Source organism: Aphelocoma coerulescens, chromosome 1A (genome assembly GCF_041296385.1).
Source record: "Aphelocoma coerulescens isolate FSJ_1873_10779 chromosome 1A, UR_Acoe_1.0, whole genome shotgun sequence".
Taxonomy (NCBI): Eukaryota; Metazoa; Chordata; class Aves; order Passeriformes; family Corvidae; genus Aphelocoma; species Aphelocoma coerulescens.
In genome coordinates, this window is record NC_091014.1 from 26247935 (window position 1) to 26320023 (window position 72089).

Sequence of the window (72089 nt, forward strand, 5' to 3'; positions counted from 1 at the left end):
ATCCACAGTTTTTTATCCCAAATAATATAATAAAACTGCTTCTAGTTAGCTCATCTTATCTGTGTCATTCTAAAAGTTTGACATGTGGGCTGAGACAGTCATTGTGGAGAAGCAAGATCCAAAACAAAGCAATTCACCTGCCTCTTTTAGACTTAATCAGGACACAACTCTGTAATTTATTTTTAGATCCAAAGCTTGCATTCTGGAACTGACGTGAATTTGTATGAAAGAAACACAACAAAAAAACCAAAAGGAAATTTAAAAAATGGTAACAGTGTCATATTTGAAACCACTCTTTTCATGTTGACCTGCTACATGTTCCCCAAGTTCAGGAGCACCCAAATGTGGGAGATGACAAATGTGACCAGGAGCTGTGAGGAATAACACCTAGCTACTAGAAACACACTCCATATTCTCTCCAGGGTAGCTGGTCATGTTGGAGGAAAGCAGGTGTGAGGGTATACATAGCTGCCAATGTAATGCGTTTAAGAAAACAAAGGTGCAAATTAGAAGTTTCTAACCCAGGTTGGTAAAAGGCAAAGTTTGCCTTGAGCTGTGTGTTGTCCTGGTGTGTTGTGTTTTAATCCACCACTCTAAGCTGCTTCTGATAGAGTTGCATTGCCAGGGAACAAGACTGTGAGCTTTCCCAAACAGTTGTTTTCCCTGCACCAGAAGCTACAGGAATGCTGTGAGGATCCTTCAGCAAAAAGGCATAGGAGGGTTGTGCTGTGAGGATACCTTGAAGCAAAGAGGAGTAAGTGAGCAGAGGACCAGGATTTGTTTCACAGTCCCTGCAACCAGTATGTTGCCCATCTAGATGATCGGCAAGAAGGGCTGGTCAATACTGTGGTTACATCTGCCTGAAACTGGCCTTCTTCCAATGGGACAGACTCTGCTGAGCTGTGAAAGCACAGGGCTGCAGGCTGTTGTCAGCACAAGGCTGGGAACTGAACAAACTCTTTTCTGCAAGCGATAATTATACCACGGTTCAGTAAAGGAGCACTTGCAAACCCCAGCAGAGTGAAGCACAAAATAACCTTGCTGATCAAGCAGCCATACCCATTGGGATCTATTAACTTTTCATCTTGGCAGAGACTATATAGGTATGTTCGAAACCTGTTGGTTTGATGTTTATTTCAGGAAAAATTAAGTTAGGATAGGGGAAGCTGCTTCTCAAGTCTCAGGCGAGCCATCTTGTAGGAAGTACTTATAGTTTTCCTCAGTTTCACATGATGTTTCAAAGCCTCCCTTCTTCAGAGGCTGCTCAATCTGGCTGCCTGCCTTTGCATAAGTGGGATCCCCCTCTTCAACTCCCTGCAATAGCTAGATGTGCTACAAAAGCTTTAGGGGATGAAGTGATATATAGCAGTGCAAAATAATTTCCCCCTTTTTTGAGTGTTTAATGAATTGTGACTTTGAAATGAAGAGTAATTCTGATCAATTAAAGTAAGTGCAACTAAGCTCAGATAAAACTTTACTTCGAGATTTATTAAGTCTAAATGGCTACCAAGCTGTGTTAGAGGCACTACATCTGCCAGAAGGATCCAGTCCCTCAGTCATTGCAAGGGAATACACCCTTGCTGTCCTGCCATAAAATTCTTCACCATACATCTTGGATCAATTTTAATCGAGTGTGTGGTATTGATTTTGTCATACTCCTCTGAACTTCCTTGTTAAGTCAGAGTCTTAAGCAACAGCTGAAAGTTTGGGGTGGGGAAGGGGAAAACAAAGCATGAGGGGAGACTTGTCAGACTTTTCAGCATATTCTGGAAAAGGAAGTGCTGGAGGTTTTGCAAGATAATCAGGCCCTCAAAAAATAAAAAGTTCAGTGTGTTTCACAACCAGTTTCAGAGACAGTTTAAGGCATCCAGTGAGCCAAAACCAATTCCACTGCAAACCAGTTCAGCAACAGATTTTACTACATATGCTCTAAGTTGTACTGATTTGAAAGTGGACAAATAAACAAGAAAATTTGGGTTTTTCTGATTATTATATGAACTGATCATGACAGTGCTGTAAGTGGAAATTCACAATCTATACCACATAATTTATGAACTGGAAATATGGAAATACCTTTCAGATCACTTTGCTTTTTCTCTTCACAACTTCCATTCTGTTGACAACGTAACTTCCATTTCTCTTCACAAATTCCGTAAATGTAATCAGTATGTCTGAGAACCATTCTTCTATAATTTCTGCTGTTTTTTGCAGAAATGCAATTGCTTTAGTTGCACCATATACGATATGCAAATGTAAATACAAGCCATCAGTGGACTATACTGACAGTATTCCACATGAGATATGTTTCACACTGGGGGAAAAAAGGAGGGAATGCAGAAATAACATGAGAATAGTTTGAAAACCGGGCAGTTCACCACCTGACAGAAATGTGGATGAGATGGCAGACTTAAAAGATGAGAACTAGGAATGATGTAGTGAATGAAATAAAAAACAAAGATGTTAATAAAATTCAAAAACGTCTGGATGTTTACTTACACAAAATTTAACCTGTGGATCAAGTAAATGTTGCCTCCCTGTTCTAAGGTGAATCTTCTAATAAAAAAAAGTCAATCTTCTTTTTCATCTCAATGTTCCTAAGTCTTCAGTCTCTGGGCTTCACATTTATTTAAAAAAAGGACTAAAAATAGAAAAGTGAAGTATAATGACTTTGAGCAATAATGGCATGACTCAGATTACTTTTTCTTAGAGTCCACTGTTAACTCAAACTAAAGATGGCCTCTGTTCAGTTTTAATTTCTAATACTAGGCTATCTTTCTTGCAGAACTTCGGTAAAGACAGCTCAAATTTTTGTTGTATAAATTATGATGCCATAGAAACTTCAACTACTATATTTCAGTATTTAATGAAATTACTAAAATGTCATGATATCAGACTGTGTGACCAGCATACAAAATAAGGATGATCATTTACCTTTCTCATATGAGATAACTACAGAACCATATCATTGACAGCATCTGTAGCTCATCAGTACTAAGTAATATACTTAGTTATGATAAAACAAAACTTTTCTACTGCAGTGTGGGAAATTTTCAGGTTCTGTTTCCAGAAATGTTGCAGGACCTTTTGGGGTAACATAATTCCTGCTGCTGCTATCTGGCTGCTTAAGACCCCACTCAAGTAGTAATGTCTTGAGGTGGGTGAAGCTGTTACATAGTGAGAGTTTCCTGCTCTCTTTAGAGAACTACAAGAAACTGAGATTGACTCTGCCACATGCCTGTCTAATGTCTCTGGGGTGCTTTCTGCTCCCCCTCAGGGTGGATGATCGGGTTGCTGCTCAGGGCACCCATGAGCTGTTTAACTGCTGGAAAAAACGTTACTCTTTCTGAAAATAAGCCCTGAGAAAACACAGAACCAAAATAATCTCCTTCTCCTTCCTGGAGCAAATAATTCTGAGAGAGCCTGTGCTCCCACAGGTAAAGGGAGTGTATGTGTTACCTCAGTGCCTGCAGATGCTTGATCAGGTCTGCAGCTTCTCTTCCTTTATAGTGAAGTCTTTGAAAAAAGATATCCAGCCAATTATAAACACCAACAAGAATGTAGTTTATCTTTATAGTGACTAACATGATAGCAAGTTGAAATACTGCTACTTTTTAACCAAACTGAATTAATCAAATTTATCTGTTTTTTTGATGCACATGAATCCTGTTCATTCTGCAAAATGCTCAAAGGGTTAAATTAAAGATGAAATAGAACACAGACACATGCAGGAGAACATCCCCCTCCTTCAAATCATATTTGATAAAAAGCCTTTCTACAGGGTTAAAGTCAAACTGCAGATTTCCTGTTATATTTAATAATGTAGCTTCATACATAATGATAAAATTTTATTTTTATAAATTCAACTTTTTGGAATTAGCATAATTACTTATGTCAGAAAGTAATTGAAAAAATTTATTTTGTGTTTGTTTGAATATCATTTAAGCTGACTATTTTTAATGCACAAACATTTTTCTATCAGTTTTTTCCAAAGGACTTTGTTTAAAGATCTTCTTTCAAGTTAATTCCATTGGTTCATTATTTTTCTCCACGTTGCTATTTCTGAATTCATACCATTTCAATTAGATTTTATTTTAAGCTATGTTGCATTTGTATATTAGCAAACTGTGCCAGAAGCTGCCAAAAAAACCTGTGTCAATGAGGACAATCATGATGTCATATCTGTAAAATGTCAACAAATTTATGAAATGAAATTTAATAAGATAGATTCAAAGATATACATTTTTAGCAGCTACTGAAAATCTGGGTGCACCATTGTTATTTTGCTCTTTTTTGTCAAAAAGTACAAGGAAAAGCACCAAGGAAATTAAAAATATAGTATAAATATTGTTATTCAAGAGTTTTGAGCATAACTTAATATGCCTACAGATGTGCAGAATTTATGCAAGTGAGGAATATTCATAACTGAATGTTATGGAACACTAAAGTAAAATGAGTTCAGACAACTCTTATTTAGAACTTCCTATTTTACGGCTACTAACTTTCAGTTAGAATAAAAAATTGAAATGAAATATTTGAATGCTCTAAATGTCTGTCTGTCTTTGCTCTGTGCTCAGGGACAGAGCTCTCATTTGGAAGGGAGGATGGTGAGGGAAAGGAGTAGCAGATGTCTTCAGGTTAGGCACTGCCTGATCAGCTGCAAGACAACTACATCCATTTATGTATGTAAATTCAGAGTTCCCTCATCTGAAAGTGAAAATCACTATTTGCAGGGAAAGTAGGACTGCCAGAGACAGATTTTTTTCATAAACAGCAGCTTATCCACTCTGTTTTTTCTAGAAGAGAGGGAGCCACACTTAAGAAGCAGTCCTTATGTTTGTATGTTTACCATATCTCTTAGATACATTTAGAAATCATAAGCCTGTTGATTCCCTGTTTTGGGAATGTAAAACTTCACAACACAATTTTGAATCTAAACTAGGCCATAAATGGACAACATAAGTTTTTTTGGTCACAGCCTTATTGAGTTCTATTGTTTCAACATTCCTTCATTGAAAGATACAGGTCTACAAACATGCTGTAGTTTTGAAAAATTATCTACCTATGTTAATCATTATCCACTTAATCCTGCTGTGCAAATCTGCATAAGGTTGTGGGGCTTGCAGAGGTCAGCCCCGGTAATTGAATAACTGGTGTTCCAGGTGGAGCCTGAGGTGGGATGCAAGATTTGTGGTGTCTGCCTGACTTCTTCCTATATCTGTCTCACTTTCATGAGCAAAATAATTTGCACACAGTTATTTTTTTCTGTTAGAAAAGTTGAACAGTTGGTGCAAGCCTTCATAATAGCTGGCTATTATAATGCCTTCTTTTTTTCATTAACAAAAGCTCTCTGAATATTCTAAAAAAGTTGACATTGTCATTAGCTGTTGCAGGTCAATGAGGAAGCCTACAGACAGGAATATCGTGTTCTCTGCTGGATATCTCCATGAATGTTTCTAAAACACGACTTCCCACAAGCATGGAGGACCACGTAGCAAGGCAGTTAATAGGCACAGAATGTGTATTCCCAGTCTGTTTCTGTTCTCTTGTTAGTTCAGAGTTGCATTTATTATTGCATCTTTTGTAAATGTGTAAGGCCCCAATCAAGCACTCCAAAAGACAGAAATGGGTGTTTGTTAAATTTCTCATCCCTTTTGAGTTCCTCAGTTTTAACAAAGAGGCCTTCACATACTGGATTTTTACCAGCATTACAGAAACAAGTTTCAGGATTTATTCCAAAATCAGAATTTCACTATAGGAGCCCCAAAAATTCCAATGTATTCAAAAAGCAGGAAATCTGACACATTGTATTACCACCACACAGTGGTTATAACTATTGGCTGATTATGCCTCCTGAGCAACCTGCGACGTGGGACAGAGCCTGAAATTCTCTCCCAAGTTTGCAAAATATATAGTGTGAAGGGTTTCTGACATCGCAGGATTTTAGGAGTAACTTGGCTACTGAGGAGTGCAGCTGTATGGATCAAGGAGTTGGCAGGTACTAGGCTGACAAGATGGCCAAAAGTAGGTATAAGTGGTGTGATAGGTTGGTACCCCATTTCATTCCTTTCATGTGCTCCACTACTGCTTTGCGCTGCTATAAGGCAATACATAAATAATAATAAGCTCTGATGGACAGATTTGGCCTGCTGATATTTTGAAGTAGTATAAATGGGTAGAGAACTTATGATGAGTTAGGACGTGCAAAAAATAATCTTGTATTGGGCTAAAATACAGCCTAACTGTGTCACATCCTATAATGAAAAAGAGTGCCCATATTAAAAGCAAACAAAAATGACACAGTGAAGGTGAATCATTAGATTGTTTTTTTAATTCTGTACTTTGCAGTCAAACTGTAGCAGTTGAGGTTTGTGATTTCCAAGTCCCTATGCTTTTTTTTATCCACTGCTGTTCACCTCCACATGGACTAGCATCTGCCTGTGAACTTTCAGCCTATAGATCTGTAGAATACGCTGTAAGAGCTTCAAATCAATAGAAACCAGCTGCTTAGCTGTAGGGTAGCTATAGCACCCTACCCAGAGCAACACACTCATGGCACATCAGTGAGGGGTCAAGCAGACATGCAGAGGGAATATAGTGATGGTGAACATTTGTTAGCTATTCCTGGTTCTTCTTGACCAGGGTTCAAGGATCCTAGAAAACATAACTGCAGTAATAATGACCCAGCAGGAAAAATTTGCAGCAACTAGACCTAGAACATCTTTTTACTTGGACATAAGCTAAATGGACAAGTTTCTTATTAAGGAAATTATTTGTTCTCATGCCTCCCTGCATATTATCTTGCTGCTATGAAGGTCAGGCTTACTCTTAAATTCTTGGTATGACACTGTGACTAAGATTAGACTTTTAAAATATATATATGAATACATACATATGTATATATATGTATGTATGTATTTATACACAAACATACACATGTATGTCAGAACTAGGCTTTAATCTCAGCTGTATCTGAACTAGCTGTGTAGGAACTCTTAGATATTTTGGTTGTAAAACTTGTGAATGTTTATTATCCATCAGTGCACTAGGCATTTTTGCATAGTAATGGCAGCATGAGTGAAATATTAGGAACAGTTGAAGGACTTGCTGGGACCAAAAGTTGTGGTGTTGGGTTCTGGGCTTATCTGCGACTTGAAGCTGACTACTTCAGCAGGGACTGGGAGCTGAGCCATGTCTTCCTGGGGTAGATTCATAAGCTGTATTTTTTCCTACAGCAGACTGCAAAACACATGAATTTGAGCACAACAGGCATCTGTGCTCCACACAGAGGTTAGGGGTCAAGGTGAGGCTGTAATTTAGTTGTGGAGTTTATCATGTGGTGGTGCTTCTTGTATAAACAAAGCTTCTAAATTTAAGTTTTAGGGTAAAATAGGGAAAAAGGAACAACATTTCCCTAATAAGTGAAGCTTAGAGAAGTGAAGCTTAAGAGACTCTTGAAACCTTTTTGGGAAATAATTGACAGAAAGGTAGTTTGTGGACATGCTCCACCATTTCATAACAGACTTGTTCTGAGCTACTAGAACTACCTACACTTATTCATTAGGCCAAGTCCCAGTACTTTGTTACGCAGCTCTCATATAGGTACAAGAGGGAAAGGGAATAAAAAGCCCAAAACACATTTTGTGTGTGTGTTGAAGACAGTGGGTTTGAAAAATATAAAAGTGTAACTTGTCATCGGATGTAAGTGGGCTTGGCTGCCTGTGGATCCACTGTAGCTGCATTAAATGACACAACCTAAAGACCCATGTAAAAATATTTTTTTCTCTCCTAGTTTTTAAAACAAAACCACTGATCAACTCTTTCTTTTAAAACAAAGAATGCATGTAAATATGTGTCCTCTATATTCATCAGACATACTGTTGAATTTGATAGACCTATCATTTGTACGCTATCTATATTGTTGCTTTAATGCATTCCCTCACTACTTTGATAAAAGCCTTAAGATGTTGCCACTAGTCCTTTGATGTTTCCTTCTGATGTTACAGTACCTCTTTTTTTCTTCTTTTCCAAAAAATCTGTTTTGCATAAACATGAGCAGACAAGACATTTCTAGTTAAGGATAGAAACATCAAGTTCTATCAATAAAAGGACAAAACGAGAAACCATATCCAGAGTGTTATATACTCTTTTGAAGCCCTTATAGATGAAAATATTGTAAATATTTTAGAGAAAATATGATAATGTTTCATTAGTTAAAAAAGAAAAAATAATCTCGGGTGCTATGAATTTTCTTGTGACCCAACAATTAATTTTCTAATAAACTGGAAGAATAAATCTTACAAGGGCAAGAAAATATTCGCATGTCTGTTCTTGTCTATAAACTAACAATTTCTTAACAGGGATTTATAGGTTATCATGCAAGAGAAAAGACTGAATTTTTATATTTAGTCTCAAAGCCTTATGTTGTATTTTGAAAAATAAAGTTTCTTAATCTGTTGGTTTTTTTTTTTTTACTGCTAATAACTAAGGTATTATTATTACTGGTAGTGGTGGTAGTAGTAGTAATAGTAGTAGAAGAAGAAAAAGATGTTTCCACTCAAGACCCCAGTGAAGAGGTGGTGACATTGTCCCAAGGGGACTGGAATAATCCTTGCCCTCAGAATTTTCCCAAAAGATATACTAATAGTCATAAATAGATACTGTTATTGAAATTCATCAAGGAAAATAGGTTCAAAGTTTTGCTCAAGGTTGTATAGGGAAAACGTAGCAAGGGCAGGGAATACAGAGCACTCCTGAGTGCCAATCCACCGTAATTTAAATTACTGGCAAGTGTTGTGGAAAGAGTGATTTTCCTGTGAATGGCATGACTGTTTTGCTGCATTCAAGAAGAACCTAGTGTAGTGGAGCCACATCATGGTCTGGTGATTAAAAAATGCTAACTTAAGCCAAGAAATGCCAGTTTGTCTTCTTACTTCTCCCAAGACATGCATATCCTTTGGCTATTCAAAGTTTTATGATCAATTCTCAGCAGTGTAAAGAGGCATAGAATATTACTTCTTTTTCAGACAGCTGAAACGTGGTTCAGTTCTTAAAGGCTTTTTTCATAGCTCACTAACGCAGGATACACTTGACAATTACTGATTAAAGCTCCAGTCATACAAACAATTTTCCATGTGACTATTTCCCTGAAATTAGTGAAAGCTCTTAACAGGATACAATGGAAAACTCTAGGTAGTTGCAGGACCAGGGCCTAGAAAGGTATTAGCAAGGATAAGGACATCTAGCACCTATAAGCAATGAGAAAGCAGAAGCCAATGTTTTCACCGTCCCACATCCAATGAGATGGATGGAAGTAGAGGTAAAGTAAGCTGCTACTAAATGGGGAATTTGGGAATTGGAAATAAGTAGGTAAAACCCTTCTTATTTATCTGTGGAATCAAAAACTATGCAATTATAAAAAGTTCCAGAGGAACAGAAAAACAGAAGGAATTATTGAGAATTAATATTTATAAATAAATTTATTTCTTACCCTTCTTCAAATCACATACTGCTTTTGTGTCCACCTTCTGTGTTTACTGTGTTGCTAAATCTATTTTCAGACTTAGGAGGATGGAGACATGGCTTGTGGCCTTCAACATCTACTGATCACTAGTAGAGATCCCCTAACGCCCCCCCCCCCCCCCCCCAGTTTTCATCTGCAATACTCTATACACTCTATTTTAATACTGGTTGATTTTATTGTTGAGCTGTAAAAATGTTAACTGTGGAATTTTCTTTGACTCTTAATGAGTCCTCAGCCAAAAAATATATTCCCAGGTCCTTTACTGGTCAGTATTTGAAGAATGGTTAGTAAATTAGTTGCTGCCCAGGACTTCTCTTCCATGAGACACTATTCCCCTCCCAGCCACAGCAGTTTTTACACAGTGGACCCCTTTCACACTTTGACGTAAAATCTGTTTCAAATAAGTTTCTGTGTGCATCCTCTTAACAGTGAAACCATGCTGCTGGTAGTGTCTTCTTGTTTGTGAGGAAGAGAGGCTGAAATTTGCTTTAATGAAGCAATAAAAGTTTTAAATTATTTGCCTGCCTATCCTTTATCTGTCCAAAATTTACCACCTTGAAGAAAACCTTAGCAATAAAACAACCACATATCGTTTGGATCCATAAGATGATCAAAACCCCTGCTGGGAGTATGACTGTTTCTTGTTTTGCTGGTAGTCTTTTGTATGATTCCCAGCTCATGCTGGCAAAGAACTTTCTGGCTGATGTACTCCTGTGGTGCCTTGAGCTTCATGTCTAACATCAGGGCCCTTTGTTCTGTACAAATACACAGAAGTCTTCTCTTCTCCAGTTTTCCTTTTATTCTGTTAAGGCTGTTTAGTTTTCATTATGATGACAGACTAATCTTTTTTTTCCTTTGCAGTTGGTGTGGTTTAACCTCAGCAGGCAACAAAATACCACGCAACTGTTTGCTCACTTCCCCTTCCCCTGCCACCCAGTGATGGGAACGGAAGGAAAATCAGGAAAGGAAAGAAAATACAAATCATGGGTTGAGTTAAAGAAAGTTTAATAATTGAAATAAATAAAAGATAATAACCACAATAAGAACAACAAGAATAACAACACTACTTCTAATAATTGTAGTAAAAAGGAGAGGGAGAGAGGGAAATAAAACCCAAGACAAGTGATGCAAAATACAGTTGCTCACCACCTGCTGAATGATGCTAAGGCTGTCTCTCTGGCTCTCCTGTGCAGGTAAATCTCCCCAGTTTATATACTGTGCATGGTGTTTAGTGGTGTGGAATATTCTTTTGGCCATTTCATGTCAGCTGTCCTCGCTATGCTCCCTCCCAGCTTCTTGTGAAGCTCCTCACTGGCAGAGCATGAGTCACTGAATAGTCCCTGACTCAGAGTAGCTGCTACTTAGCAACATCTAGAACATCCATGTATTATCAACATTAATCTCATTCTTAATCCAAAACACAGCTACTGAGAAGAAAATTATTTCAGCTGTAGCCAGGACATTCGATTTATTTCACTTATTTTCTTTTCAAGGTCTTTATTTTTGCTTTCAAGTATTATGGTTGGGTATAGAGGGAGACCCCAAATACCTTCTAAGTAAAAAGTGATAATGTTTTTTTCTATTGCTTTGTATTCTGATAGCTTTTTTGACAAAAAGCCTATTTTTTTCAACTTACATTATCTGCTAAATCTAGATGGTTGATGTAAATTTTGCTTTTTAAATTAGTCATAGTGTTCTCCTCTTCTGTAATTGTATTAAACCCAGTTCTTGTTTTTGTGTCTACTCATCCTGAGTCAGCATATCCTGCTCATCCAGCTACTCTGAACATTGCCTCAAAGCGTTCCAGTAAATAGCAGAATAATGCCATCTGCAAATCTCAGGTGACTTGAGTATTCTTCATTGATACTGCTATGCTTAGTTTCTTATTCAAGGTTTACATGACCTTACAGGAGAAAAGAGTGTTGCTGACATAATTGAAAAGGACCTTTTCATTTACCTTGTTAAATGCAAATTTCCACTGAACTGCACTAAAAATGTTTTTGAAGAGAGAAAATCTACAATAATGTAAAATGTATTTTTGGAAGTGAATATGAAATTTTAGTAGTCTACATGAAAATCTTGCTTCAAGAATTGAAAATGTGAGTTAAATTAGCTGGGCTGGAGACTCATGGATTAATGTGACAAGCTAAATTTTTCTGCTGGAAATCCAGCCGTGAGGAGGGACAGCAGCAATTTTACACTTCAAGTAGTTTCATAATCTTTAGAGAAGGATACTCCTGCCTAATAAAGAGATCATCCTGACTGTAACTGTGGGCTGTGCAGTCATGCGTGTGTGGTCAAAGAAGGAGTAAAAATGAAAAAAAATCTCAGAGACCAGCACAGCTACAGTCCGAGGCCATGTTTACCTATGCTGTATTTTGTGTCAGTTTTCTGTAAGAAAGCCTTCCTCACTCTGACAAGCACTTATCCATCTGTTAATTCAGTGGGATGCTCCTGAGGCCCACTAATGTAAGGATAAAATCTGGACTTGAGTGAGAAAAATAAGAGTATTACCAAAATTTAACTGTCTTACATATATGCTCTGCATCCAGCGAAGAAAAATGTGATGAACCCAAGTAAATCTCCATGAATTGTGTTAAACTACTTTGAGATAGTGCTGAATAAACTGTGATTGTGAATTGGGTTGAGAATAACCCCAGTGTTAGATGTTGAAGATAATTATCTCATTCCAGATTACAATAATAACAAAAGACTTCAATAGGAAGAGTTCTGTGTCACAAAGCATTTAGGCTCTGTGGGCTTTTGAATGGCAACAGTGATGACTGAATGACAAAAATGATTGATGGAAACTGCTAACACGGCCATACTGTTATGCTATTGACTTCTTCCAGCATATATTCTTCAGTAAATAATTCATTTAAGATACAGATAGGAAATTTACCTTAAAAGTTCTGTATCATTTCTTCTACTTTAACTGAAATTCCAGCCAGAGTTAAGGAAATGCTCTTATGAACCATTTCTCCTTTCTTTCCCTCAAACTGACTGGATATACACAGACATACATTATTCATGGCCTGATTTGTACTAGTCTTTTCTTGTTTGCCGTTCTGTGTTTGGGTACCCAGGCTCTGGGGTGATGCTGTTGTGGAGAGGTGATAAAACTGATAGAAGTCCCAGGCACTGCAGATAGGTAATGATGCTGACAAATCAATGTGTCTGTACTTTTATCTTTCTGATGAAAATCAGGGTAATTGATTCATACTTTATTTTGTGTGTGTGATGGAATCACAGTTTTATCTGCCAGCCTCTTAGCCAGACCAAAGAGAGTAGCATTTGCCTTCTCTCTGTAACATGGCCTACTGGTTATGCTGCAAAATGCTAATTAACTCCCTTGAAAATCAAATAAATTTTTAAATACTAATAAACTCACTTACTAAATCTTAGCATTAACATTCACAGCACGCTACTTTGTTGCAGTGCAAACACTGTGACATTTTCCTGCTGAAAGTTCCATGGCAAAATAGTAAGGACTTTTTAAAATAGCTATCATTATTAAATATTCTTACTTTCAAGTAAAAATATTTCACACAGATACATAAATATCACAATAATTTTTCTAGGCAACTCTAACAACTTCTTTTTAAGTTGTACATTCCTTTCAACATTAGGATCATTTAATTTGAAAGACTTATTCTGTACAATACAGCTTATAAATAATGCTCTTAATAATGGCTTACCAGTACTAAGCTTTAATTCCATATTCACACAGAATTCTCATTTAACTAAGTGGGAGTTTCTCTCAATTAATCCCAGTAAAATCAATCATCTTTTGTTAATTAACGATTTTATTTAGTGGCTATTAGTTGGAAACTGTTAAGTAGTTTGAGCTTAGCCCAATATCACTCTTCCAGCTCCAATTCTATAGGGTCTATTAAGTGCACAAAGGTTTGTTATACCTAAATTGAAATGGAAGTGCTATAGAGTACAACTCAAACACTGAAGTATGTGTAAAGTATGTGTTTCTGCTAGGCTGACTTTTGATTCTGTTTATGGTGTTTTTACAGCAGTTCTTGTTCTAAGATTTTTTAAAGGCTGATTTCAGAACATAAAGGCACTGATTTTGGATCTGTTGCATATTATAAACGGTATTAACATTTTATCTTTTGGTTTTTTTGTTGTTTTTTTTTTTTTTTGCTAATTGAGCTAGTGCTGAATGGAACATATTGTGAACTAAGATTAGTTTAAACACACATCAAAAGGCAAGACTGCCTTCTCAGTTCAGTACTGAAAGTACCAATTATGCTATTTTTTGTGAGATTTCCTGTCAACTGCAGAGTACAGCAAAACTTAAGTGTGTGGAGCTTTGCATCCTGTAAGTGTTCCTTGAATAAATTTTTGCTTCCCTCGTATTCAGCAGATGCTCTTCAGTGTTAATCTGAAATGCATGTTTTCTGACTCAAACATACAAAATTATAGTTCAGAAAGTATTCCTCAAAATAAATTTCATTTTTTTAAGCAAACATTTATATTCATGATCATTTCTGGTAATATTAGGTGTTTATTCACTTACAGCTAGGCTCTTTATTTAACTCTTTTTTTTAAGAATCGTGACAAACACAAATTCTTTGAAGTTATTAAAATATTTCAAGGGCCATATGCTTAATGCATTGTAAATCCACTGCTACTACTCTCAGTCCATAAGTGGAAGTGTATTCCCAAAAGAGTGCACAGATTTCTGGCTGATGTTCAGGTAATGAATATAATATTTGCTAACCCCATGAACAGCATGACAGTAGCATCCTTAGGGCATGAACACACATTTAGGCTCGTTGCTGCTTACAACCATAAAACATATTTGGACACAAAATTGGCCGGGTAGATTTTTAAAAAATGCTTTTACCAGCTGATATGATTTTTTTTTTTTTTTACTTTTTTCTCCTATAGCTATCCTTGAAGTACCATTCCTGTTTTTGACAGAAGCATCACCTACTGCTGTCAGCTAACCCAGTCCGCTCGCTTTGTATGAAAGCGCACTCTGTGGCCAGATCCTAAGCCAGCTCAAAATGATGTTGCTGCCTTGACTTCACAAAAATAGTGTTGTGAAGCTGAACCTAAGATGCCTACTTTGAAAGCTTCCTCCCTTGCCCTCTTTATCATTCTGAGATGGAGGAAATAGAAGTAAAAAGCACATTTCTCAGACTGAAGCTAGTTTTGTCTGTGCCTTTACAGAAGCTATAACCCTTCACAGGCTTAAAATATCTTGTCCAACAGATCAGCTTCCCTGATGCAACTGTCTCACCAAACCACCTTATGGCACTGACTTTATTTCCTCTATTCTTGCAGTGCATGGGCTGGGGGGTGCATACTTCTTTACAGTTTGTTTTCAAAATGAGGGAGGACTGAAACACAAAAGCAAGGGGTAGTAACAAGCGGTGCTGTCATCTGGTGGTGAAATTGTTACCACTTTTAACAAAGCAACCGTGCTTTTTAACCAATAAGTTTCTTTTTTTTTTTGAGGTTGTTGATGTAGTCCCCTTGGCATACATTCATAAATCTTTCATATTAGAAACAGACAAACCCAGTGATTTTATCCAAAATCACTAAACTTTTTAAACTTCATTTTTGTGGAAGAATAGTACACCAGAGGTAGGTTTGCTGTGTTCAGGCTTCAAAGTTTTCTTTAGCTTGCGCTGCCAAAACATGACAATGTTATTGCAGTGTGAGTTACAAATGTTATTCTTTGTGTGCCAACAACAATGGAGTGGAACACTAATGGTCCAAAGGAATGGAGAAGTAAGGACAAAAGCACTTATCCCTCCCTCAGATATATACTCAAATGTGAATATACTATTTCCTACTCTTACTGTTTTACCATCAGTACTTTTCTGCCGCATTATAATTGATGTCCATATCTTTACCTACCAGGAAAATACACCTTTTAGATCTAGCTTCAAGGACTGTTTTGCTGTTTGTAACTGACCAACAGGGATATTACTGCCATCATTTAATCTCAAATGATACAGTGTCTGCTCACCTGGGGAGCCAGAGAAAGTGTACAGCAAAAAATGAATAAATTGTTACTTCATGATCCCTGTTCATACTTTTTAAGGCTGACTTCTTTCTGAGTTCTCTTAACCTTTAAAGTGAGACAAAATTGAAAGAAATGATAATTTCCACATGAAAAGAATTAGAAATCAAAGAACAAACCAAAGTATTTTGAAACTATTCTTACTTACACATAGATGTAGTACACATACCAACTGGTTTTCTGCAATGTCAGATCTATATTACAAACTTTACAGATTGATAACAAAATAGACCATATGGGTGTTCATAAAACAGTAATCTTTTTTCTTCTCTGAGAGCTTTCATTGGAAGTTAAATGGTTAAAAATGCTGAAATTAAAATATAAGCTTTTGTGTCTGCAGGAATTTTCCTTATTGCCTATTAGCCTGTGTTATATGAGTCATATATTTTGGAGTAGATTTCTTTTAGATGTATGCCACTTGCCAGAAAATCTTGAACTGCTGAATAAAACACATCTGGTTCTGGATTTCCTCTCCATCTATAACTGTAATTTCTGTGGGTCTGTGCTAGTCATTGCAGTTGACAAACACAGAACTTTTAATGTTCCTATTTTGTTTCTCCTGCAAGGACTAAACAAGCCACACTGATGGAAATTCACTAACACTAACATTTTTAACTCAAAAGGAGCTGATTGTTCCTTCTATATTCAAAACTGATTTTCCTTGAATCTGTTTGTGATACGGTCTTCTACATTTAATTACAACTTATTAGCTGACCCAATTTGAATGACTTCTGGAGGCAGGGACAAGTAATTAAATAAAGGTATCAGGACCTAGCTCTTTAAATGTAGCTAGCCATATGAAAAGTGTTTTACATTCTTGAAATGCAATAGTCATATTCACTGTCTTGTAATAACACCAACAATAAAGACAAACTGGAACAGTAAAGATTTTTTATATTCACAGATTTCATGAATCAGTGAGAGCATGGACAGGGTCACTGTGCAGAGTCAAAGTAAGGATACTAGCTGGGGTTTTTTAATTTGATTGTGAACTATTGTTATGCTTGTGTGGCCTGTAGTGGTTAACTGTAGTGGTTGGTTTTATTCACAGTTTAGATTTTCAGCTTAAATTCCAAGTTAAATCAAAGGGATGGTTTTGTAAAAATACTTCCTGTAGTTTGCTTTGCTTAACTTTATAAGCTGTTTTTATAGTGCAATGTTAAAAACTTGATTCTTTTCTGCCAGTGAAGACCACAAAGTCATCGAGACTCATAGTTATTTTAAAACATGACAAGCTGGCCTTAAGACCTTAGGGATCCTTTCTTCAGAAGTCAAGCTGGTGATGGATAAGGAGCCATCAGAGCTGTGTGTATCTTAACTGCAGGAGTTCAATTAAGAAGCCAAGAGTGTCTCAGGTACACCGGTGCAAATGGAAGTGCTTACTTTGATAATGTCTCTGTAGTTGCTCAGTGCAGGTAGTTGGCTTCCCCCAACTCATTTCTGATTGCACAAGGAGGTTAGCACAGAGGAATACCTGAAAGGACTGAGCTGCATCAACGTTCACTGAGTGCTAGAGAATACCACAATGGGAAATGCTATCAAAATCCCAGTGCCTGCATGGGAATTTGTCAGGAAATAGTTAGCTGTAAGATCTAGCTTCTATTAGCTACAGCCCTGAGAGCTCTGCTGCCTTTCTCCTCCTGAGAGAAACACTGTTCTGCCACCTATGCTGTGCAAAGAAAGTTTTCTTACCCAGCATTGGTTTCTGCAAAGTCTGCTCTGCTGTTGTTTTGTTCCCACATTCCTCTTACTTTTCATAGTACTTGGAAGTGTGATGGAGAATTTCCAATTGCTCCCACCCTACCCCAGGTTTATCAGCTACTTTTAGACATTGAGATACTAAAATACACAAGCAGTAGTCATTGTTGAAGACATGGTCTTTGTCAATGAACTTTTAAATGTTTCTTCTTCTGTCCCTCCACCCTTGGAGTAATATTCACAAGTTCCTGATGAATATGATGTCAAAGGTTAAATAAGATGAAAAATAGTGCATTAGAGTCACATGAGAATCTTTTCTTAACTTGAAAGCTACTGTAAGTCATCAACTAAACACAGCCGTAAATTTCCAGACTAGATGTCTTTTGTATTCTTTCTTCATGCATATTAATAGAAAGGTCTCATCTACTCTGATCAAAGTTCCTATAGGAAAAATATTCACATTTAAAAATTAATTACTGTGTTTAGCTTAAGTAATTAATTGGCATAATCACACATGCTTTTATAAACTAAACATTAAAGTGAACAGCTACAGTATTTGGTGATAGTCTTTAGGATAGATGAGAAGTGTATAATTCCTAAGTTAAATTGAATTTTCACTTTATTATGAAATAATTTTACAAATAGTCTTTCCTCAAAAAGTTTAATAAAGAGAGCCGGAGAAACAAACAACTGATATTCATTTGTAATAGATGTTAAAAAGGATTATTTAATAACTAAAAATGCTTTTTTTTTCTACCCCTTAAAATACATTTGAAAGTCCTCAGATATGGAGAAAAAATAGTCTGTGTTGTGACTGTGTTTCTTATCTTAAAATGGAATTAAAATTTCTGGGTACTTACAGAACATTTTAATAATTAAGAGTGGATAATTAAATGCTTATTTTTTAGTACAGTGGCTGAAAAGAACATGAAGTCCCATCACTCATTTGCAGAGAGGTGTTTTGTTCAGGATTGATAATAAATTATGCAATCCTATCAGGGGGAGAACTTTTTTTTCAAAAACTATTAAAAAACTGAAACAAAGTAATATCCAGTATAAATGGCAAACTTTAGTGAAGTCCGCTGAGTTCTGTCCAGTACACTATGATTATCTTTAAGCATATTATTTTGTAGCAGAAATTTAAACGTTTATAAAATTTAGAGTGAATTTTCATCAAAGAAAAGGTTGCTATTAAAATAGCCAGGTCTCAGGTCCAAAATCCCATAAAATCTAAACACAGCAAGGGTTATTAGGCCCTTCATTCTAATTCCTCTAAAATCACGGGCTTTTGTATTGCATTCAGTTATTACCCTACTACACAACTTTGAGTCCAAGAATATTTTTTATAAAAGTGCATCTTGGATTTGGCTACTCTATCTTTCCCAGAAAGTCATCAATCCTTTGTTTGAAGAAAGCAAGTATTTAGAGGACTTCCTTTTGAGTACTTCACTGTTTCTGCAGACAATTTCTGCTGTGCCTCACTTCAACTTTTGGCCAGTGGCTCTTACTCTGCTTTTTGTGCTAGCTTTCACATTCAGCATCTCCCACGAATTTCACAATTTTTTTTTCCACAAACTGACAACAAGAACATAGCTGAGCTTCTTTAAGCTTTCATTGAAATACCCTTTTCTCAACCTTCAATAACTTCCATAGTTCTTTTTTACATACTTTCTATTTTTCAACAGTGTTTCAAAAATATTTAGGGTAAAAATATTCTTAGGCTGCCATTATTGATCTCTCCTGAGCCATAAATAAAAGCAGAGTAAAGCCAGGCTCCTATTCACTACCTTCTTTATGCCATTTTTCCTTTCTTCCTACAGCATCAGTGGGACACTCCTGCTGAGTTGCTGGCTTGTTATGACCCCAAATTCTTCGCAGACTCACTGCTTGAGGTGTTTTCCTCATTGTTGAATCCTGTATTTCTTCTTCCAGTATATGCAGAATTGTATTACTCTGACTGGAAACATTACTCTAAAAAATATTTATGCTTTTTAGTTGGTTTTATTTGTCATTAGTCCCACATCACTGATGGCAAAATTGAGTAATACAATGCTTAACAGCCCCTCTTTCTGATGCCAAGCCTTTGCTGATCACTTTCTTTTGCATGTTCGTTAGCCAATGCTTAATCCAGTTAAAACATGCTTTATTGATACTGTGTAGTGCTATATTTTTAATTAGAATATTGAGTGATACTAAGTCAAAAGGCACACAAAAGTTGAAGTGTATTATACCTACATCGTTATCTTTGGCAACCCAACTTAAAATCTCATCAAAGAGCAGAAGTAGATTTGTTTGACAAGGCTTATTTTGCAGAGAACTATGTTGACTAATTTATTATTAATTATATTTCTACCTTTTAATAATTTATTAATTGAATCTCTTTTCAGTTTTCCTATTATTTCTCTTGGGAATGATGTTGGGCTGAGCAGCCTGGGAGTACAGAGATCACCTGCTTGCTCTTAGTGGAACACCAAAAAAGATGTAGCACTTCTGCTAATGGAATATCAGTGACATTGCTCATGCCTTCTTTAGGTCTCCCAAATAGGTCTTCTTTCTTAATTTTGACATGCTAGATATTCTTTTACTAGAAGAAGAAAAATTCCATCAGCAAATTGTGAAGTAAAGCAGTTTATGTAAATAAACTGCTGAAAGTCTAGTTATGCCCTTGTGCAACATATTGGAAATGAAAGCAAACTTAGTGTGAATGTGGGAAAAGATGTTACACAACTGTACTGCAGTGTTACAACATGGTGACGTGCTCAAATTAGAAAGAGCAATTAAAGAAGTCTGAATATGCATCTGTAATTCTGAAAGACTGTTATGTTCTTGTTCCCAGAACTGGGTTGTCAGTGAGATATAAAATAGAAATAGGTACAGTCAGTTTCCTGTGCCTTGATATATTTTTTTGGATTATAAAATCCATCTCAAAATGTTCATTTCTGTTTCATCTTTGTGGAACTGGTAGAATTTTAATATTTGCATTTGTGTTGGATGCTTTTGATTCCCTTCATGCTTGATGTTTCTGGTTCTGAGATGACTTTAAATTCACTATGTTTAGGAAAACCAGATATTAGACAAAACAATGCCTAGGAGGGAGTGGATAATCTATTAACTGTTAGATTTTATGCTGTCCTTTATTCCTCAAACAATCTGGAATAATTAGCATTTAAGGTACATGGCTACAGCTGCTGCAAGAGAAAGTCTGGGAGGAGAACCATCAGTTCATCTGCCCAAATCCATCAGCTAGTTACACTTTGCACATGTGATATCAGGAGCACTCGGCAGGAAGGGCCAGGTCAGCGACTATGCTAAGGGCTAGAGCAGATGTACCAGGAGAACAACACTAGGTCCTGGGCTGTGTCTGAGGTTTGTCTGAGTCAGGGTCTGGATCATAAGGTGGTCACTGAGCACCTATTTTTTGCTAGGGATTCCTAGAAATCAGGTATACCAACAAGAAAAGTCATCCATCTCACCAAAAAATCAGATGGCAGAGAGACATTTAATAGAAGATATTCTGCTGAGAGCTAGAAGATATGCTTTATCAAATCACACTTCTTAATTTTTGTCAGACATGAGTACCCAGGCCCCACAGATGTGCCAGATTATTGGATGCTCTATCCTGAAAGCCATTTCAGGGTCTTCCTTTATGCTTTTCTGCTTTAAAAAAAAAATGATTAATTATTCATTGACCCACAGAGACAAAATAAAGAAGGTAAATCTATATTCAGACTGTTGTGACAGTAAAAGGTGCATCAGCAAAAACATCTGAACCTTAAAATCCCACATAGATTCTGATAAAAATTTGTCACAGATTATGGGAATTCCTCAAAAGATGGCAAATGAATTGGCAAATCAGTCTCCTAGCACTGCTGGGGGATACCATACTAGGATTATTGGGAAAAATCAAAATTCTTCTTCCCTGGAAAACCTCTTCTTTTCCCCATATTTTTTGGAGAAGGATTATGTTTGGTGGATCTAAGAAATGCATGATTAAGATCTCTAAGCAGCCAAGTACATGTTGATCTTGGTTTTTTTACTCATGAGATTACTTTATGTGGAGCTGATCTTTCAGATCTTTTGCATTTTGTATTAATTTCAGTGAACTTCTAACCTGTCACATCACTTTTTCACCAGACATGATAATGGTTATTCAGAGTTTCTATATGTAGACTATCAATTCAAATTCCCCCATTTTTAGATTTCTTTTGCTTCTTCATGTTCTCAGGGCCTTGTCCAGACAAGTGGTGAAAATCTCTAAGGATGGAGATTCCACAGCCTCTCAGGGCAATGTGTGCCAGTGCTTAACCACTCCTTGTGCATCATTAAAATGAAGCTCAAAATCAAGTCAAACTTTAATGTTTGAAATTTTAGCGAAACTTACTTAAAATAGCTTGAATCATCTGTAATATTCAGAAAATCTAAACTGAAACTTACCTTAATACCACTAATAAAAGATAACAGAAGTCATGCAACATCCCAGTAGAGAATAAAACAGTCATACTTGGAATGGGACACTAGAGTATCTGGTTTTATAAAATTATGAGGATTTGAGTTTTTACTCTTAGTTCACACATATTACAGGGACAGTTGTAAAAGTAAGTTCTGCATTTTGAGATCTTGACTTGCAGTCTTAGTATTCCTTTCTCACAGTATGAATTCCCCCTGCCCGCTTTTATTATACATTAACAATATGATTATAAAAATAGTTTTCCCATTCTGCTTTGTCATTTCATTGTGGTTTGATTTTTAAAAGTGCTTTACTTTAGCAGTAAGTATTAAGACTTATTTAGAATATATAAAGATGAAAATCAGGGCACAGATCCATTTTTAACCTCAGAAGTTTTGCTTTGTAATGACTGTAACTGGCACAGTAAAAGGGTGGAGACGTTTGCAAAACCATAGCAACATAGATCCCATCAGCAAAGCTTTAATTCTTTTTCTGCTTGTGTAAGTTCAGGACAGGATATAATCACTGAAAGCCTATCATACTAAATAAGCACTTCTGATAAACTAGTTTTTACCTAGTCAGCAGTTAGCAGATTGTCTTTTACAGATCTTCCCTTTGCCCAGTGGGATGGCCCTGTGGTGGTTCACTAAGAAAACAGGATGCACAGAGATTTTGGTCTGCCACTAGCAATCTGGGGCCCAGAGAAAGAAAAAAAGCAAGCCATTGACTTTTCAGCAGTTTCCTTGTAGCACAACTCACTTACCTATAAAAAATCCTTATTAAAAACAAATTTAAAACAAGGTAGCGTAGATTTTGGACACTCCAATTTTCTTATGTTTCCCATTTAATTTGAAGGTATACAATATTCTTTGTTTTATGCTTCAGGTAGGCCCATAGAAATTCTAAGGCAGAAATTAATTGCTCATTACAAAATGTTCGTCAGCTTCATTTAAGATAAAAAATTAGTTGGGGTGAAATGCAGTAAATGCAATTGTAGCCTATGTGTTGATCCTACTCCCATTTACACCACATAAAGAATCTGTGTTTTCAAAGCTCTTGATTGCAGAGTTCTGCACTGCTGGAAAGAGATCTTCATCAATTTAGGTACTGCAAGCCTCTGGGCAGCGGTCACTTTGCGTGGACTCAGTCAGTGAGTGCAGAGTCCAGCATAATCATGAATTGTCCATGGATGCTTCTGAAAGAGAAACAGAAAACAAAGTTACACACAGAATCCCTGCTACAGATATCCAGTGGCTGTATTGTTTTTGTTTTCCCTTAATCTATTAGATTTTGCCCAAAGATAATATTCCGGTTAAACTGGCATGCAGTAGATTTCACTGGATTATCATTTAAGAAAATGCTTGGGTATCTAATTTTCTATACGAGCTTAAGTATGAAGGCCTAAATAGATGCATAAGTATCTGAATTATTTGTTGTGATTTTACATATATCCTTACACATGATAAATCAGAACTTAAACTAACAGTGCATTATGCACTTTCTAAAACTAACACAAAGATCTAAGACAAATAATGATTTAAATAAATCCCAAATACAGCTGTAATTTTTGCAACCTTATGTATGTAAGTATGCACACCTTCCTAACACAAACCAGGGGAAAATCCAAACAGTGTATTTAAGATTTTATATCAACATTTTAATGGAATATTATTTTATAACTTTAGGGCTTACATCAAAATAATTAATCTCATATTCATTACTGCATGGCATAGTCTTTTTTATATGAATGGAAAATTAGTTTAAAGAAACATAAATAAAATTATTCTGTAATGATTAAAAATAAAGTAGGTACTGCAATATTGTACAAAAACATAGCTTCAAATGTAAACTGCTTTTACGGCTATTTATCTTTGCTTATGAACTTTGGGGAATCAAAAAGAAGTTTGCTTAAATGACTAAATTTTTTTTGAGAAAAATTCTACAAAACAAGTCTTTCTATTAATAACAAATAATAACAAATATTAATCATGCTTACTACACGGAAACCACTTGAGAAAAATTTATTACAAGACCTTTGTGACCAGTCGTGTCATAGGAAGAGGAGAGAGCCACAGGGCTGAAATGACAGTAAGGTTTATGTATGCAGTGCTCCTCTGGTAGTTAAATTGCAGGAATGTGACATTGATTTGAAATGGGAGCTGTTTGAAGTAGCAACTGTCAATCTCTGTAATCAAAGGATGGCCCAAAGTCTTACTCAATCAGCCATTTTGGCATGACCACTCAGTTTATAAAGCCCTATCCACTAAAAAAGTGATCTGTCCTCAAGAGGCCCTTCAAGAAGTCTGTGCAGTTTGTGGATAGCGAACAGTCATTCAGAACTATAGCTTGGACTCTATTGCAAAAGTACAGCAGTGCTTCATTTAAGTGACTGTACTTATTACAAGGTGAGACAAATGTGGATTGAGGTGTGAAGGAATGTCTGCTGTTGTTGATATTATTTAAAGTTGGTTGAATTATATTTCTCTTTATGCACTTATTTACTCTATCATGTACAAAAGAGTCAATATTAATTTTAGAGTACTATGCATGTAGATTCAATTGCAGTGATCTCAAGAGAGATCACTTCTAAATGAGAGAAATGTGTGGCATATTTCTGGTCTTTTCTCAGGATCATGGTTATCTTTTCTAATTCTGTTTTTTTTTTATAATTTTTCAGTGTTTGTTCAGCTGTGTAAGGGAAAATGGTAAACAAATAAAAAATGTGTAAGGGTGTAAAACTGGAAAAAAAAAAAAGGTTAACAATTCTATCCAAGTGTTATTAAAGCTGAATAATTGTTTTGAAGTATTTTTTAGTGAGCATATGGATAAATACCAATACAAGCAACTTGAAACTTCAGCAATTATTTCCATTCCTTCCCAGGTACAAACACACTTGGAAAACCAGTCTAGATACCACATACAGCAGAGCCAGAGGCACCAGGTGAAACAATACCTGACCCTTGATACCAAGCTGTCCAGCCAGACGCTCTCCCTGTCCCACTCTCACACAATCCAGCCTGCGGGAGTGACCTCCATTCTAAGGAACGGACACATGCCACCAGTGAGCAGCACTGGCACTCCGGAAAGCCCTGTCACCAAGCTGCTGGCCCTTGGAGGAGAACACGAAAATGCGGTAGGGCAGTGCTGGGTAAAGGAAAGGGGAGCTGGGCTTTGTCTACTTCTACAAAAAATTTACATGACCCACCTTGTACTAGAAGTTGGCAAGAGATTACTTTCTCTGCTTTCAAGGAGCCCCTGGTTACAGCAGTTGCTTTCTGTATCCTTTTGAATTATGTGGGTCATTCCCTTGTGTGCCTGTGAATAGCTTACTGCAGGATCAAGCTTTTAGACTGCTGCCAGATAAAATGTACTGTTGCATCTTTTTCTATATGCATCATATGTTGCTGTATGTTTGCTGAATATGCACTTTGCAAAGCAAAACTTTTTTGTTCAGATGGGAGCTGTTTCTGTGTAAAGGTATTAACCTAGCTGCATAAAAAAAGTTAAATACTGATTACTTTCAAGATATAACTGAAAAAAACACTAATTCATTTTTCAGTTAGCTGGTATATTTTTATATGGGTTATCTTGGGTGAATTGGCAAAGATATGCTAACTTTAATGTCACCATTGATTTTAATAGAGGTGCAGCTATAATACAATGTCAGATTCTTAGTTGGTGTGAGATGTAGGTCATTATGGCTTTTAATACTTCAATAGATTTCAAAAGAGACTGTTTATTAGGTAAAAGGGGAATTCCTACAGAAATGAGAAATGGAGATGCTGTATCATGTCTTGGACTTTAATAGAACAGAAAAATCTTAGAAATACACAGTGACTCATTTGAGCATTTGGATCTTATGTAGCAAAGCATGAGGGAGCCCATAAAGCTTCCTGGAGAGCTCATCTGGGGCCTCTCTATTCCTCCTGCATTAACAACTGACATTTTAAGTCAGGTTTATGGATTACTGGAGCTACTTTAAAATGCTATTTTAAATGGCCTTTGTGGACATCTATGTGACCACCTCCATGCTGTCAAAGTGCAGTGTGCTGGAATAGTTCTCAGGCATTTTGGGTCTGATCAGGAGCCTGCCCTTGTACCACTCTCGGTCACTTCTGGTGAGAAGAGGGCTGCTTGTAAACCTCTCTCAAGACTAGTGCCTGGTGAAGAGTGGGAGGATGATTGTTGGCACTGGCCAAGATCCTGGCATCTTTGCAATGATTTGAATAATCTCATCTCAGGGGGATGACTGGCACAGTGTAATTTCCTAGTGTGGGTGTGCCCTGTGGTTGAGAGTAGGGTATAATTATATCAGTAAGTGTTGAAAAAGTTCATGGACTTCGGCGGGGAAAGACATTGCAGAACAACCAATATGACTGAAAAAAAGCAAGCTCCGTTTATTAGCAATCCAGAGGCACTTATATAGTATACCAGCTTGTTAACTCTTAAGTGGCTTAAACCTTTCTACTTCTACCTAATTGGACTTACATTGGCAAGCTTCTACTAGTTATGTTATGATTAAAGAATTCAGAGTTCACCCTCCCTTCTCATGGTCAGTACATCTTATCTGCACAGCTGCACATCCTCAAAACTCCCTTTTTGTTCTCAGGCTTGTTTCTCACACAGGCCTCTGCTTGCAGGCTTTTTCTTTGCAGGCCTTTGCTTTGTACAGTTCTTCTATTGATTTGGTTTTATCAGTAATCCATGTCCCTGATCCTCTAATCATTTTGCAACAAGTGAGTAATATAGACCCAACACCCCATAAACTGCACTCCTTCATGTTGTCTAAGTGCCAGCATTTCTTGGTACCCTTTTGGCCCTGGTGGTGCTTTCCTAGATAAGTCTGGGCACAACTCCTGGCACAACACTTCTCTGGTTTTAGAGAGGAAGAGAAATGCATGTATGAGCTGTGCTGGGCCATGTGGCCTAAAAATCTGTGTTGAAAGGTCTGTGTTGAAATGTCTGTGTGATACTTTCGTTGCACAGGACCATCTACACTTCCTTCAGCTACCAAGAGCTGCAGATTGTGGAGCTAAAAGTGACATGCTCACCATGGGATCTACCCCAAAATTATTTTGTGAATGGAACCAGACCAAAATTGAAATTGAAAACTCATGTTGCACTTTGTCCAAATCTTTATATATATATCTCTATTGGCCTGCAAAGTATTCATTGTTTCATCCCAAGTAATTAATAAGCTATTCCATCTGCCTCAATAGTTTATGGCTCAGATTAGATCAAAAGTGGGTCCAGAAGGCTGTCTGGAAAAGTATCCACTGTACTGCTAAACAAAAAAACCCCTACCTGCTGAAGAGGGCAGCATGTAACACCAAACCTTGAGTGACCCATACAGCTGCAGAACCAGAGATTCCTTTCAGTCTTCCTGCACCAATGTAACAATGCAGCAATATGACACATTTGATCAACATGACAGGTCACAGTTACAACTCAACCATGCCCTCCTGTCACCTGATTGCTATTATTGCAATAAGGGGTTAAAACAGGGGCATGGGCTGATGTTTAAGAGGAAAATGTATCTTGCTAAACCACAACTGGTTTCACAAGAAGTAAAAAATGTGAAGATTGTGTAGAAGTGTTTGAATTTTAAGATATGAACTTCCGAAATTCAGTTTTATTGCTGTAATAAATACTCAAGATTAATTCCTCTGTATTTTCAAAATAACTTTTTTCCATTGTTATTTGTAGTGATTTGTCTTAAAATATTATTTTTTCAGATGGAAGAGGTGATTGAAGACATAATCAATATGGAATCAAATTTTAATGATGAAGGGATAGGTTGTTCTGAAACTCCTTTACTAATGCAAAGAACTGTAAGTATTTTGTTGAATTTCATCTTGCTTTTTATACTAGAAAAACTTCTTTGAGTGATTCAAGCATATCAGAGTTCAGAGACTAAGGAATAGTACCAGTGGACTATTCTCCTTTCCCTTCAGTTGATCGCCTTTTTGCGAATAAATAGTACAGAAAAGGACACAAATGTGGTGAGACAGTTCTTTTAAGTAGTCTGAATAACATTTGTGGTTCTAGATAAGAAAAATGTCTGGTGCATAACCTACTAATTCCTGTTCAGTGCTAAAAATAATAAGGATAAAAAGTGTCTGAATCCTAGAAGGCCTTTTATAGCCTTTCTTAAAGATCCTTCTACCTCAACTAAAAAAAAGTCAAAGCTTCCCCATGTAATAGTTTCTATGGTATGGTGGTTTCTCCAGTGTCTTAGGCTCTAGTTCTAGATTTTCATGTAGACAAGTGCCATTTAGTTGAATAATTTGTCAAGGAAAAACAAGAGAAATGTGATTTCTTCACAGGAATTAATGTAACAAACTTCAATTTTATGATGTCTCTGCAAAGAAATGTGAGAGGACTAACTATGTTTCCATATATGTTACATATTTGAAGAGGAAGGATGGCTCTTTTCTGGACACAACAACATATAGAGCATTATTATTTATGAAAGTAATACCTATCAATAACTGTAATGCACTTTACAGAAGGATGTATGTGTTCCTCTCTACCCTAACTTATGTAGGGAACTGTTTGTCCTCAGGGCTTTAAACTGTACACCAATAAAGGGGAACTTCACCCTGATGAAGGCAGAAGGATTTTCACAGGCTTTGACAATCTACCAAGTTCACTTTGGAATACAGTCAGGTGCTTACTCTTAATCGCCCTCTGGAGGAACATCTTTTTCTGACTTACAGGACTTCACTGGCTACAAAAATACCTTAGGAGACAAGATCTCTACTCTTCTATGTTGCCCACTATAGAGTCCAGCATTAATGCCAATTAACATTTCCATGAACACCTGAAATTTGCATGCCAACTACAAAACTGATGCAGCTGGACTGATTTATGCATATCTCAGTAGAGAACATAGCAAAGGAGTGGTCCCCAGGGAGTGAATTAATATTTTGGCTCAAATTAAAGTAAGGCAGGGGAGGATTCTGTCAGGTATGATACTGTGGGATGGTGATGAGTGGCATGAATTCTGGGTTTGGGTTGAAGTCATACTCCCTCAAAACCTTTTAAAACTGGATGATGTTAATCTATGCTAATTCCAGGTTCATTAGCCTTTATCTTCAGCCATGAAGGACATTTCTCTCTAAAATTTATTGAATACCCTACTCTTGATGAGGAAGACAATATGCAGTGTCTTTTAGGCCTTGCTGCGTTTGTACTTGCAAAGTTTTGGGACTCCTGAAGTGCCTCTTGGACAAGTAATGGTATTTGGATTTTCATTTGTGCTGAGGAAATCAGCAGACTGCTAGGTAAGCCAGGGAGTAGCATGCATTTTCCAATCTCTCTGTTCAATACTATGGCAAAATAAAGCCTGTCTTCAACAAGGCATGCAAACTGCATCAGTGTGAGGAAATTGAGCAGTGCCTCTGCTTCTTTTATCTTCTCTTTTAGCATTGTGTTCTCTAAAAATATACAAAAGAATTAGGCATATGGAGATGATGTCAGTCATTTAGCTCATGCCACTTGGTTTTATGCCATCTTTCAGGCAACATCCTAAATCTGGCAGCAAAATTTTGGTCATAAGCTGTTCAATAGAGAAAGATAGAGAGACAGGTAGAAATAATATTTTTATATCCAGCTTTTCATTATCATAATAAGAATAATGAAATTTTGTTATCTGGGCTAAAAATGTATGCATTAAAAGAGTACTGGGCTAGGAGACACAATCAGCAATGGGTGAATATCTAATTTCCCCGAGAAGATGTGCTGGGTTTGTGCTGTACTTCAGCAAGGACCCATTGTAGCTCTGATGTACTTCTGCACAAGATTCCTTAATGTGGTGGCTGACACAAGCATGGAGTAAGTGAGATTTCAGGGGAGACTGAGTTGCCTCTGTATCTGGCTGATTTGGCATTTGCTTTTTCGTTAAATTTCTCCAGCACAATGCTTAAGTATTTCTAGAATTTCTTCTTAGACTTTCTTTACTTGGGATTGTCTTGATTTTGCAAACTGGGCAGAGTAGTTTCTCTGAAATTCAGAAATGGGCTGACTTGGTTTTCAGAATGTGGTAAAAGACTCGGGTGTTTTTTCAGCAAAATCTTTTCTTGAAAAAAAACAAATTCATGATGCCATTTTCCTGTCTCAGTGTTCTCAATCGATAGTGACTGAGTAATTTTTCCACTTTTTACAGTGTAACCTGTTGTGTGTTGCATTAGTTTGCATTAGTCAAATGCACCCATGTACCATTTTAATGGCACATTAAATGAAGACATTGAATTCTGTGAGACTACTCGTGAATAATTGCTCAAAGGCTCATTATCTGACCCCGAATTACTGAATTACAGTTATGTATTAGTAGAATCAGAGAAGTGAAAATAAGAACATTCCTCCATCTCTCATTTAAATAATTACAGCTTCTGAAGAGTGGATTATCTGGCTTTTACTGTGTTTGGATCCAAATTTATAATTTGATGAAACTGTCTGGTTTTGGGTGGTCACTTAAGAATTGCTCAAAGTAGGGAATTTTCTGACTGTGTTTCTATTGCTCTTCAGAGTACCCTACTGGCAGAAACCTACATTTTACAACAATCTTTTAAAAGTTCAGTTAAAACGTAAGACTAGGTCCTCCCTACATGCAAAAGGTCTTGATTCTTCTGAAAGTATTTGCAAACCAAATAATATCCTTGTTCATAAAACATAGCTGAAATAAAACCATAACTACTCTTATGAACTATCATTTAATGACAACTGTTTGTTCATCATGGAGAAGGTAAGATTTAATTTAAAAAGACCCTTGAAGATGACACCAATTTAAAGTAATTTTTTTTTGTTGTAATAATTTAGTTTTATGAAAATCTTATTAACAGACAGCAGTGTATTTATTTATTATAAGAAAATACTTTTTTCTCTGACTATCATATTAGGAGCGACAGGTTTGTTCCTGACCATACAGAAATCATTAAAATAAATGAAACAAATAATATATGAGTGAGCTTTAGAAGTGAACTACTGTCATGTAGGTCAGATATGTTGGAAGACATTTGAAAAGTAAATACTTTTAATCAAAAGTTCATTCTTAATCAAAATCCTTACAGTCTATTTAACATTCTGTAGTGAATTTAAAGTATATTAATACTTCCAAACGTTCAGAACACAGGAAGTGTGGATGTTTACATCTGTTAATACAAAGCAAATATTACACCATCATTAAAAGTTTAGGGCAGGTAGTAAAATCTGTGCTCTACATTGCTTTTAATATCTGAAAAAGAGAAATTTAAGGAATGTTGTATTATAACAGATGTGGAGTCATCACAGGAAAAAGCAGAGTTAAAAAATAGGATCTCTGTGGTTTTCAGGGTGGGATTTAACAGTGTGTGATCTTGTGAGCCACTTCTTAATACTAAATGCTTTGTTTTGTTATTATACATATACAGCTATAAGACTCACCTGTAAACCCAGTAATCTAGCAATCACAGTGGAGATCTGTATGAAAGCAGCCAGCAATTTACCAGTACCTTCATTCAGAAATAACTGTTGCAGTCCAGATAATCACTGTACAACTGCGATAATGTTCTCTACTTGATATGCAGTCCACTAAAACTTATGTCAAAAACATTAGGAGATTGACTGGCTTGGAATGAGAATGAAGTGAGAGGAAATTAATGTTCTGCAATGGCATGGGCCTCTCTTGCACAGACCTGGGTGGGACCAGCGAGAAAAATAATTTAATCTTGTGAACATTTTCAAGGATTCTAAGTTGTCGTTTTTTTCTGGTGCACAAGAAAACACGAGCTTTCAGCACTATTATTGAAGAAGCCTGGGGAGAGAGGCTCTGTAGCAGTTAGATGGCTGGCAATGAGAGCTAAGAAGTAGTTGCAGAGAAGTGCTTCAGGCAGAGCACTACCATGAAATTGGATTTCAAAAAGTCGCCAGGAGAGGCCCAACTGCTTGTATGTTGGATCAGTTCAGCTCCATGTTGCTGGAGTAGTCAATACTGAATGACTGAACTAAATGAAGCAGTTCCTTTCAAATTGCTTGGAAGAAAATTGAAACCTTCTTCATGGAAATCCTTTTAGCTGATTTTTTTTCCATGTCCAGTAGCAAATAAAACCAAGACAAAAGGGTTTCCATGTTCATGTAGGAAGAAATTCTTTGCTGTGAGGGTGGGGAGACACTGGCTCAGGTTGCCCAGGGAGGTTGTGAATGCCCCAACCCTGGCATTGTTCAAGGCCAGGCTGATTAAGGCCTTGAGCAATCTGGTCTAGTGAGAGGTGTCCCTTCCTATGGCAGGGAGGGTTGGGACTATTTGGTCTTTAAGGGCCGTACTCACCTCTCAACATTCTATGATACTATGATTTATTTGTAATATTTAGGAAATGTTTTCTTTAACTATCCCCTTGAATTAGCTTAGCAGCAAGAATGTTGGGAAAAGAAGAATTAAACCACTACAGAGAAGGGAAGCAAAAGCACCTGGGCATGCTGAAAGTCAGGGGTTGTGCCAGCTGTGAGCTGGGGGAACAGCTGGACAGGGGAAAGGTGGCAATACTCTGCAAAGGTGATGCCTTGCAATGGCACCTCTTGGGGGATCTTCTGAGGCTTCGCTCCTTTCCTTTCATGACTTCATTTCATGTACTCATAGTTCACTATTGCACTAAGATTGGGAGCTACTGTCTATATCCAGTCTGCTTGGGAGTCAAGTCAGTGGGATTGCTTCACTTCTGCCACTCTTGCAGGAAAAGAGCTTGTGGAGAAAATCCTCAGTTGCTGCATGGCTCACTTGTATTTGTTTTGCTCCTTTGGCATTTGAAAAAAATCTTGTATGGAGTATGGAGAGGTATGGAGTAGAAGTTAGATCAGGACAGGACAGATAGATGTTTTCCTTCTTTAATTTTTATGATTCTATTAACTACAGCTGGTATAAAGTTCTGATTAAATCTGTTAAGTCTGTATTTGATTTTATGGAGACACTATTTATTGGTAAAAGCATAGTTCACTCTGTCTGCAAAATCTCTCTCCTATTACAAGGTCTTTGAGGTCACAATTTCTCATCATGACATTAATAATTCGTATTTGTATTAATTATTTGTTAAATATTGATGGTGACCATCTGGATGGATTACAAAACCTGCTGTCTGTCCCATTCTCAGAAATCATACAGAAGGAAGAAATTAAAGTAGGTATGTTCCAAAGTATTTTATTCAATAATTGCTGCAGTTATTCAATCATGAAGTAAACCCGGCTTTCCATGAGAGGAGAATATAGCGTTGCTGATCTAGGCAGCCCCCTACTGCATAATCATGAGTATTTTTTATTTAGTGAATACTGATGTAATTTGGCAACCCTTGTAAGTTGATAAAATCTGCTAAAGTTCAAAACCATTTTAGAGAAAGGGCCAGAGTAAACATTAACAACCTCATTTGCTTAGGTTGGCTAACTTGAAAAGGCTGCATAACATCAATGAAAATGCTTTGTCAATCACATTCTACACTAGATTAGTCTTAAAGTCCAAGGAAGAATCAAAGTTCATCTAAGTATATAAACTTCTGTCTAGCACTCTCTAGTATCATTTACAAGTTTAACAAGAAAAATGAAGGAGAAGGAACAGTCGGTAGCTATTGAGGAAATAAGACACCTCAAAAATGAAACTGGTGAGCAAATATTTTCTTTGTCTTTTTTCAATACTATAAAAGTGTTAGGTAGGAAATTGTGTTTCTCAGTTGCTTAAGTTGTAAAAACTAACTATGAAAAGCACAAATGCAGAACTCCTCAGGCCTGTTTCCTGCAGCTGGAAGTATCTTTTGTTATTACTGCCACTGCTGTTTTGAATGTCATACAAATGTCAGATGAAGGTTTGCTTTTGGTATTTCACACAATTTAGAAGTTTGAGGTGGAAATGGGCAGTGTACAGCTTTCTTGCCTGCACAATTTACCTCATGCTGTAGCAAAGGTCTTCATAGAATAGAGCATACATTACTTTGGGTCAGGAGAAGAACTATGGCCTGTTTTTACTTAGCTGCAGCATTCAAAAGCTGTGCAAAATGGCCAACAATTTCAGCTCTGTCTCTAGCATGCTAACAGACAAGTGCTTACTAATCCTTCTTTATTTTGGGTGCAGAACTCTCTGGCTTAAAGGGAATGAAAAGATTCAACATTCATGCAACTGTAGTAAAGTTTCCATAACTCTGAAATTAAGAGAAACAATTTTTTTTTCTCTTTTTCTCTTTCTAAAAGGTAAATAGACATAAATGAAAGTATTGTTCTAAAATATACAGTTGTTTGTATCCAAGTACCTTTTACAAACCTGGTCTTTATCTCAGACCATAACATTTGTTTAACAAAAGTAAGAGAAAAGAATAGTTAAAACAAATTTCTAATTGTCTTAATATTAATTCCTTATTAATTCCAAACCCATGTGCAGCAGGATCTGCCAGCAAACTCCTGCAGTTTGGGGCCACCAAGAAGATTCTGTTGTATCCCAAAGCCTCTGCTGCATCTTGTGTTGTTGTCTGTATACAGCAATGCAAGGCTTGAAGTCCTTAGGACATGACAGGTCATAAAGAAGATCATGCTAAACTCACTGCTGTCTGCAGCAAATAGGTTATGATCCCTTCTGGAGAGAAACTTTATGAATTTCCATCAAAGGCATTTACATAGGTTGAATAAAAGACTTGTGAGCTTGGAGGCAACAACAGTGGCCACTTTGTTCTGCAGGAGCAGTCAAGCTTTTTATTGCAAGACAAAACTAGCTTGTGAAAACCGCAAAGATTTCTTGAAGTCCATTTTGAGAAATAAACTTCTGAAAGTACAACTGATTTTCTTAGCACTTCCTTCTCAATCAGCCTAGGCCTTCCTTGACCTTTAATATATGTGTAAAGTAGTTTATGAAGTAGCTATTTACACTATATTTACATTTATATATATACATATTTATATTCACACTAGAAATAAACATTTGTGAATATATCTGAAATCAAACACTACAGGAAGAATTTTCAACCAAAATTAAATTCTGCATGGTACATCCATGTGAACACACTAGAACACAGAAGCCTTACTGTAATATGTTCAGAGATTTAGGTGTTAGATGAAATCTAAGAGGACAAAATATAAAACATATAATATATAGAGTATATGACATAAATAAATGTGTTTTTCACTTCTCCCTCAGGCTCAATTTTTTTACTTTTTTTTGTGCTGACATTTGGTCATTGTTTTCAGAGGAAGAATTTGAATTATTTGATATATGTATTGACATGCGTTATCCAACAAAATTGAAGTAGGGCAGAACCAGGCATTAGTACATTAACTGGTGTTACTAGTGAACTAATAGTAAAATAGCTAACAGGTATGTCATTTAATTGGCATCTTTGGGTTTCAGAACCCGGGGTTTAGTGGGCAATACCCTCTTGACTTGATTTCTGGCTCTAAGGTGGATGATGACATTATCAGAGCATTGCTCCACTTCTGGACTGTGTTTGTTATGTTAATTTTGTGACCAGAAAATACAAGAATAGCTAAAAATATACCATTAAAAGATGGTAATTGAAAGAGTGTATACCTCTTGCAAAAGGTTGATTCTCCAGAAAATTCCTTTGCTTGGTCATATTTGATGTGACATTTATCTAGACAATGGACTTCTATGTATATGATCAGGGCAGAAATGTACTATGACTGGAATATGAAGAGAGTTCATTTTTCTCTGATGAATAATGAACTAGCTTGATGATCATTATTGGAAGATAAAAAATGAACCAGTTTTCATGCATAATATATAATATGTAATATAAGACATCTGAACATTAAGTCCCTGGTTAAGGATTGTGTAATTATGAAACATGTTAAAGATAAATATAGAAGGAGATACAATTTGTTCAAATGAAAACAAAACTGAGAAGGATAGTATTTTCTGCTAGTCTCTATACAATAAAAAGAGAAACTGGAACATTTTTGAATTGTTATTGCTGGAGACCTTATGTACTCAAATACAAGTATTTTGTATTGCAATTAAAAAAGGACCAAGAAAATTTAGCTGTAAATGGAATCTTGTAGATTCTGAAAACAGTACACTACAACTTCTTTGGCAATTGATAGTGCAAACACATCCTTACAAATAAAAAGGATAACACAGCTTATGTTCAACTTTCTTCAAGCAGGACAGCAATTGAAAAAGAAAGCTGAAGCCTAGTCTTTCAGCACAGTGCTTGTATTGACAAATTGTGCATCCCACCTGCAAGAAATGTGAAAAGATGAAAAGAAATTTATTGAAACACACATTGAAGATACGAGAATTGGCCCAGTTTTCCCCTTGTCAAAACCTGGAAACACCCATTATACCAGGGATTGTTATTTAGCAAATGGATTTGTTAATATGTGTTAATATGCATTTATTGATCAACTCACTATTTGGCCAAATTCAGTGCACATTTTGATGTCAATCTGTGAGCGTAAAAGATTGAGAAAAAGTTTTGTTCACCTGTCATGAATAAATTGTAAAGGCATGACAAGCAATTAACTGTGTTTTTAACTGGGTTGTGTACCCCAGTAACACAAATATAAACTCTTACTTGATATGAAAAATGAACTGTGGATACAATTCCATATTGAGATTTTTATATTTGGGATCCATATATGGGATAACAACTTAAAAATTTTGCAAAATTCCTACTTTTTTTTTTTTTCCTTTTTCCTTTTCCTTTTCCTTTTTCTTTTTTTCTTTTCCTTTTCCTTTTTTTTTCTTTTTTCTTTTTCCTTTTTCCTTTTTCTTTCTCTTTTTCTTTTCCTTTTTCCTTTTCTTTTTCTTTTTAATTAAAATGAATAAGCAAGAACCACCTTGAAATAGATGGGTTCTAAAATTTTTTGTGGCTAAGAAGAAGTAACCTCATTTTACAAAACTGTTCTCTGAAGTGATGCTATCAATTAAGCTTGTGAAAACATGATTTAAGTGGGATATATTTAGGGGTGGGAAATGATAAAATATTGCACAAATCTTTTGTTTTAGATGCTGTCTGAGCAAGTACTAATTTTTAACAAGCACCAAAAGAAAGTTTCTCTTGCAGATACAGTACCCAACCTTTCAGGTTAGGCAGCTACAGTCTCTCTTCTTGTGACGAGTAAAGCCACAAGTGTTGTTAAGCTTTCCTAGGCTGCAGGTGCAGTACAGGCACCTGACCATGTGTAATAGGGTCAGCGATCCTCAGAATGGTCTGTACTGCACAGCAGCTGCCGTGGAAGCGTGCCATACGTTGTTACTGCAGGAAACAGGCACACTTGGTGGGTTGTATGTCTGCAGTTACTAACCCTGGAAAAGAGGGTAGGGAAGGAAGTTTCTGCTAGCAGGACTGTTCCTGCAACTTTCTTCCCACTTGCCTCTTTTCATGAGCACTTCTGATCCGGGCAGAATGAAGATGTCTGGTAGAGGAAGTCTGGTCCTGACCTCTGTCTTTTCTGGGGACATCTTGACCCTTCTAATCACGCACTTGGGCTTGTCAGTGTGACTGTAAGGAAGTAAGTCCCTGGGAGAAATGGTAGCTGGTTTACAGGACAGTCTTTCCTGTTGTCTGTTTGCATATTCTTCAAGGGAAAGCAGGGTAGCTGATGAACTTTTTTGACCTATCAGGACAGTCTATATAACTTTGATGAAGAGCTCTTGATATCCTAGGGTTTAGCCATTTTAGACAACTAGAACATGTCAGGTGTCTGCTCTTCAACGATATACACACACCCTCCATCATCCTTGATTAGTGACATCCTTTGGATGTATGAAGAGCTGTTTACAACCTTGTGTATGAACGCATAGTAGTAAAATGCAATACAGGTTATCTAGAAAGTAACTGAACAGAGTTCCTTTCAGCCTAAGAAGCAAGCTAGAGACTATAAAATTTGTTTTTTTTAAAATAAAAGATGTTAATGAAGTGCGCCAATAACCAATCCTTGATCTCAGTTTACTTAATATTTTCATTAGTGATCTTGCTACAAAAAATACATTTATGCAGATGAAATTTACTGAGGTAGCAGAAGTAAAAAGTATTGCCAATACAAAGAAGGATGAGGATATCATAGAGGAAGAATTATATGACTGTGATGACAGAATAGTCTAAATGGAAGGAATGTAATAGTACTGAGTGGAAGGCCATCCATTTAAATACTAATAACAGGAATGTCTGCTGTAAGCTGGGAGCTCATTAACTGGAGATGACAGAAAAAGATCTGGTTACATTAGTTGTTCAGAGGATAACTATAAGCCATCAAAATGATGGGATGGCATAAAGGAGATAAATATGGTCTTAGTATCCCTCATGAGACTGATTTCCAAGAGACATGAGGAAATATCCAGTGTGGGATTCACTGGGTGCAGAACTCCTTGAATGTTGTAGGCAAAAAAAAGTGTCCTCCCTTCAGGAAAACTAAACCAAAGCAGGGAAGGTACAGAGGGGCTTGTTAGAACTTATCATGGCATGGGAAGTCTGTCTAAAGAAGCATGGCCCGTTCAATTTAGCAAAGAGAAGTCTTAAGGGAGCTATATTCACTCCCAGTAGTCACGTGGGGAAGTTGAACAATAAACTGTATGCATTAAAGGAACACAAAGCAAAATAAAATTTGCCCACAAATGGAAATTAAAGAGACGCTTGTTTGAAAATAATTTGCAATCATTCAACTTTTTTAACATACTGCATATAAAAATCTTGGAGATGTGAAACCTAACTGATTTTAGACCAAGCATTACTGGCTTATGAACTAGATTATGTAATGATATGTTAAATGAACTTGATGGCCAGGAAATGCTTTCTAGTCCAGACTGGGCATTATCATATTCAGCAGGATTCTTAAATTAAGAAAATTCTAGCTGACTTTAGAAAAGGTTTTGGCTGTTATTTTCTAACTGTGCAACACTGATTGTGATACAACCATAATCTTTACAGACTGTTGCTGTAGGGCAAACACATCATGCAAAGATTAGCCAAAATGGAAAAATACTTAAATAATATGTGATCATGCAAGTGAACACTGTTGTGACATAGAACTGTCTAGGGACTACAAGTGAACAGGCATAGACAATCTGTGTTCATATATTTTAATACTGCATTCAGAGTCCTACTCTTGGAGGATATGGAAATGCTATTGGTTTAAATCTTCCTTAAAATTACATGGTATTTACCAACAACTATCTTTCTATAGGATTTGGAATACCACACAATTTACTTTCATATAATGTTTTCCTTTAAAAAAAACCCAAACTTGTTATTAGAGACTGCAAACTGTGATCACAGCTGTCCATTGTTAGTCATCCATGCTGTTAACAAACCTTTAGTGTTTGCTACACAGTCCTGCCTGCACAGCAGTTCAGACCCAAGCACTGAACATAAAAATCTTCTCCAGATGAGACCTCCATAGTACTTCCCTTGGACACTGTCAGCAAGCACAAGGTCACAGGCTCTTGTGAGGTGTATTCACTCAGGTAGTACAGCTGAAGTTTGCTTTTATAATTGGTCTAAGCTTCAAAGTTGAGTATCTTTCAGGACTGAGCCCCATGAATGGAAATTCTCATGTTCCAGTCTTTGCACACAGGCATTGAAGATCCCATGACACTTTATACAAAAGGAAGAATGTTAACCCCAGTGTCCTTGCCAAATGCTAACTTTGTTAATTACAGTCTGCTTTCTTTAATGCTCCTTGCAGTTTTAATTAGATATTGTATTATTCTCTTTCTGTACCACATTGTCACTGGTTATTCCCAGTTAACCATTTGCTGTGCTAAAGGTTGTTGATAGTTTGTCCAAAGCTGTCTGTATTTCAGAAGCAGGAAAGATGGTGTATTATATTCCACTACTTTTAATATTTGTGTTCTCATTCCTGATGAGCTGCTTGCATCTAAATTCTCAGATACATATATGTAAATATAAGTATCATGAATATAAGGTTTGGAAATTATATGACTTACCAGAACTTCTCAGAACAACACAAGTGTGAACCAATATAGCTCATGACACCTGCAGGACAAATGATTTCCTGATGCCTGGGAATTTTCATATCCAAATATCTCTGTTTCCACATCTAAACTGAAAGCAAGAACATGCTTTTGATATGGTGGAATCAGCTGAAATTTTAAAGTGTTTTGGGATTCATCAGGTTTCACAGTGCTATAGAATTTTAAGATCATCATTGTAAGCATATTGTATAATTGTGCCATTTTACATGATTTGTACATTTAGTAACATTGCATTGAATTTTTGTGGAATTATTTGTGTGTATGTGTATATATATATATATATATATATATAATGTAAGACAGGAAGCTATTTGAAGCCTCAGTACTGCAAAAACTTTCCCTGCTTAAATGGCACTATAAACAATAAATCACATTATGATGTATGGAGTTTTGGTACACATGCAAACAGCTACATGTATTTTTACTCACAATTTCTATAATATATTGTGCTATGTATTTTGATTTTTATAATTTGAAAATTAGTTACTTACATATGTCTACATTTCTAAAAGAACTTCTTTCTTTGTCAGACAAAAATAGTATGCTTCCTCATGTTGTATCAAAATCGGCCAATTTCTACTCTAAGATGGCTCTTAGTGTTCAGCAACATTAGCAAGGAAATTCCTTGGGATTTTCTATGCCTGATATCAATGCAGATCAAATTCAGGTAGAGAGTTTCAACAAAATACTTTGATATATTTTTGACTGTATTTTAAAAAACTCCCTGGTAATCAGAAATATGATTAATTTTAAAGGAAGTCCTTCTTACATGATTTTTAAAATAAGAGTTTATTTGAAAATTTTCACATGAGGAGCCCAGTGAGGTTTCCTGAGAAGGTACACATGGGAGGCCTGCAACATTCACCCCAAACTTTCTACAGAGTCAAGAGTAAGAAAGAGAGATTATTCGGTTCATTCTAAGTGTCCAAAAGAGGTCAGATTAATCACCCTCTATTTCTTCTCCTGATCCTGAATCCTGACACTAAGAATTATTCCTTGCACACTAATTCATAGCAGATTTTTTATGCTGACTAACTGGGAAAGAAGACAGTGTGTCAAACGGAGATCACCAGGGGCCGTATCCACAAAGACACTTATCTCTCATAGTGGCCATTGAAATATAACTGAGATTTGTACTAAATTTACAGAAGAAAGAGAAGTTGATAGTGCAATTGGCACTAACTTTCTGTAACATTTCTTGTCGAGGGTGATGACAGGCCTGTAGTTCCTCCATCCTCCTTCTGGCCCATCTTGTAGATGGGCATCACATTTGCTCCAGTCAACTGTGACCTCCTCAGTTAGTCAGGACTTCTGGTAAATGACGAAAGGTGGCTCAGTGAGCTCTTCTGCCAGCTCCCTCAGGGCCCTCAGGTACATCCCATCTGGCCTCATGAACCTGTGTGTGTCTGAGTGGTATAGCAGGCCACTGACTATTTCCCTTGTGAGGTCTTCATTCTGCTCTGTCTCCCTGGTCAGGTGACTGGGTACCCAAAGAACAAGTAGTATTACTATTAAAGACTGAGATAAAGAGGGCATTACATACTTAAGCCTTTTCCTCACCCTTTGTCACTGTGTTTTCTCCCACATCCAGTACAAACATGGAGATGCTCCTTATCCCTCCTTTTGTTGCTGATTTATTTATAGAAACACTTTTCATTGTCTTTTACAACAGCGGCTAGATAAAATTCTAATTATGTTTTGGCCCTTCTAATTTTCTCCCTGGATAATCTCACAGCATCATTGGTGTCCTCGTAAGTTGCCTGGCTCTACTTCTACTGTGCTTTTTTCCCTCAGTTCCAGCCAAAGCTCTCTGTTCAGCCAGGCCAGTCTTCCTCACTGGCTCATCTTTTCACACAGCAGTTGCAAGATTTCTCTCAGCTGCTTATAGGATATTTCAGTTGCCTCTTCATCCTGGCTAGGTGGTCTATAAAAAGTCCTACTAGGAAAACTGCCTCGCTGGCCTTCCCCCTTATTCTTACCCATAAACACTCAACCTTATCATCACCATCATTAAGCTCTAGACAATCAAAACACTTTCTAAAATACAGAGCTATCCCACTGTCTCGTCTTCCCTGCCCATCCCTTCTGGAGTAATGTTTATGTGAATCCTTCTAATTAGTGAAATGATAGGATTGTAGTCATAAGTAGTTAAATGACTTGGGCTTGATTTTCATCATCTCCATATGATGAACAGGTGATTCTGTTTTCCTAATGGCTGATAAAAAATGTGAAATGACAAGGGGAAGAATGCTGGAGAGCATCTGCAAGAAACAAAGATGATATGGGACATTTGGCAGAGAGGCTCTGCAAAGAGAATTAGACAATTTAAAGGGCTGGAAAGTCACTTTGTTAAACTGAATGAAGTTTAACAAAGACAAGTCTTGGATTCTTCACCTGGATGGGGCAGTTGTGAGTGTACAGACCGACTGCAAATGAGATGCTGGAAAGCAGCACTGCAGAAAGGGACCTTGGGGTCCTGGTCGATGGCAAGTTAAATATGAGTCATCAGTGCCCTGGCAGCCAGGAGGGCCACCCCTGTCCTGGGGGATTGGCCCAGCATCACCAGCCAGGAAAGGGAGGGGATTGTCCTGCTCTGCTCTGCATTGGGGTGGCCTCACTGGGAGTATTCTGGTCAGGTTTGGGAAGATAAAAAGCTACAAGAGAGTGTCCAAAGGAGGGCCCCAGAGATGGTGAAGACTCCAGAAGGGAAGCCATATGAGAAGTGACTGAGGTCACCCAGTCAGTTCAGACTGGGGTGGGGCTCATCACAGTCTACAATTCCCTTATGAGGGGAAGAAGAGGGGCACATACTGATCTCTTCTCTGTGGAGACCAGTGGTAAGATGCAAGGGAATATCCTGAAGTTGTCAGGGGAGGTTTAGGTTGGATATTAGGAAACGATTCTTCACCCAGAGGGTGGTTGGTCACTGGAACAGGCTCCCAGGGAAGTGGTCACAGCATCAAGCCAGCCAGAGTTCAAGAAGCATTTGGAAAATGCTCTTGGGCACATGGTGTGATCCTTGGGGTTGTCCTGTGCAGGGCCAGGAGCTGGACTTTGATGATCCATGTCTGTCCCTTCCAACTCAGGGTATTCTATGATTCTGTGATATTTCATACCTTTTGCTGCTCGATGAAAGTATTAACATGTCAGATATAGATCACGGACAGATGCTTGCAACCACTGTCCCAGTGGTTCTAGTGATGGAAGGAAGTATATGAACTCTTATCACTCTGGACAATGGCAGCAGTTACATGGAATTGCCTTCACCAACTGTGTTATTGGATTCAAGTGAAATGTCTACCTGTGGTTTTAAGTTTAATTTACTCATGCTCTTTTGAACCATCACACGATTTTGAACTGTGTGTTGGTATTATGTTTTCCTTGCCAGCTAAATTGGCCATTCATGAACTTTTCACTTGGACTTGGACATTGTCATTTAAATTCACACCTTTGTGAAGAGGCTATAGAAATTTAACTACCTTGCAAGGATAAATGTGAGTCTCTGCTTGAAATTTAGAAGTAATCAATTAAGTATCTCATGTTTGTGTCAAACTGTGGTTTACAAGCCTGTTTTTCCATTAATGGCATTAATAATCTACTAAATTGAAGATTGCCACCAGTTTCATGCAAGTTATTGAACTTATGTACAAAGCTGTGTGAAATATATAAAGTATGCTAGATATGTATTTCTCATTTGTTAGATTATTTATTAGATTATATAATTTTTAGTCATTACTATCTCCTAGCATTTCACAAAAACAGTAGCCCGAATCATATAACACCCTTACCAAAGTCCACTGGAACTTGGACATGTAGGAGTGTAGGAGTCACACTGACTCTCATTTTTTATGTCATTCTGTTTTCATATAGTTTCAATGAGACAAATTCATTTACATGAATGTAGGAAGTAATTAAGTATGACTAGAGCTAATTTGAGTTCACTCTTGTAATGTAGTTATCCTATCACTGGAACAAAGAAAATGAAAAAGTAAAACTGCAGTGAATTCTGTAGTACTTGTCAGTTTACCCCTCGAATGAAACAAAGGTACTTAATATGAGAATGCTCTTAGCATTCAAATCCTGCATATTAAACATGGCTTGTTCTGAGTAATACTCATTTGAATTCCAAACATTCTTTTAAAAAGTATTTTCATTGAGAGATCAAATGTGTAAGCAGATTTTCAAAACTGACTTGGTGTTGTGATTTCTAATGGTATTCAAGAATTGTCAGTTTTCCTAAGTAATAAAGCTCTACTTTAAAGATGAGCATGTTATTTACCTGTGTTTGAAAAGAATTCTGATTGTTTCATTTCACTGTATGTAATAGAACTGGGAGAATTTAACTCAAACTAGTTTCTCAGATGATCTAGTAAAGTTATTAGTTAATTTAATAAAATCATTATTTAAAAATAAAACCAATTTAAAATTTTTAGATTTAACATAAAATATAGGAAGCACTGCCATGGAACAATTTCACACTGAGCAAGTAATTGGAAAGTTGTGTCTATTCAAAGTAGCTTGTGGTGAAGCTCACAGTCTCTACAAAAAGAGAAATTACAAGAGCCTGAAAAAAGCTGGTTCCCAGCAGACCTACAGTTGGTGTCTTGGTGACCTGCCTGGAAAATTCTGGGTTGTTTCAGGACCCACAGGTGCAGGGCAAATCTGTAAAAACACATTTTATTGTCCATGAAAAACAATTTTCTTAAATAACTCCTAATTTCCCTTCATGCTTTTCTGTCTCAGGTCAGTGGTTTTATCCACATTTTTTCACCTACTTTTTAATCCTTTTGGGGTTTTTAGTGTTTTTCTTTTGGTTTTTTTTTTCTGTTATTTTGGCCATGTGGACCCAAACTCAGTTTATGAGTCCTTGTGTGCTGGCCACAAAAAAACCCCAAAGATGTCAGTACAAATTTTATATGCATGATAAAATAAAAAAAGTTTTTCTCTTACTGCAAAGGATCAATGCTGAAAGGCTGATCATAGGGTCATAGAAACTGAGCAAAGCCTGAAGTGTTCTTCAGTAAACTTTTACATATTTTACAGTTATTTCATATATGTAAAGTTATTCAAGTAAAGGTAATATTTGTGCAATTACCTGAAATCCACATACTTTAGCCTTACTTTTCTTTGGGTGCATTCTATGGGTTTATTTAAATAAAAGTATATGGTATTTTTTAAGGTAATAAGGATACTGGTATACATGGTTATATGTTATGCATGTTAAATCCATCAGGTTATCTGGTCTATCCTGACAACAATACAGTTCCTTTCCTCAAAGCATTTTCTCTGGTATTCTGTCCACTCTAATTTTAAGTGTTACGTGTAACTAGGTCCCTGAATCTTTATACTGCTAAACCAGGCCCCATATGAAGTACCACTTCAGAGTTTAGAGTTGTGGTTAAAAAAAGTACTGGTGAGTACGGTCAAAATCAGCGAGGTTATTTCGGCTTTCAACCTAATGAATATTTGAAGTGCAGTCATGGCAACCCCGGATTTAGAAAATATGCTGTAGAAGCAATTGGAAAATAGAAACTGGGACCCATATCTTGCCGTCACTGTGGATCTGAAACCCACACAAACGGCACCTGTGGAAAAATGGCAGACAGTGACCCTTTGCTTTCAATTTTACTTAATACTGTGTAACAGTAAACTTTTCCTTTATATGTACATATACTCCTCCTAAAGAACACCAGACTCATATCCAAAGATGTTTGCTCCTTGCATGCATGTTGTTTGCTTTTTTAATCTTTTAAGTCTTTAACTTATTTTAATTTTTTTTCTTATTCTTCTTTCCTTACCTACCCCTCAAGCTATCTAGCAGCATTTTGGATATATATAACAGTGACCAGGGAATGGCACCAGCTAATATGGGTCTCACAAATGCTTCTTGCCCAGCTAATCTACCAGTAAAAAGGGAGCTAACAGGTAAAAGAACTCTGAGATTTTGGCATATAACTGCATATGTGATGGTGGGTCTCTTAAAAGTTGAATAAATCTTATCCATGAAAAGGATGTCCATAATTAAATTCCTGAGAATTTTCAGTTTGTAGTTTCATTTAAGGAAAAGAACAAAGATCAAGGGGAAATATTTTCATTCTGTACTTCTCTTTAGCAATTCAGAAACCATGTTTGCCCCCTGTTTTTATGAACATCATGTTTCTAAAAAACCTTATATTTTAGAAAACAGTATATTATTCTAAATGTTGGCTCCTGACCAACAGTATAAATAAATTATCATCCATTAAATTTGTTCCAGGGTAGAACAAATAGTTATTTTAAAACTTAACAATAAGCCTATTCAAGGTAAAGCTATATTAGTGGATTAAGAACTTTAAAAGTTACATTCAATTAATCCAAAGAATGCTAAAAATCATGTACAGTTTATTAGTGTTGCTCAGAGGAAACAGTGAGTTTATTCAATATCTTACAAATCTGATTAACTCTTGCATTATGGGATATAAAAAATCCATATTCACCTTAGTGTATTGTAAGTTTAATCCTGATGTAAAATACAGGAAATTGGAGAAAAATACCCTTCTACAGCATTTCTACATTCTTAAATTTAAAAAAAAGTACAATAAAAAAAATCTTAAGCAACCTGCCAGACTTGGTCAAAATTTAGTACGGGTAGAATATAGACTTGCATATGATCTGCTTTAATAATAAAAATAGTAATGTAGTAAAAGTGCTGGAAGTCTGGTCTTTGGGACACGAGGCCATTTTCAAAAGATGAAAGAAGTACGGGAATTGCATTTTAAGGACTATTTTAATAAATGTTACTTTCTGTCAGAAGCAGATACAAGAGCAATGGCAAAGGAGAGACAAAAAAAGGATAACCACAATCTCAGTAAGTATATGTTCATCTTCCATCTCATTAAATGAAATGTATGGAGAATGCAAAATCATTATATATTAGCTACCACGTCTCTGCTCTTCTAGATCAGCATGTTAGCAGGCTAATCAAATTGAACTCAGACTGCAAACACAGACAACCATAAAGCTTTCTTTCTTGAAATCAACTTCTGTTGCTGACTTTTATCTTTCAAAATACTTTGCATATTGCAATTAATTTATTTCCATATCATCTCCTGCTATTTTTTTTTACAGTAGCACACTTTACTTGATGTTTTCTCTAAGAATTACAGTGCAAAGCAGACAAGAAAGGAGGCAGATTATGAGGAAAAACAACAGTGAAAATCCAGTCTTCACACCGTATTTATTGAAGCACCCAAGCAAGAGGCTGTACTTCTTTATGGGTGATGGGGAAGGAAAAAAGAATGCATATGCTATCAGACAATTTCTAAGTGGTTGTTTAGCTCTTAAAGTTATGGAAATTGTATCTCACCAAAGGAGATCAGTGCAGGACTCTGCCACACAAACCCTGTAACCTCTGTCACCTGATATACAGTTCTGTTTCCATTATGGACAGCAGTGCAGCTATATGCAGATGACATGTTGGTTCTAGAGGAATAGTCTTGGAACATAAATAGTCTTGGAACATAGTGAAATTCATAGTTCAGTGTCTAAGTATTGGACTTATAAAAATAAAAAAAATTTTGGTTGGAAAAAAAATCTGTTTCATTACTGGAAGAAGATTGCCTATAAAATTACACAATTTTTCCCTCTAAAGCATAATTTGAAACAAAAAGCCTGAAGATCCTTTTTGGAAAGTGTTGAATACAGCAGGTACACTTCCAAGTTCTCCTTTCCAGTTCTTCCAACAGAAATAGTATGGGAGTTGGATTCAATGATTCTTATGAATCACAACTTGAATTTAAAACTAGATTGGTAATTCGTTAATAGCCACTATTTTGTATCTTTATTCTCTTATTTCTATCTTGCTTCTCTGGCTATTCCAGTATTCCATAGAGGGGTTTATGGCTTTCTTTGCATGAAATTACACACTCAAAAGTATACATCCACTGGCACAATGTGCTGGCAATCACTGTGAACAATCTTCTGCTACTCAGAATTTCCAGAAGTCATCCTTATGTTTTTCTGTGATTTTTTTGTGGATTACAGACAGACCATGAAGATTCTTAGCCATGTTGCTAGCATGTAATCTCTGAAATGCCAATGCAGCTGCTGTCTGTCTTGTTAGGGCAGAAATGGGGAGTTTTGCTGGATGGGAAAGGGGGTGGGTAGGAGTTATCTGGAGCTACAAGGGGAAAGAGAGGCTCATATGCGCATCAGGGATGCCAGGCCTTACTATTGCCTCCATTGTTTGCTTTGGCTTATCAGAGTCTTTCCTGATCACAGAAGAAATGTCTGAGAACTTTCCCTCACCACTGGCAACTAAACTGAAGACCATAAAGATCCCACTGCAGACAGGCAGCATCTGTTTTGGCTTGGCTCCAGGTGTATACTACAGAGCTCAAAGTCTCTCTGGAGATAGCTCTACTATCTAAAGGCTTGGTCATAATAATGCATTGCCTATAAAGGCTTTATCTGTGTGATTTACTATTTTATGAGCATCAGGTTTCTTAGTGATGGTCTGAAAAATCAGTTTTTGGAAGTTGATTGGAATCATACAAAAATTCAATTTGCAGGTCAAATTCAGGTCTAAATTTTACAGAAATGTTCTTGTACATTCTCATAACAAGAAGGAATGAAGGTACTGAAAAAAGTTCCTTTTGAAAGGTTGTATATTGAATGAAACCATGAAAAGGGATTTAGATTTAAGAAATGGAACCCCTTCATGTAGCAGAGTTTAAAACATTATTTAATTTTTTTTTACTTTGGGGTTTTTTCTTTATCCTGGGGTTATGTCATCATCCTGTCCATGCAGTTTGAAAAATCATTTTCTGATTTGTCTTATGTATAATTTGATGCTTGAAATATTACTGATAACTCAGGATATCTCTGGAAAAGTTACAGACATACATCAGGAAAATTCTGTTGAAACACTTTTCCAAGCTTAAAAATATCCCCCCTAACTCATTAACACAACCAATGGAAGTTTTTTTTCAGGAAAAAAATTAAAAATACAAAGAAAAAAGAATTCTGTAAGTGTCGACATAATTTTTTCTTTGCCTTGTTTTATAGCTAATGCTTAGTTGACTGCTTTTTGATGAATGTCTTACAGAGTTTTCCACAGTATAGATATTAATTGAACAACAGCTATTATGCTGTAGGACAGTACAGTTAAAGCACATTATTCAATTTTGTTTGCCATGCCATAATTTTGCCAACACAACTGAAATGTATCTTTTAAATTTTTCAGTTGCTATGTGTTTTTGTACACTGTGCTCTCCTACAAGATCCTGCACATTCATTCCAATGGGATGTGGGGCCTCACTAAGCAGTACACTTAGGAGGATTATAACCCCGTCTTCTGAATACATGAATCATGATGAAAAAAATATGAGATGTTTTAATTTGTTGAGTGAAATTCCTGTTTCTATAGAAAGCAAGACAAGATAATAATCCCACCAAGGTAGAGTACTTAATCAGAGTAAATAAAAACACTCAGGTTGTTCCCAGAGCTTGAATCTGCTAGGGAAGAAGTAACTGACTGCTGCATAAACCTAGAAGCCTCACACAGCCTGGGAGAAAACACTTTTATACACAGGAAGAAGAGGACTAAAAGTGATCCAGGTGGTGGGGCTGAGACTGAAAGCAACATGCTCATATGACTGAGAATATTGAAGTCAGCCTTGGAAGACCCACTAGGATGCCCTTGGCTGAACACTTATAACTTAGCTCTACCGACCTTTTTGTATTAACATTCAAAATTAGGACATTAGACTTAAAGTGAACATCTCCAAACATGGAACATGTATCCATTCTGCCCATGTTCTAGGCTGGCCAGGGCTGGTCTGACAGAGAACAGTGGCCTTAGCATATTGAGCCCAAGGGAAGGTCTTCCAAGATGCAAAGGACAAGAGAAAGAGCTCAGTGTGATGTTAGTGATGGACCAAAGCTGACTCCTGCTTATTCAGCAAGATTTGGATTGAGTTAAAGTGGAGGGAGTGGACAAAAGCATGAGTTCACACCAGTAGAACACCAGTAGGGACTGCTGATCTCTCATAGCCAGCAGTACCCCAGTGGGACTACATTCTCACTAAAAACGCTTTCTGTGTCAAAATTATATACCATTAATTCCCCAAACCAATGAGATGTCCTCTGCACCTATCCACTAAGAAAATGTAAAGTTTCTGAAGGATCACATACACCAGACTGGATACCAGTACAATGCTGGTAAAGTGAACTGAGAGCACAGAGAGGGGGTACTAATTTGAAGAGATTTATTTTCTCTTTTTTCCTTCTAACTAAACTACAAAGTAAACAAAGGTAACCTACATAGCTTGTCTTAGGAGAAGCATAAATTTAAATCCAGAAAATATATTTAATTGTTTAAACCACGGGTTTTTTTTTCATTTTCTCTCTGCTTTAAAAATTATCATAAATATGTCTGCGCTGTCTGTCACCAAAGGAAACAGACGTACTGGGGACAAAGTGTTACTGGGACAAAATCTTGCTCTGTTTCCATGAGGGGATATGGTTGTAATCATGTGCTCTCTGTGGTTTTAAATGCTAGTAATTATAAATAAGGGATAATAAAGCTGTTACCTGTGTTCTGTAACAGCAGTTCTGCCAAAATATCAACTGCTGAATGAATTGTCTTGTATCCCTGTTGAAGTCACCAGCAAAACTCCACTAAGCTGAAATCTCTGTTCTGTGGGAGCATGGTAGAGAAAGAATATATTAACATCAGTAAAAAAAGAAGTGTTAACTCACATTTAGACAATATATGACTATTTATTCTCTGGAAATCTAATTTTAAATTGGGGAAAAGCCTATAGTTAAGGTAAGATACAGAGGGTACTAATCATGGAGTTTGTCCAGAGAATAAGTCAGAGACAGAGTAGGAGCTCATGTTGGGACTGCTATTTGAGGAAGACATTTTCTGTATATTGACTAACTTGTTTTTAACTAATTAAAACGTTTTATGTTGAATTTCTCCAAAAATATTTCACCATAAAAATAGTAACTGTTTCTTTTTAACAGTTGAGAGAAGAAGAAGGTATAATATTAATTACCGAATCAAGGAGCTTGGCACACTCATCCCCAAGTCAAATGACCCGTGAGTTCAACTGTCTTTCCTATAATAATATTTGCAGTATAAATACAGGAGATAAGAGACAGTTGCATATACTGGCTATAGGATTAAGTAAGGGGATACAAAATTCTTCTATGACAGGTCACTGGCTCAGATCAGGCTGTTGAAGTAGCAAACCTTTGACAGACTTTTAGTGCCTTGGAAAAACTTATGTGAAAACATAATAATATGAAAGCAATTTCGGGGTGTTTAAGAGAGACTAACACTTCAAGGGAAAACAAACAAACAAAGTAAACCCAAACAAAAGGAAAAAGAAGAAAAAAGGAAAAGATAAGCCAAACAACAGAAAGGCCATCTCTCTGTCCCTGAGCACAATTGTGTGGTGTTTCTGGAGAAGGAAGTAGTGATGCTTTCAGCTCTTGCCATGGCCCTCTAGTGGGATAACACAAAATTTACATTGTCACTGTCTGCCCTTTGACTAAAGGAAAAAAAAAACAATTTAAGAGTCTGTAGACTGAGCATTTTTCAGAAGTCCTCAACTCAGTGCAGGGAAAGCACAAGTCCTAAAATGCAAGGATAAAAGTAATAATTGCTATAATTGCTATAATAATATCATTTTATACTAATGCATATACTTAAAGAAACACAAAATGCATATTGCTTGAACTATGTGCACATTCCCTTAAAGCTTATATTTGTCATCAACAGGAAGAAAGCTGCCTTGTAGAAAAGCCCATTGCAGGATTAGCAATAACAATTCAGAGTGATTTTTAATGCTGAACTTCAGCCTTAGATTTCTCTTGTCACTCAGGGAAGACTTAAGACAATATACCAGTATGATTGTCACTTGCATAAAGTTGATTATACAGATTTTGTCTTTACCATTTGCATGTCAATACAAACTTGCATGATACTTCAAATGAAAACACCTATTGATATTTCAGCTTTTTTTACCTTAGGATTAAGAAAATTTGGTTACATTAAGGATTTCTGCAACAATACAAAACTGTGTGAGACTTACATAAGTACAAGGTTGGCTTTACTTGGAGTGAAGTCACCAGAGAGAAAGTTAACATACTGCATCCATTTAGAGAATTCACAAACTCAGCTCCTTCTATAGCATTCACAAAATATTAGATAAATGGGCATGTTTTTATTATTAATATGGAATTAGGTGTTACAGCTGAGTTAAAATAAAAAGCACTTTAAATACCTAAATAAAATTTTGGCCATGTGATTTGTTGCAAGCAGAAAGTAATACAAGTGTTTTAATTTTGCTGGTGCATGTTTCAGTATCCAATACTATTTGGGCAAGTAATTGAAAGATTTCTCAGAAAAACAGTGGATGGCACTGTTGGTTTGCAGCTATAAAGCAAAAATAGAAATAGGTTATGCTGCAATTAGAGATGGGCATGGGGTACAAATTCCAGTTGCACTTTTTGATTGCCTTTAGAGGTGTTTCACTTGTATGTTTTGGTCTGGATTTGGTCTGGATTACATTGCGAACTTAATCAAAACTGTAATATCTAGAGCAATCATTTAAGCTATTCTTTAAATTATTTACCTGGACCTGTAGTTTTGCTCCAGTAAGCGGATGGTGGACTTTATCCTCAGATCTTGGTGTTGCTGCCTGATGAAAAAGTTTCAGGTATAAATTTTGAAGTCATTGCCTTATCTTGTTTTAGTTTGCAAACCCATGACTGAGTTGAGCAGTGTGACCAGACCCAGAGTGGTTTATGTTTACAAAAGCACAAGGTGAACTTAAATATCTCACATTCTGAAGACTGCTGTCTTCAAAAGGCTGATAATCAGTACTCCTTTGGAAAGCAGGCCTACTGAAAAGCTTTTAAGTTGGTGCTAAGAAAAAAAGGCATCAGAATATGCAGGGCTTTTGAAAAAACAGATTGCAAGATGATTTTGCTATAGCTTAGTGCAAGGATAAATTTATTCAAAGAAGTGCAAGCACCTTTTTTTTTTGTATTTGTATTTTTAGGTGGAAATAGACTAATTTGAACATGTTTTGTTGGCTGAGCAGATCAAAATTATTATTACCTTTTGGTATGGTCTTGTTTTGCCAAATCATAACTCAGTATCTTTATTCTATCTTGCAGTTCTTGCTTTTTACTTCATAACACCTTACTGTGCCCCCAATCTGCCCCCTCTCCTTTGAAAGAAAGAGATTTATCATAGCTTACAATACTTCATCTGTAACATTTTATCACACATAGCATTTTTACCTCATATTGATTTTAGAAGATTCTTCTTATAGTGGAAACTTAGCTGTAAAAGGAGAAAGCTTACTGATGCTTAGACTAAGGATGGTGAAGAAAATCAGCCTCTGCATTGAAGAGCAAATACTACTATAACTAAGCCATTGTGGTTAGCATGCCTGTCCCAGATGGCTTGCTTCAAGAAGATTACATTCAGAATCAGAAATAGAAGAGGACATTTTTTGTGCCACTTGGAAACCTTTTGTGATTTATATTTCTTAGAAGTGCTGTGTGGGGTTTTTATTTCACTTTTGTTTTGTTAGTTATGTAGTGAACTTGTTTGGCTCCTGCAGAGCTTCCGCAGGGACTTTCTTTGACTGGATTAAACCCCTATTCTTTCCATGTATTTTTTTTTTTTCTAATTTAATGATGAAAAGTGTGGATTACATTACATAAATGAATGGGTGTTCTAAGTTCACTTCATCAGCATTAGAAAATGAAGATAAGTATAAGTTACAAAGAACTATGACTCTTTTGTTTAATCTTCAATGCTTAGATATCCAAGTGCTAGATGATTCAGAAATGCAAATCAGTTTCACAGAATAATTAAAAAATAGAATTTTAAAAATGCCAGAAATACTCAGTCATATTTTGCTGAAAATCTCATAACCTGCTCCTTTAATTATACCCACCTTTCCACTTGTGTTCAACCTTTCCTAATCCACCTTTTACATGGTTAACAGGATTTCTTATTGTGATGGAGCCTGGGAATGCCTACACAAGAACAGTTTAATTGTAGTTGGAATTGAATTGCCAGGAAGCTAAACAAGAAAAAGCCCCTTCCTTCAGGAATTCTAGTCATATTACAGAAATGGGATGCTGAGAGAACTGCTGAGAATTTGGGCAGAAGCAGTGGCTTGTTCTCACTCCTTTCTGCTCTCTGCATCTACCTGTGCCTGACCTCTCTAGTGTCTGTGGTCAGACCCTCTAGCAGCCAGCACAGACACATTTCTTGCAAGGGAAAACCTTGTGTACACTCATGCTATTATAAAGTGGAAACTTGCTGCCTCTTTCAGAATAATACAATTCAAAATTGTGCAAGTCCTCAAAACAAGTACAAAGTCCTTCTAACTATGTCTTTGAGCAAATTTCTTTAATTTACAGCTAATTTCTAAGAAACAGGGAAAGAGGTAGTCTGCAAAGATAGTTCCAGCTTTGCAAATGCATTTGTTATTAGTAACTGACTTGTCTCTGGCAAACTCTGTAACTATCACACTCTCTCAAACACTGCTTTTGTTAATTAGATCTAATCTTAGATGACCAGATGCTCTTATCCTTCCTACAGGAGTTCAACTTCTGTAAACTAGTAAAGCTCCTTTGACTTCAATAAAGTTAAATTAATGGAAATGAGATGAAGATCAGTCTCTTTTCTATGTTTCATTTCTCCAAAATGGGAAACTTAACTTGATGAGAGTTATATGTTTTGTTCTGGCCATTTGAGCTTTGTAGAGAAATTCAGGTGTTAAAGTTAGGAGGAGACAGGATGCAGAGACTAATAAAACATAACGTTTGTCACTTATTTTTTTAAATTTGTATGTGAATCTTGTTATTTTTGGTAGACCTCTGTTAATTAAACTCACTAACACATCTGTAGTTGCTAAAAAGTTCAAATTACTTTACCATATGGACACACAGGAACAAAGAAGTAATTCTTTGCAGAAGCCATTTCTGATGAACAGACCTGCAAAACGTCTCACTGCTCTCAAATGACTTGGTTTGGATGTAGAATTTCCCATGTATTTCAGTATTTACAGGATAGTGCCATACATGCATTTAATAAAAATCAAGACTAAGGAAAACAAAAGCCAAACCAAAAAAAAAAAAAAAAAAAAAAAAAAAAAAAAAAAGCCAAACAAGAAGCAAATTAATAGAATTGAAAAATCAAAGTGAAGAAAAGAATTCCTGCCATATCTGAAGATCACTAGATCTATATCTAAGTTTGTAGGATCAAAACAGTTAAGAATGCAAGTATTTTGTCTGTTTTTATAAAGTTTCCAATTATATGAGTATCGACTGCCAGTGATTCCTGAATTGTTAAGGTTTCTCAAATGGATTTGTAGGTCTTTTCATTGCAATTTTTATCTCTTATATATAAGCACAATCTATATATCTCTAAAAAGCAAAAACTACAAGTTCCTAGTGACATTTTATAACTTCTCAGATAGTTTTATTTACAACCAATTTAGAATTCATTGTTTTCAGAGAAACAACAGAAATCCACTAACTTATTGGAGGATTTCTGAGTTCTTCTTATGCACTTGTCGTGCTTTGAGTTAATCCATTTTCAAATGCTGAGGTTTTTTCTTCCCATCATAGATGAATCTTCTTGCCTGCCTGATATGCAGGCTAGATGCACTTCATACTATTGGTATGCAGGAATCTCACCTTTACCAGCCCAAATTTTCCTGCATCCTCACCAGTTGCATTGTTGCTCTGCACATCTGCATAGAGCCTCTGCTGCTCCACAGCACTGTCCTGTGACTGCTGTGTGGTGCTCTGGGCTAGAATGAATGAAGAACTCCTGTGATGCATAATCAGCACAGACACCTTCAGTATTTTCTTTACATCCTGGTAAAGAGGCACACAAAGTGAAATACACATTGACTTCTAAGGTCACCAGCTGTTCCTTTGCTGTGTTGCCTTCAGACACTGGAAGGTTTAACTTCGATATTCCTCATTTAATAAGACACTAACCAGTATATGTACATATGAGAAGAGATGTAGAAGCAACATGGGGGACACACACATAAGCACAGACACACACACACACACGTGTACACTGCTTGAAGAACAATCTCTTGAATAATAATAGTAACCACTGCATTTTTATCCTAGTTCTTCATTACAGTTTTGCCTCTCAGATCTGTAAATATTACCATGAGAGATATCTATCCTTATGTATCTCATGCAGAAACTGACCAGGTCCATCTCTCTTGCAGTTTGAATCCAGCAATTAATCTTCCAGTGAAGATTTATTTAAAACAATGAAAAAAAAATCATTACCATAAAAATAAAAACTAAAACTGTCAAGGAAACAGGAACTAAAAGTAAGCCATATCACAAGGTGATATAAAGTGTAACAATTAAGTGCAACATGAATTAATTTCATCAAAAAAAATTCCAAATACAGTCATGAATGTATGACTTATTCATATGTCAGTCAGAAAAATCAACCAAAAATATTTTTTTCTGATTTTGAATTAATAAAATTTTATAACTGACATGAAATTTTTTTGTGAAAACACTATGAAATGTTTTCTAAATATGTGATATATTCAAATTTTCCTGCTGCTGTTACATTTCTTCAATTATTTCAATTTTTCCAGATATGGATTTGTTTCTAATTTCATAGTGCTATATCTTTAGGTTCTGACCATCAGCTCAAACCTGTCTTAGTTTTGCTTTTAGTACTTATTAGAGACTAACCTCCTTGTTGAGCAGGATTGTGTTTCTCCATACAGCATATATAGCTCAGATCCAAGATGGGAGTGGAGAATCCCAGTTTGAAAAGTTTCTGTCCTTCTAACTTTATTTGTTTTATTTAGCTTCTTAATTCATGAGTGCTGTAGCATAGACAGACAGACACTTTACAGCCTTTCAAACTCCACTGCAATTTAGTCATAAACAGGGACCTCTCAGTATTTTACCTAACTTTCCAAAGAGGTCTGAAGAAAATGAAACTGCTACATGGCACTGGCAGTCAAAGATTTGCCCAGAAACAGTGTTATGCATACAGAACTCTTCCTTAACCTTTACAGTTTGAACATAGGTAAAGCACTTGAGAGGAGAAAGTCCTCTCCTAGGAGGGAGCCCATGGGATGCTGGCAGGAAACTGTTCTGTCCTCCCACCTGGTCAAGAAGTCCAGGGACGGGAAGGAGAAGGCAGAGGAGCTTCCAAGAGATGATTCAGCCATGATGAGGGAGATGTCTCCCAGTCCCACCTCTGCTCTGGCTTTTTTGGCCAGCCAATGTCTAAATCAGAATACATACCCTATTATGTTTTGTCTTTGTAGACAGTAGGTTTTTAGACAACAATTATTTTCTCTCTGACCTCCTCACCTTCTAATCCCAAAAACTGTGCATTCCTGGCCCACAGCATAGAGAGGAGGGAAGCTCCACAGTTTGTGTGCTGCCCAGAGAGAACAGACATTTGCATTTGAGCGCTCTTGGATCAAAAAAATGTTACCCTCAAATCTCTAGCAAATTTTCTGAATTCTATGGTATGGTTAAATGCTGTGATGCTTTATCACAAATAATTTTGTGTATTCTTCTTAGTGTCTTAAAGTTATCAGCTCCATAAGGTTTTATCCCTAGTAAAGCATCAGGATAAGCTGGGTGGTCTGGGTCCCTAAATCCTGCACCTGCCCGGCTTGTTCACTATACATTCAGAAGAAAAATAACTGCAGAAATATCTGATGGTGCTTAGCCTCATGAGGGGAACTGGAGGGGCAGGGACCAATCTCTTCACCCGTGTGACCAGTGACAGGACTCAAGGAAATGACATCAGACTGAGTTGGGGGAGGTTCAGGTTGGATATCAGGAAAAGGTTTTCACCCAGTGGGTAGTTGAGCACTGGAAACAGGCTCTCTGGGGAAGTGGTCGCAGCACCAAAGCTGACAGAGTTCAAGAAGTGTTTGGACAATACTCTCAGGCACATGGTGTGATTCTTGAGGCGTCCTGTGCAGAGCCAGGAGTTGGACTCACTAATCCTGATGGGTGCTTTCCAACTCAGCATATTCTATGATTCTTGAATCTTAGTGATGGATTTTATGGAGATATGGACAAAATGATAATAGCCTGGAGTATAATTTATATTTCTTTTGGCTCCAAAAATGGCAGTGTTAAATATATGTTTTTGGAATAGGTATTGAAAAAAATGCTTGTCCCTCCCAACATCAGATTCTTACTTGTTTAAATAGCTTTTCTTTCTCAGGGTTGTGTTATGGGATGAGAAGCTCTGCCAACCTTCTGCTCAGCTTAAGCAATCTTGCAGTGAAGTGAATAGTTTGGATAAAGCCAAATATTGGTATATTTAATGCAGTGAACCCATCCTGTATCATGAAATACTGAAATTTATTAGAAATTAAACATTTGAAACAAAATTCGTTCTTGTTCCAAGCCCTTACTTAAAGGAATACATGAAAAGTTGATAAATGGGTACATGAAAGTCTTTGGACAGATTCATTTGAACAAGTGTTTTGTTGCTAGTAAGGCCGCTTATAAGCTGGAAGTCAAACCATGATTTCCTGAATGATGGGCATATGTAATCCGATTTTTTTTGCAAAGCTTTTATTTTGACTTGGGGTCTGCATGTAGCTGTAAATTTTAACTTGGTTTTTATATTGTTTCAAGATTTTTGAACATGATTTTTGCCATTCCCTAGTCATGATGGTTATGGAAGTGTGATTTTTCTGATCTGTCATCACTGAGGAGTGGCATTCAGCACAGATCATTTTTTTCTCTACAAGCATAAAAGCAACCTCATTAGTAAGTCAGGTAAAAGGAGTAGTATATTCAAAATGATCTTTAAAAATTTAGGCTTAAGTCCTCAGTAATGTATGTTTCCTAGTTTATTAATGCAGAAATACTGCACATAGATTTTAATCTTAGAGTTAATAATAAAAGCAATTTTCACTAAAAATATAAAAACTGTAATGGTAGAATCATGATATTGCATTTAGCTCTCCCACAAAAAGTCACTTTATTACTTTCTTTTGACACTTATTTTCATTCTGGGATTAATTTTACTATATAAGGGCTTCTTAACTATTCTATTAAAATTTCCATTCAGAAGCAATAATATCTAAGAGTGAATAATAGTCATGTAAATCATTATTTCATATTAATGTAAAGGATTTTGTAAGTTCTTATGAATTCTGCTGACATGCACAATTGTGAAAAGGTTATCTCTACATTCTGCAGTGATATGCGCTGGAACAAAGGAACTATTTTAAAAGCATCGGTGGAGTACATCAAGTGGCTACAAAAAGAACAACAGAGAGCCAGAGAATTAGAACACAGGCAGAAGAAATTAGAGCATGCTAACAGAAGACTTCTACTCCGAATTCAGGTTTGTATAAATGTTGCCACGAACTACAAAGCTTTCTCAGAACTTATCCCTCATCAAATTTTGTTAATCTATATAATTTTTTCTCAAATGACATTTATTAAAAATAAATTTACTTTGCCTATTTATTTCTGTGTATATTGGGGAGGGGGTATTATTTAGATTTCTAGGAAATTTCTTTGATAATTATACCTTACATAAAGTAATTTGCAGAAAAGTAATAAGTATTTGTACAAACAGTTTCATTATGCATGTGTTAGAAACAAAGAAAGACAAAACAAAAGGAAATAAGTATATTCCTGCAGCCAAAAATCAATACTGGCCACAAAGTTCCCTTAGTATTTTAATTTTCCCTTTCAAGCTGTTTAATGCATTACACTCCCTGGTATTATGTTATATCTATTTTTGACATGAAGAGGCAGAATATAGCCCTTCATGGCTTGATAAGCAATATTCTAATATAGGCACATACCTATGGAAATGGGATGGATAAATAGCTGGATAGACATAAAATCGATCATCTTATGTATGTTGATTTACTCATATATCTGTATAACATAAGCATTATCAAGTAAAGAATCTTCTGTTTCTCTGGATAATGTTTTATAATGAATTATCAAGCTGCAACATTTTTCTGCTACCTTCATTGGATTCAGTATGCAGTCGTTTTAGAGAGGCTGTCCTACCTCTTCTGTTCCTGTAGAATAGTTGCTTAATGACAGAAGGGGATATAAAAACACTTGAATGGCAAATTTTCTTAGATTAAAAATTTAATATTTTAAAATTTAATCTCACAACGGGGCAACAGGTATAATAAATTTTCATGCATGATTTGTATATTTTCTGCAATTGTTCTGAAGAGACTGTTTACTCTTTTAAAATTGTTTAATTAATTTTGTTTGAAATGCTAGGAACTGGAGATCCAGGCACGTGCACATGGTCTTCCAATCATGTCTTCACTCACTGCTGTCGATTCAGCTGCACAGGTCATCAAGCAACAATCTTATCCAGAGGAGAACTCTGTAGACTACTCTCAACAAATGCCTCTGGTACATGGACAAAATTCTGATGTCTGCAATGGATCTACAGGCTTTTCTGATCCACTTTCACACTTCACGGATTTGTCCTTTAGCGCAGCTCTAAAAGAAGAACAATGTCTAGAGGAAATTTTATTGGATGACACAGTGTCACCATTTGGAACAGACCCACTCTTGTCCTCCACATCCCCAGCTGCCTCAAAAGAGAGCAGCAGGAGAAGCAGCTTTAGCACAGATGATGGAGATGATTTATAAAAGCAGAAAGGGTCTCATACTTCTGTAAACCACTTGTTAAAAGACTGAGTTGAACGTAAGCGTGGTGTTTATTCTTATTTTAGATACTTATAAGGAGAGACACTGTAAAAATCAATTACTACATGACAAGGGTTTCAATGAGCCCTTACTTCACAGGACAATAAATGGACATGAACTCATACCACTCTGCCCCATATTCACCGTCTGTTCACAGCTGGCATTTGCACAAATCTCTCTTCACTGGGAATATTTTTACTATCATTCCACGACTTTTTACAGTACTAAGAAAACTGTTACCACAAAAGGAATACCCATGTTGCAAAACTGTATTCAAACTCTTTTCAATCTGCTTACACTTTTCTCTGCTGCAAATATGAGTTTTAGTAATTTGCTAATTTTTTAATTTTTTTATAACAAAAAATTCTACAAAATGTGAAGCAAGAGAGAACTATTTAAGCTGGGAACTGCAGAGATGTTACAGTTTTTAAAATCTGAAAAAGCCAGATGGTAATGCTTTCACACAAGTAAGCATGAAGTGTAGGTTTCTCTTTAAAAGGAGAAAATCCATTAAGCTTTCCATGGAATGCCATTAGTTTTAAAAATTTCATTTGTAGAAAAAAACCACTCTTTTTAATATATATTTTAATGACACAGAAGAAAAATGGAAACTAACATAGCAACAGTGACTCAAATGAACTCAGATAGAAAAAGATACAGCATTGCAGCAGAAAGACTCTGTGGATATACAAGACAGCACAGACACTCCATGTTACAATTAGAACAATTTAGAACAAGCAGTACTTGTAACAGTACTATGTCAGCTGCTTATTCCAAGAATATTGAAACTGTGTCCTTTCTTACGTGGAAGAAATTGGAATTCAGAGATACAACACCGGGCTGTTGGATGACACTTTCAGCATCCTTTGACAGCAGAGTGAGGTTTTTCCAAAGGGACTCTGTCCATACATGTGCTTTTGATCCATTTGAAAGCAGAGGGAAATGATAAGATTCTTATTGCATACACTCTAAACGATGAGGATTTAATTTCAAATTTGACTTTGGACTCACTACAGAAAAGCTGGAAAGGAAGACTAGTCAAACCGAAGGGGATGTTCAGAAATATTGATGTGATGCACTAGCTCTCATAACTAGCTTGCTAGGAAGGGGCATTTAGAAAACTTCCTTCTATACATAGTGAAATTCTGGAGAGTGATGTATGTCCCTGAAGAACATTAAGTGCAATCATTCTAATTGCAATATTAAAACACGGCAAAATAAACTGGAACAGGTTCTTCATAGCTCTTCTTCAATCAAAGCCAAAAGATCACATTAGGGAGCCGTTGTGGTTTAACCCCAGGCAGCCACCAAGTCTCACATAGACTCTTGGTTACTGCCTGGCCAGAGAGGTTGGGGAGAGAATTGGAAGAGTAAAACCTGGAAGACTCATGGGTTCAGATAAGGACAGTTTAATAGGGAAAGCAAAAGCTGTGCACACAAGCAAAGCAAAACAAGGAATTAAGTCACTGGTTCCCATGGGCAGGCAAGTGTTCAGCCATCTCCAGGAGAGCAGAGCCCCATCACATGATGGTGACTTGGGAAATCAAACACCAACACTCCAAATGTTCCTGCTTCCTCCTCCTTCCCTCCACTTTATATACAGAGCATATGGGATGTCTGGAATGTCCCCTGGGTTGGTTTGGGTCACCTGTCCCAGCTGTGTCTCCTCCCAGCCTCCCATGCACCCCCAACTTCCTTGCCAGTGTGTCAGTATGAAAAGTAGAAAAGGCCTTGTCTCTGTGTAAGCCCTGCTCAGCAACAACAAAAACAGCTAGCATCAACACTGTGTTCAGCACAAATCCAAAACACAGCCCCATACTAGCCACTGTGAAGAAAATTAATTCTGCCCCAGCTGAAACCACTACAGGAGTTCTGTAATGATTCAAAATATGTTTCAAAAGTGTGTATTAATTTTGCTATCACTGAGCCTGTCTCACTCTAGAAGTGTCACAGGTTTGGAAATAGTAAGAAGAGATTAAAGAAGATTATTGTTTGCATGCATATTTTAAGTTTTTAAAAACATATTATCCAAAACCAGAGCAATTGTTTCTTACTATTGCCTCTTCTGTTACTGGTACCTGGGCCCTCCTAACAGTCTTTGTGAGGTTTGTGTTCCTCCCAGGTCACAGCACATGCCTGACCAACCCCGACAGCGTCACGATAGTTTCATAATTGGAAAATTAGCAGCTGGATAATAAATCACACCCAGATGGTATGAAAGATGGTGGTGTGTCCTATTTCACAAGAATATTTTTGCTTTTAGGAATATCAAGGTTTTCTATGAGTCTGTGCAAACTACTTGGATGTAAACTGACCTGTAAGAACAGACCTGACCATTAGAAGGGGCTTTGATACACTCCCACTTCATGGATAAAAATAACAACAGACAGGGTTCTGGTATTTTGTTTTGTTTTGGTGTTTTTGTTTGTCTTTTTATTTGTTTGGTTTTTTTGGTTTAGCTTTTCAATTTTATTTTTTGTTTGTTTGGTTTTTTTGTTTTTGTAACACATCAGAAAGACAAACAAGTATTAACCAAAGATAACTGGATATAGAACTGACTGCCATTTTAATTGGATTAATTAAAAGAGGAGCAACTTTTTCCTAGTTTTGCCGAAGACAACTGCTAATACTGACACCTGAATACAAAACATAATGAATTAAAAGCAGCATTTATGCCCATATTATGTCTAGCATAGTATGAGTATTGTCCATTTCAGCTGATGAAAGGAAGGGTTATTTGGTTGATATCAAATGCCATTTGTCCTTGTACTGCAGTTTCTACTGCATTAGTTTTAAATACACCAGTGTGGATTGCTCATAATGGAGAAAAAGAAATTAAATATGAATGTATTACATGATTTTCCCATTGAACTTTTACATGTAAGTTAGATTATACTTCTAAACTATACTGACTTTAAATAACATCCTGAATTTCATCCCTTTTATAAGCACTGTTCTAAAAAAACATTATAGTGCATCTATTAAATTTTTTAAAGTTGATTTTCATTCTTTTGACAATTGCTTCAGTCTAAAGCACCAGAATTTTTCTGTCTCTTCTTGCATGAGAAACTTAACATAAGATAGTCAAGGCTCTTTTTTGCAAGGCACTGTATTGCATCTATCATTAAAAATATTCAAGCTCTCTTCCTTCACACAAAACCCCCAGCCTCCTTGCCCAAAACACTAAATGCATCAATACTTCTAAGTGTTTTTAATGGCAGTGGTATTTCACCAACATTTTTTCTCGTAGGAAGTCATCATAATTAGTATTTCAGCTAATAATTATAACCTGGATTACAGCTTCATCCTTGGAATCAAATGGTGGTACAGACTGCAAAACCAGTCTAGGACATTCAGGGGATTAATAGGTGCTACTGAAGGTATTGTGGGTGCTGGTAGTCACAACCCAGACTTTCTGGAGTAAACACTCCCTCACCCACTCCAGGCTTGGAGACACTGCTGTGAAGCTGAGAGGACTTCTAGGGCAGAGTCAAGTCCAGTCCTACCAGCTTCTGCAGAGGAAAGGGATTTCATTACTACAGGAACAAATCCTGACATCTTCTGTGAGGTAGAATTTCTTTGCTGTCCATGGAAGTTTTATTGGGCTGAAATGTGGTGCAAGCAAAATGCACTTTTTAGCTATTTTCAGCAGAAATCTGTTCAGTGAAATCTCATGAAAAAGATGCACGATGTGCTCTAGGCCTAGAGACGAATTTAAAGTCTTACAGATCTTGACCTCAAGCAGGGCAAGGGGTAGGAGAATTGACTATTTTTGCCAAGATGTATCAAATGAGGAGTTACAGCTTGTTTTCAGTAGCAGCTGTTCAAAGCTGGTGGACATAGTCCTACAGAGTCCACAAAATGGCAGACTGATAATTACACAAAAAGAAAGGGAGTTGAAATATTAACATCCTGTTTAATTCATGACATGGATATAGATGCTATACTAAGAACAGAAAACTAAATTATTTCATTGTGCATAGTGTGGATAGTGTGAAAAGCTACAGAAAAGCAAACAGTTTTAACAAACAGGAACACAGTTGCTTTATATAATAAAATAACTAAATATAATTCAGTTGCATAATCTTAATAAGGACATTGATATTATAATACTTTCTGAATTTAATAGAGTTGTATATATGAATGGAGGATGTAAAATTATTGTAATTTAAAATTATGTTAAGTCTCAGATAAGTAAAGGCATTTACATTGCTATTGTGAGACTGTAGAATATTTTTATAATAATTGTTATTTTTCATTGTTAATCATACAGTATCTTGTTTTCTAAGTCATTGTATGCAGACAGAATGTACTTTATTACACACTATACATGCAATCTTTTTACAATTTTATACTTGCTGGCATTTTATGTTTATTACATGAATATAATTAAAGGACTGAAATGAAAACATCTTTTTATATGTCCCTTGTGCAACTTCATTGTCCAGACCCTCAAAAATGCCACCAAAAGGCAATATAGCAACAACCAGTAGGAACATCTGAGATACCTAACAGACAAAACACTTCACAACTGCTAAACATTTAGGCCATTATGATACATCATGATCCAGTAGCATCCCATTAATAAAAATAATTGATACATTCTTTAATATGGTCTCCTGCCATCTGCTTATTCCTGCTGCTAAGGCTTTGATTTATGGAAAGTGTTTTCAGAATGTTGCAAAATTGCTAGCAGGCATGATGATATCAGTTAAATCACTAAGAAGCTCTACAAAAACCTTTTAATGTACTAGATGTTCCCCAGACAATCTAGGATAAACAGAATACTGTATTTTAAGATGTAAAACATTTCTTAAAGCTGATAATTAGATAGCATTTGGCACTAAAAGATACTCACTTAAGGAAGTAAGTAAGGATTCAGATTTCATTTTGAATTCCTAATATCAAAAGTGCTGCCTTTAGAAGATATTTGGTGCTTTCTGTGCATGAAATGATGTAAAAGTTGTTGAGTAGTAATATAAATTTCAACTACAGTTTTGTAATAGTTCATCATTTAATGGAAAATATTCTCATTTCTTGTATACATCAGATAAATATTTTATTTGTAATAAAGATTTCTTCAATCTCTATTTTGTCAAATTGCTAAGACACCCCTATCAGTATTAAAATTAAATATTATTACAAATATTATTTAAAGTTCAGTGATTATCTATGGAAAGAAGCTTTGCTTTTTTACATATTTATTATGTACTTAGGATTTGACCATAAAAGGTACTCAGGTCCTTTGTGAAGGGACTGAGAGCCCCCACTTTGCTTTGTAGAAAGCCAATGCTTATCCTGTTTCAGAGTCAGACACTTAATGATTAAATAAACAACATCAGAAAATAAAATCAGAAGTTATTTCAGAGATTAGGAAAGCCCTATGTGATACACTGCTTGATTAAAAGTAGTGAGGTTTGCAATTGACAGACAGATTTAATGTCAGCATCATTTGTGATGACAACCAGTGGAAGATTAGAGGAAAATGCATGAAGTTGTGATAATAATCAGATCAAAAGTCCTATTATAAAGGAGACTACAGCAGTGAAGTATGCTAAGGCTTATTGGTTAAATCACTGGTACCCATCAAGTTAAATATATATCAGTTTCATTAATTGGCAACCACAAGACAAGTGTTCTATATTCAGGGTGGTGATGATTTTGATATAATCCACCACATTGTGGTTAAGTATATGATTCATGTAATAAGAAGAAGGTGCCTCCAGGCTATTGTTCCTACCATGGATTAAAATTTACATATTGCTTCTCCTTATGTCAAAACATCTGGTGCCTGCAAATGCTAACATTTCGTTAAAAAGTTTCACGAGATAGAAAAAGTGGATTGGAAACATTGCATGTGAATCATTTAAGCATTATAATGGAATAAGAATCTGAGTTATGAACAGGAAGATTGAACAGTAGTATAGTCAAAGAGATTCATATGCTTATGAGTTCAAGACAACACTTTGTATAAGAAGGGGAAATGCCCCAAATGGTAGAAATAACCAGTGAGTTTTTTTTCAAATGTCACTGAGATAGACAATCTTGGTCTTTCCAAAATGCATTTTCCTGCCCAAATAAGATCCCTGTGTCTAAGCATATGTACTAAAGTGCTAAGATTGTGTTTAATACATTCATTTAATTCATGCACTTTAAGATGTTGTCATCCTTACCTGCCATGTAGTTTCTTCAGAAAATTTCGTGACTCTTATATTTACTTTCCTATTTTACAGCAGTATATATCAGGGTATAGTAAATTGAATCTCAAAAGATTTCAATGGCAAATCATCTTAATTATCTTGCTTCCTTGGAAAACCTATCAGTCCTTGCATTAGCACCTAAACCTAGACTTGATACATTTTTCCCTTTGATTTCCACGTGAGACTTAACATGTTAATTTTCAATTGTTGAAACTTTGTGGGGATTTTTGATGCTAGGTTGTCAAGAAAGCTACAAATCACAGATTGCTGTCATTAGCAGATACATTACTGTTGGAAACTTTCCTTGTGAAAGGGGGCAATAAACAACGTTTTCTGTGAAGGGCCTTGATTCAAGTGATATCCTATCTATTAATTTTCTAGAATCAATTCATAAATATTTCTAGATGGATGTTTTGCTTGCAAAAGAGGAACCATTCAAAAAGTAGTGGCTCCCCAAAGCTTTTACATTTTTAAAACATACTCCTTGGGTTAGAAATTTACTTCCTCTTTCAGGCCTCTGGAATTCTAGAACATAACATTTATGTGGCCTAAGTCACCACCCAGTGATTCCTCAGGGATGTCCCAGGATCACATGTCTGTACAACTGAGGCAGCAGTGACACCATTCCCTCCATTCTGCAGCCAGTCCCACTGCCAGCAGATTCAAATGAGCAAAGCCTCTGGTGGTGAGCCCCATGGTCCCATCTCTCCAGGGATGGACACCTCTTCCCAGTCTCACTTTCCACCTGGATTTCTTCTTCAGAGCTGGCACAGGGTTCCTTATCGGCCTGCCTCAGATCCAGAGCTGGGTCACTTTTCAACCCTGCTGACATCCAACAGGTTCAAAATCTGTAAGTATAATACTGATATTACACAATCTGGTATTGGCCCATGATACCAAGCCACAATTTGACAACATACTTGAGCTCTTCTACAGACCTCCCAGACTTCTGAGCCCTGAGGAGATTTGAGTCAGAGAGCAGCCAAAGTCTCAGACCAAAAGAGCTCCCTCCTACAAACCCACTGAGAACATTAATTTTGTTAATGGTGGTTAACAGGAGTTTTGTTGGTTTTTATTTTTAAGCATTTTACTGAAAACCACATTTGTATGTTGTATTTACTTGTAATGGATTTGTCTTCAGTTACAAAGGAATCCAAATTGTTTAAGTTTAATACTCAGAATTTGACAAAAATCTGTTAGCTAAAGTATTTTACATACTCTTGCAGGAGTAGGTTGAGTTAAAGGAAGTATTTCTTTTTAAAACCTAATGTGAAAACCTTAAAAATTCTTAATATAAGTCTTTTTATCAATGAGCTTTTCTGTGACGTGCACCTCCTGCCATCATTCCGGGGAGCAACCTCAACAACAACAAAAAAATCTTGTATTTTTACAGAGCCACTTGGAAAGTAAAGGGAATAACAAAAGTAATTGCAGAAATACCTTTCCATCATTTCCTCTAGAAAATAATTTCTACTGTAGAACACTTAATATACACAGCTGGCTTGCTATAAAAACAAACTGACACAAAGTAATTTAATCTTACTGCAAAGTAAAGTAAGCATGGTCAATTTTAAGCATGGACCAGAGAACTGACTTCTGCAATAAGCACCCAGGGGGCGTTGTCTCCACTTGGAAATTTACACTCCAAATTACATTAAATTTGACTTGCTCTTTTGCAGTGGGCAGAGGATCCTTTGGGCAAGTGAAAGCAAAACATGATACAACTGAAGTTAAGGAGCATGGAAAACAAAAGAAGGTACATTCTTGATCCCAAAATGTCACAAATGGGATTTGTTACACCCAAAGGAAGATCTCTGCTCAAGGGCAAATATCAGCCTGGGAAGCAGGCAGAGAAATACTGGGGCTCTGTCAGAACCTGTCCCTTCCCAAAGGAAAAGAATGGAGCTTATTTCAGGGTATTTGAAGCTTCCAGTAGTGTAAGTTATGAGTACCCCTTCTTGCCCACCTCTCACATTATTCTCTCCCTTTTCAAACTGTGCCTAATTCTGAAAGATAAAAAAATCTCTCCCCTCCCTTCTTCACTGCTCTTCCTCTCTAAGAGGCTGGTGGAAATGTGAGGAGCACCAGCTCTCCCTGCTTCTCAGGGACCAGCTGCAGCCCCAGGCGAACCTGCCAGACCAGTCCATGGTTTAACAGGTTGGTAGCTGTGAAACAGTGCCAATACCTTACTGGTGACAAGTATTTATGTGATTATTTTAAAGGCCAGAATGGGATTTACATATCGTGATCTTAAAAGTTACCATGCATGGGAATAAAATAAACATATTTGCCCTTTACTCCTTTTTGTTTCAGAAAAGCTAATTTAGTTTGGATGCTCAGTGTATTGAAATCCAGTAAGAAATAGATATTTCGTTCCCTCAGACCCCTGAAGTCCCAAACTGGATGGTTGTTGGCTTCAGGCACTCTTAGTGTTGCTAGGTGGTGCACATGGCTTGTTCTTAATAACATTGCTGGTGGGACCCGATTTTGCATCAAGAGCACATTGGCTTAACTGAGAATTTCCTTCTAAATAAGGGTTTTTGCTTGTACTTTCAAAATTATTTTTGGATAGTTAAGAAAAATATGGTTATTACTGCAGCCATCAGCCTCATGTCCTGTTTTGAACAGTGAAGTAAAGCAGAGAATTAAGCAAATTTCATGCTAAAATATTTGCAAAAATATGACTATTTGGACTTTCCCCTTCAAAGCCCATTTTGTGAAGCAGATGTCTGAAGTTTGAGTACAGGCTATGAATTACTTTGTTTTGGGGAGCTAAGTTCTTAAGCAAACAGAGAGCAAGTGATTTGGGACTACTCATAGACTGTTTCAGTGAGAAGGTAGCTTTCTTATTTTCTTTCTCTCTTTGCTTAACTGTATTGTTAAAGCGCTTGTGCTAGATACCAGCAGCAGTCAGAGGACCTAAAAGTAGGAACAGAGACAGTGATGTGATTTACAGCCACATCAGACTTCTGTATAAACTCTGAAATATGGACACAGATTTTGTGTACAGAAATAATTAAGGTCTAAGTGTCCTCTTCAAATTCAGAAATAATTAACGTCTAAGTGTCCTCTTCAAATTCAGTCTGCTGGTATGTGGAGCAAAGGTGTTACTCAGAGAGTGGAACAAGGAACTGATGTTATAGAAAGCATTGTGTCAGTATTATACTTTTGAAGATTTGTTTCTTTCCTCCTTTATGAAGTAACTTCATAAACATCACTTTTCTATTCCATTGTTAGAGCACATCTGCTATCAAGAAGGCTGTGAAAGCCCTGTTCCCATTTAGGGCAAGATCCTACATTATCTCCCATGTCTATAAAAGGCAGGGATACTTAGATCTGTATTATAAATAATAATACATGTATGCAATGCATGATTCTAATGATGTAGTTCAGTTTCAGGTTTTTACTGCCATTCATAAACTGCTTCAGCAGACTTCTTGTAATTTATGATATCAATAGAGCCCCTTAAATTACATCCTAGATTCTGCCATGTATTGCCCTATGAAAGAAAATGGCTTTGTATCCAATATCACTGTAAGAGGAGTGCTAAAGGGAGAATGAACCAAAAGTCAAGTGCCCTTTATTGAGAGAGAAAATTGCCTTCATGGTGTGCAATATGTGAGAACTGAACACTTGAAAACAACTGCTGTAATCCTCAACTTAACTGTTTGCTCTGTAACTATGTGGAGCTCCCTAACACTGGTTTGCCATAAGCTTGTCAGTCACAGGAAGGGTGAGGGCATCTTTCACCGTGCTGTACTTTTTGGACCCACAGCTTTTAACTCTGAGAATGTCAGGGTCAAAATACCTACTGAACATTTTTGAATTGTCCAGTCTCATTCAGGATCTTCTACGTCTTGCAGGAACTGTCTGCTATGCCATGACCTCCTGGGGGGAAGTGGAGCTCCCAGGCTGAAAATATTAATCCTGAAGTTCATGTTGCCCGGAGTAGTGACGGCACTTGTAAAAGAGCCAGATATTCTTGGCTGTAGCATGAATCTGCAATGACAGTTTTGAGTATTTCCAGTCTTGACCCAAGTACAAGTTGTCTTGTCTGCCTTTCTTAGGCAAGGGGATAAATCCCAATGCACCCATTAGAAGATGGATCACAGCATGGTAGGCTACTGCCTCCACAGTTTTTTTTTTTTTCCTTTATTCGTCTTCCTCCTGTAAAACCCTCTAAGGAGGTCAAGAACTGCAGGTGGTGAGGGGACTCTTCAAAACTAGCAGAGAGAACCAGCCAATTTAGCACTGAGTTATTTTAATTCAGGTGCTTTCTTCTTCTGCAATGTGTAAACCTTCCTTGAGCAGAGGACTCCTGGGGGTTGTGGCTGGAGGGGATCCATTACTGTCTTGGCTCCATCAAAGCCCTTCTGGGGACAGGGAGGTGACGTGGAGGCGCTGAACCTTGCTGGGGGACAGCTCATGTGGCTCCCCACCACATGAATGCTTTTATTCCTGTCTAAGGAATTATATTCCACTGCTAAAAATCAACAGAAAATGAAGTTTTACAGAAGCTGTACTTACAGAACCAGACAAGTTTCTGATTTCAGAACAGCAAGCACATTCAATTGTTTGTGTTTCAAAAACAAAAGCCATTTGTATAAGATATTAAAGCTGGATTAAGAAGAAACACTATAGCCAGGATACTGGCCAAAATATTTGAAAAGTTAATAGGATTTTTAGTGGGTTGTTTTCACTATTTTCATGTACTTCTAATTTTTCAAAATGTTTAAATGGAGTTTGACCTTGATTGTTACCTCTGAGAAAAGGCAACTATAGAGCAGTTCTCTTGCACAAGGTGCAAAACACAACCTTATCAGATTCTATATATGGAGGGAAAATCTTGTAGTTTTCAAGGCTGTTCAACTGTTATTAGAGGAGAATAATCAGATTTATTTTGTCTAAATAACAAAGGAGGCATGAATAAAAGACTTATTCTGAACATCCCACATAAGTTTGAAAATGCTTTGTCTTGGACTGAACTTTCAGTATTAAATACACTGACATCTTGAGATAGAAATGCAGTGGAGGCAAACAAGACACGTCATGTGAAAATTTCTTGGCTTTTTAGATAGTTCTCTAATCTTATTGTACCTAACAATTTATATAGCAGAACATATCAACTCATAGGAATGTTATCTAGACTACTTTTTATTGCTTTTACTGTTTTATTTCTTTTTTTTTTCCCCAATGCAATTTAATTCTAGTGGCACTGTGTAATTTTCATCAACAAAAGAAATTAAATGTATATAGTAGAAAATGGATCCTGTTTTAAAATGCTCCGACCTGTCAGATGTCCATTAATCTATATATATTCCATGTAGGAAGTAGAAAGCAATATGAGTTTTCACATTCTTTGCATTTAATATTTACCTGTGGGCATGTATAAAAAAATTCTAATAAATCCACAGCTACTTACAATTTACAGAATGGGACTAATGCTGGTAGTTGATCCTAAACTG

The 72089-nt window shown here is 36.5% G+C and overlaps 1 protein-coding gene across 2 annotated transcripts; it reads left to right on the forward strand.

Moving 5' to 3' along the window:
• Window positions 1-24598: 24598 nt before the first annotated feature.
• On the forward strand, window positions 24599-60426 carry TFEC (transcription factor EC). 2 transcript variants are annotated; one of them, XM_068997147.1, is made up of 7 exons: window positions 24599-24847; window positions 27450-27545; window positions 45487-45601; window positions 46467-46523; window positions 50687-50762; window positions 58931-59078; window positions 59987-60426. In XM_068997147.1, exons 1-7 carry the CDS (start codon window positions 24767-24769, stop codon window positions 60365-60367), a joined length of 954 nt encoding a protein of 317 aa, XP_068853248.1. In that variant the 5' UTR covers window positions 24599-24766; the 3' UTR covers window positions 60368-60426. The 2 variants fall into 2 exon arrangements, with proteins under 2 accessions (XP_068853248.1, XP_068853238.1); XM_068997137.1 differs by lacking the exons at window positions 24599-24847; window positions 27450-27545 and adding an exon at window positions 33272-33338.
• The last annotated feature ends 11663 nt before the right edge of the window (window positions 60427-72089 follow it).

Excerpts from the sequence above, each read along its gene's own strand:
- TFEC (XM_068997147.1), top strand. The coding sequence starts at position 24,767 with ATGCCACCAGTGAGCAGCACTGGCACTCCGGAAAGCCCTGTCACCAAG. Across the intron at positions 45,602-46,466 it reads AGTAAAAAGGGAGCTAACAG|AAGCAGATACAAGAGCAATG; the intron begins GTAAAAGAACTC and ends ACTTTCTGTCAG. Across the intron at positions 59,079-59,986 it reads GACTTCTACTCCGAATTCAG|GAACTGGAGATCCAGGCACG; the intron begins GTTTGTATAAAT and ends TTGAAATGCTAG.